At 39.7% G+C, this 72089-nt stretch overlaps 1 pseudogene; it reads right to left on the bottom strand.

Annotated features, from left to right (window-relative positions):
* Window positions 1-26355: 26355 nt before the first annotated feature.
* On the bottom strand, window positions 26356-64153 carry LOC142189636 (uncharacterized; annotated as a pseudogene).
* Window positions 64154-72089: the final 7936 nt, after the last annotated feature.

The following is a 72089-nucleotide window of genomic DNA, read 5'->3' as shown; positions in this document are numbered from 1 at the left end:
AAGGAAGCAGAATGTGTATTGATAAAAATAAAAAGTTTACTGCAGAAGATTAAGTTTAAGTTCTGTAGGCTTAATAAAGTCAATTGGATATTGATGATAAAATGTTATTATCCATCTTTTGTTCTCATTTAATAAGCACTGTACGATGAGACCAATTTTCTAAAACAAAAACACTGATCATAGAAATGAATTTCTAATATGATACAGTCAAAAATATTCTTATAACTAATGTGTTTTTCCCTAACACAATTAGAGGGAAATCTGAAAGTTTGTTTGAAAAACTAATATACTAAAGTATTAATATACATGTACCTTTTAAACAACTTTGAATAAAATATTTTTAATCATGTATTTCTAACAAATAAATTATTATTACAGGAATTATTCCTTAACAACATTAGGATAGATCAGTGGGGGTCTCAGCAGTCAAACACCCACTAATCTGCAATTTATCCTTTATCCTATGGAAAAGACAAAAAATATTGTTCGTGACACAAAACCTTTAAAGCTAAAAGGTGTCTGATAGTTCAGGTTATTCGCACTGTCCCAGTAGTGAAGTCCATTTGCAACTTTTATTTTTCTTTTAAAAAGGGAATGTTACAAGTACATTGTGAAATGTTACTCCAGATAAACCATGTCAAATTTCCTGTAAGAAAAGCAAAATGACAAGCCATGTATAAAAGGCAAGGGAAACAAGAGAAAAAGGAAAGCAGATAGTAAATCCAAAAAAAAACCCAAAACGCAATTTAAAATACTTAAAAACAGCCATAACACAATCTCCATTCCATGTAAGGACACTCCATAGTACATGAGATTTCTATATCAAACTACAATCACATCTGGTAGAATAAATGATCCCTGTCAATCCAAAAATACATCAGTGAGAATGTAATGAGAATCTAAGAGCTCAAATAGCACAGTATCAAACAAAGATTTTGTAAAAGCAGCATGAAACAATATCAATGATACCCTGGTGAGCACTCCTGGAGATGAAGTGCACTGTGGGGGTGTTATATGATGATACAGTCCTATGAAAAAGTTTGGGCACCCCTATTAATCTTAATCATTTTTAGTTCTAAATATTTTGGTGTTTGCAACAGCCATTTCAGTTTGATATATCTAATAACTGATGGACACAGTAATATTTCAGGATTGAAATGAGGTTTATTGTACTAACAGAAAATGCGCAATATGCATTAAACCAAAATTTGACCGGTGCAAAAATATGGGCACCTCAACAGAAAAGTGACATTAATATTTAGTACATCCTCCTTTTGCCTCTAGTCGCTTCCTGTAGCTTTTAATCAGTTCCTGGATCCTGGATGAAGGTATTTTGGACCATTTCTTTCTACAAAACAATTCAAGTTCAGTTAAGTTTGATGGTCGCCGAACATGGACAGCCCGCTCTCAAATGATCTGAAAACAAAGATTGTTCAACATAGTTGTTCAGGGGAAGGATACAAAATGTTGTCTCAGAGATTTAACCTGTCAGTTTCCACTGTGAGGAACATAGTAAGGAAATGGAAGATCACAGGGACAGTTCTTGTTAAGCCCAGAAGTGGCAGGCCAAGAAAAATATCAGAAAGGCAGAGAAGAAGAATGGTGAGAACAGTCAAGGACAATCCACAGACCACCTCCAAAGAGCTGCAGCATCATCTTGCTGCAGATGGTGTCACTGTGCATCGGTCAACTATACAGCGCACTTTGCACAAATAGAAGCTGTATGGGAGAGTGATGAAAAAGAAGCCGTTTCTGCACGTACGCCACAAATAGAGTTGCCTGAGGTATGAAAAAGCACATTTGGACAAGGCAGCTTCATTTTGGAAACAAAAATTGAGTTGTTTGGTTATAAAAAAAGGCGTTATGCATGGCGTCCAAAAAGAAACAGCATTCCAAGAAAAACATATGCTACCCACTGTAAAATTTGGTGGAGGTTCCATCATGCTTTGGGGCTGTGTGGCCAATGCCGGCATCGGGAATCTTGTTAAAGTTGAGGGTCGCATGGATTCCACTCAGTATCAGCAGATTCTTGAGAATAATGTTCAAGAATCAGTGACGAAGTTGAAGTTACGCCGGGGATGGATATTTCAGCAAGACAATGATCCAAAACACCGCTCCAAATCCTCAGGCATTCATGCAGAGGAACAAATACAATGTTCTGGAATGGCCATCCCAGTCCCCAGACCTGAATATCATTGAACATCTGTGGGATGATTTGAAGCGGGCTGTCCATGCTCGGCGACCATCTAACTTAACTGAACTTGAATTGTTTGTCCAAAATACCTTTATCCAGGATCCAGGAACTGATTAAAAGCTACAGGAAGCGACTAGAGGCTGTTATCTTTGCAAAAGGAGGATCTACTAAATATTAATGTCACTTTTCTGTTGAGGTGCCCATACTTTTGCACCGGTCAAATTTTGGTTTAATGCATATTGCGCATTTTCTGTTAGTACAATAAACCTCATTTCAATCCTGAAATATTACTGTGTCCATCAGTTATTAGATATATCAAACTGAAATGGCTGTTGCAAATACCAAAATATTTAGAACTAAAAATGATTAAGATTAATAGGGGTGCCCAAACTTTTTCATAGGACTGTATGTGTGGTGCACCTTACCCCCACAGTACACTTCACCTCCACGGTATCATTTATATTGTTCAATTTTACTTGTACAAACAAATTCTTATTGATGCCGCATTTTTTTGAATCAGCATATCCTTATTCGTATTGCATTACCTTTTATGTTTGGATTGATAGGGGGCATTTATTCTATCATTTCTGAGTGTTGTTTGATTATTACAGCAATTACAGGTACCATGGGGAGATCCCCTATTATGGTCCTTACATGGACTGGGGACTGTATTATGGCTGTTTTTAAAGAAATCCTTTTACCACCTCCAACACCTCAAGTCTTTTCATCTTTTAATAAGCACTGCTCCACTGATTCCAGCGCGGTTGGATTTTTTTTCTCTATCCCCAACCATTCCTTTTTTTTTTAAATGTAGATTGTGAGCCCCACATACAGTTCACAATGTACATTTTTTCCTATCAGTATGTCTTTGGAATGGAAATCCATGCAAACATGGGGAGAACATACAAACTCCTTGCAGATGGTTTTTTGCCCTTGGCGGGATTTGAACACCAGGACTCCAGCGCTGCAAGGCTGAAGAGCTAACCACTGAGCCACCGTGTGGCCCCTTTGCCATTCCTGAGCAATCAGTGCAGTTAGTTTTGTGCCTAATATGCCTGTTATGACAGATTTTGGTGAAAAATACTTCAGAATTCTTACACATTTTACTTAATAGACGTGTTGTGTCTAGAAAAATCAATGTGTTTCTGCAGTACCAGTTTGTGTCCACAAATACATCAAGCAACAAGGTCCAATTAAATTTCAAAGGGCTACAATTCTCAACTTAAAATTTACCTAAAAGCACTGTTACTGCCATGGTGATATTTTACACCTTCAAAGATTCTCATCAACTTTCTTTCTTGTAAAATCTAAGGCGGACACAATGAATCTACCTTTTCAAGTATGGTGGATCAGTGTTAGCCAAACTAAACTGTGATTATCATTTTTTTCTTTCTTCTATGTTTTGCATTATGCATGAATCGATGAATGGATGAAGTTTTGTTCTGACATTTATGATAAGCTCATGGCCCATTTCACTAAAGGCAATTTATGCAGATCTTTGTTATTATTTCAGAGATTGATATAATTTGAGCTAGAATAAGTAGCATGGAATGCTCATGAAAGTCCTTACTAAAACAAGAAAAAATATTATGACTGAACACAAAATACCTGCATAGTTATATTGTAAAAAATAGGCGACAGAATGAAATACTAGTCAATGGGGTTGTTTGAGCTTATTTTTTTAGGGCCAATCTTGAGGATATCCGGAGGCGATGTACAGCTGATCAGTCTGGGTGTCAGCCCTTTATCTATCATATATCCGCAGGAAAATTCATACAAAAATAAACCCGGACAACCCCTTTAATTAAGGCTTTACTGTCTCTCCTTATGAGGTGTTGATGTATTGCGTGTAGGTATTTTATTTCACTTGGAATAATAAATGCAATCATTTAATTATTTTCACATAATTTACAAACTACCCCAACACTTGGCAGTAATATCCTAAACTGTACTTATAAATATGTGCTGTGCAGACATAAAGTTAAAGAGGGCCTTTCACGTCCTCGGGCACATGCGGTGTAATACACCGCTAGAAAGCCGACAGTGTGCTAAATTCAGCGCACTGTTGTCTTTCACGTTCTGTGCCCCCGGTAAAGAGATATTGGTGCCGGTACCATAGCTCTTCACTGTCAGAAGGGCGTTTCTGACAGTCAGTCAGGAACTGTGAGAGGGGGAGCGTTCATTAACGCCCAGCGATGACGCGACGTGATACTATCTGAAAAAGGGATCCTAATGATAGTATCCTTTAAAGAGGACCTTTCATGTCCTCGGGGCACATGTGGTGTTTCACTGGGTCTATGGTTGTATCTGCCTTCTTGCCACTTTCCCTCTACAAGGGGGTGGCATAGAAAAAATGTTTTTATCTGTATGGGAAATGTTGTTTCTCAACGTATCTAGGCCTTATTCACACTTCTGTTTTCCACAGTTGTGTGCTGCTGCATTTTCTAGGGGCAGCACAAGGTACTATTTATATTACTGGGTGTGCACATACTCTATTTTTGTCAGTTTTGCAGACCAATCACACTCAAATTGTAAGTGTTATGATACTGGTATACATGGCTGGAATCCAGTGGCCAGATGGAATAAGCCAGGAGCAGATAGGTACTGAAGAGTAGTAATCCAAGGTGTGTCTTGAAGTGTAGACTACAAGGGTAATACAGCAATGAAGTAGAAACAGTCTGGGAAGACAGTTCTGAGGAGCAGGAGACTGGAACAAGTCACAATACTCAAGTAAAGGCTGTACTGCCTTATGGACATAAATAGGCCCAAACAGAAAACAAGATGGCTTCAGACTGGTACAGATCAGTCATCTTTGTTAAGGCAATTCCTAAGATGAACACAGCAGCCTCCAATGGTGAGGAGTGGAAGTGCATCAATATTTCAGAGTGAGAGAAATAGCGACCACTAGTGGAAGATTAGCAAAATAAAGGATTCTGACACTAAGGGCTCGTTCACATCTGCGTTGTCCTCTCCGTAATGTAGGTTTCCGTTTCCTGCATAAAACAGAGCAGGAGACGGAAACCTGCAGGAGTCTTTCTCACCCATTCATTTGAATGGGTGAGAAAGCTGTCCGGCCGTGAGCGGCGGTGAGAGTTTTGCGCTCTCCGCCGTGAAACCGGGTTTTTTAATCCGGACACAGAGTCGGACGTGCAGTACTCTGTGTCCGGATTAAAAAATCCGGTTTCGCGGCGGAGAGCATAAAAGGCTCACCGCCGCTCACGGCCGGACCCGGTCTGTGCTTTCCGTCTTCTGGCATGCAGAAGACGGAAAGCACAGAACGGAGAGTAGAACGCGGGTGTGAACCTAGCGTAAGGGTCTATGAAAATCATGGAAAATCATGGACAGTATCAATTTTCCACTAAACAAGACAATAAAAAGTATCTTGGTCAAAATTTTTCACTTAAGTGAAAAATGGATAAATCTCATCCATAAAATCAACAGGACCATATATCTGAGTTAGTTGGAGTTACGTGTAAGCTATCCAGTTTGATAATATTGACCCCAGGAAGCGCAGTCTTCTGTGTTTGTTTTCACCCTCAGAATCTTATCTAATTTAAAAGAAAGACAATTTAGATAATTTCAACCCATAGTCCCAGATAGAAGGTGACAGGAAGTGGCTTAACGAGCTTAATCTATTCTTCAATAGATTTGATACCGAGCCAACTCTCCCTTCACCAGCATGTCAGTCAACCCCCCTCCCCTCACACACCAAGACCCAACCCCCACCGACCTGCAGTCAACTGCAATCTGACTATCTGATCCTCAAGGAGTCTCAAGTGTGTAGGGAAATCAAGAAGATTAAAGCAGGCCGGAGAACCTGATGGGATAAGCACAAAAGTTCTTAAAATGTGCGGAGACCAGCTGTGTGGTATTATTACGTACATGTACAATATGAGTCTAAAGCTAGGAGTGGTACCTCAACTGTGGAAAACATCTTGTGTGGTAACAGTACCAAAGAAACCCAACCCGATGAACTACAATGACTACCGACCTGTAGCATTGACATCCCACCTGATGAAGGTCCTAGAGAGACTGGTCCTGACACACCTACACCCTCTAGTGTGCCCTGCTCTGGACCCCCTCCAGTTTGCCTATCGACTGGGCATTGGGGTAGATGACACCATCATCTACCTTCTTCACAGACCTCTCTCTCACCTAGAGAAACCCGGAAACACTGCGAGAATAATGTTCTTTGATTTCTCCAGTGCATTCAACACCATTCAGCCAGGGCTATTGAGGGAGAAGCTGAACCTTGGTGGTGTGGACCAGCACCTGTCCAACTGGATACTAGACTACCTAACAAACTGCCCTCAGTATGTGAGAGCCCAGGACTGTGTGTCTGACACTGTGATCTGTAGTACGGGGGCACCACAAGGTAATATTTAATAATATATTATAATATATAATAATATATTACTGTGTATTATCCTGTATCTGTATTACTATGCTGCTATAACTTACTGAAATTTCCCCACTGTGGGACTATAATAGGATTATCTTATCTTATCTGATTGTCTGTGCAGAATATGGGCAGTATACATCTGAGAAACTACAAGTGTGAATAAGCTCTGTTGGACTTTTTTTGATACTTAATACAATTTTTAAGAAAGCAGAGAAGTACGGAACTATTACTATTACCACTCTGCTGTTATCCCGCGGCTTTGGTTTCTTCTTGACCAGTCAGACAACGGTTTAACTTGACCCTCTATCTAGGAGAGCTTCCCGTTTTTTGCAACACTTTTTGACTTATTGGTCAGAGTGTTTTTCTCCAACACTGAGGTAGTTGGAGTTACCTGTGAGCTATTCAATTTGATAATATTGACCCCAGGAAGCGTGGTCTTCTGTGTTTGTTTTCACCCTCAGAATCCTATCTAATTTAAAAGAAAGACAATTTAGATAATTTTAACCCATATCCCAGCACCCCCACCAAAACCTTAAGTATTTCTAGTTTAACAGGTGTCTCTGTATCAGTACGTAGTAGTCCTATACTGTGACAAATGATTTACTATGCTGTTAAGACAGAAACATCACTGGGCCTTTTAGCAGTAAAATTATTGTACCTAAAGTAAAAGAAAACTGTTTTTTCCTATTATTAGAGATGAACAGAACTATTTGATCATTTTAGAATAAAAGGGGTGGATTTTGATTGATTTGATGGTCTCTAATTAACACACGGAACAAAACGTGGGCTGTTTTACCAGTGGATATTATCAGAAAATTATGCTATAATACTAACACTGAGCATTGTGAGTGGGCTCCAGCTGTGATTATTAATGTTCCTGAGGTTCCTCTTTGTCAGACATTGGGAGAAACTCCTGTAAAGTCTCTTGAGCCCATTTATATGCGTAGCATAAAACGCAAGTGAAATGAAACATTTAAAGCTTTGCCTCAGATCTAATAGGCTCATATGAAAATAATGACTAAAAATGACTAATTTGGAGAAATAAAGCTATGAGACCAATTACTAATGAACTCATAACAGAAGGGTATTTACTAAACTCTTACATTACAACTTGGGAAAATGATAATTTATTAAGAAGGTAACACTGAAATATATTTTGTTTATTTTACATTGTTAGATAATCTTACAGCTATATTTTATGCTATAGCTAATATAATATACACTATATATATATATATATATATATATATATATACACACACACAGTACTGTGCAAAAGATTTTATGCTTTCAAAAATAGAAATGTTGATAGTTTTGTTGTCAATTAACAAAATGTAAAGTGAATGAACAAAAGAGAACAAATCTCAAAACAGCATCAATTCTTCTAGATACACTTGCACATAGTTTTTGAAGGAACTCGATGAGTCAAAATATCTTGGAGAACTAACCGAACTAACCATAGATCGTCTGTGGATATAGTCTTGTCATTCATATTATCCTAGACAGACTTAATGATATTGAGATTAAGGTTCTGCGGGGGCCATATCCTTTTTTTCTTCTTTATGCTGAAGATAGACAGAGAGTCTGACAGCAGGAAAGTCAGTATCAAACTAGTGTCAGTACCTTCTAGGACTGCTTCTATACTTTTGAAAGATGTTTGTCTTATTCTGCATTGCAGCTCCATTTTTGTGAAAATCATCATTTTATTCTTAGGCAAATTACCTCGAAAAGGTTTTACGGACTTCATTTTCTGCTTAATATCCACCCCTTAATAGCCACCCCTAACTGCCCCCATTTCTTCAGTGACATTTCCCACTTGGTCACACTTTGTCTACAGTTAGGGGAAGTTATCTAGTGAAGAGTGAAGCCCTTGCAAGAGAAGGCACTTCCCCAAAGCACTTATCAGCTACTTTGCATAATTCCCATATCAAGGCATTTCTTTTTGCCCACATTTGTTCTCTGAAGACCACTTCTTGACAGACACTTCAAACAATAGATGGATATACCTAAAATCCACTGGTTTCTGCCAGTTTTGAGCAGATGGCATTTCTGTAAATCTTCTGATTTTGACTTTTTTATCTCGTAGACCACTTTCAAAATTCTAATGGTTTCAGTGGATCCCCTGCTGCTACTTTTCTACCATATTCCTAAAACTCGTCTAAAAATGTAAAGATTAGATCTAACAATGGAAATTTGCGTTGCAGCTGAGTTCCCTTGGGGTGCACCTGGACAACTTTGGGAATCACTGATGTAGTGTCTTTCATCTGCAGCGATAAGTTTCCTTGGGCGACCACCACATCTAGTCCTCAATATTGCCTTTTTTTAGTGCTTTTTCAAAACTACTTGAACAGCACATCATAAAACCTTAGTCTGCTTTGAGATCTTTGCCTGAAAGAGACCTTGCTGATGCAGCATAACTACCTTGGGTCTTGTTACTATGCTGAGTTTTGCCATTATGTATGACCTGTCATATCAATCTATCTCCCATAACCTCACCACAGTTTGGCTGTTCCTCCGTGCGGAAAACGGAACCCATTGAAGTCAATGGGAGTCTTTTTTTCAGCGCTGATTCTGATGCGAGTTATAGCACCAGAATCAGCACCAACTTCCTCCATGTGAATACCCCCTTAAGCCTCCTACTTGACGGTTTCAGTTAATAACTGTCTTTCAACCTACATATGAAAATAATCTTTATCTGTTTGGTACAACTGGTTTATCAAACACATGACTATAATCATACAAAATCAAAGGCGAAAATGCTGCGATTTCAAAAATGCAAAAATTTTTGTAAATCGCAGCATGTCAATTATACGTATGGAAATGCTGTAGTTTACTGTATAGGTATAATGGAAGCAGAAAGCCTGCAGAGAAAGACTCTGTGGACTTTCTGTGAAACAAACTCTACAGCAAAAGACCTAATCTGGTGTAACTTATGTATAATAGTTTTTCATGCTTGCATACTGATGGCATCACAGCAGCCATTCATTGGTCTCAATAATCTCATGTTGTATAACACTTAGTCAAGTCATTGGCTGCAGCAGTGACATGGGTATACTGGCACAACAATATTGCAGCCAACTAAACAAAGACCAAAGGTGCAGCCCTCGAGTGAACAGGGTTTAACTGGGTAGTTTTTTTTTTAAATCAGAATTCCTCTTGTTGACCATATTTTTATTAAACCATACATATCTCCAATTAAAAAACAACTTAACATAAATGAATAGTACAGGTGAGTATATTAAACTCAGTATAGATATGTATATATCATAAGGAAAAATGCTGCTTTCTCCGCTTATCAGCCTACTTCTCCTATCCTTCAGTCAGTCTCTTATCACACATACAACTGTATCCATATTCAGTCTCACACATAGAAGACTATGAAAAGAGAAGGGGCTAGTAATTTAGTGATCCTCTCTCTACAGTGATAGCATTGTAGATCGAAAAGAGTTACTAAATATAGCAGAGCTATCGTCATCATCAGCATATGCATCTCTTCTCTTTCCACAAGCCTCCTCTCCATCTTCATAGACTTCTAATTTAGAAGTAACTCTAAAAGCAGGAAACCAAAGCACTACTACCAAAAAGGCTAATCCCATATAATATAAAGAAAGCTTGTGAGTGGAATGTAGAATGCAACAACTGACTACTGACATTAGCAACCATAAGGGTAAAATGCATCTTTATTAGCAAAATAAAACATACATACAGGAAAAGTCAAGTAAATCAGTTAACCACATAATAAGAATCATAAGAGAAAGTCAATAGGAGCTACATAAGTCACATGTATATAAATAAGCCATCAAAATCCCAATATACCCTCATAAATGGACAGGGTACCAGATGCATACCACAATGTACCATTAGTCCAAATGAGCCACAAAACATAAAGAGGGGGAGATTACAAGCCCATAAATAAGAATTTTCTAAGAAAGCAGGAAAGAGGAAAGCAGGAAAGAGGAAAGCAGCCTGATTTATGGTGACAAAGGCATTTTAGTTTAATAACATATATTACAAGTTTTCTTATATTGTCCTGTAGTATTCATACATGAAACATTGTTGTTTTAATTTGGAAAACAAAATATTAATAAATGAATATGGAATTTGCATATGTACAATGGCTTAAGGTCTCTTCTACACTGGACAGTCTGGACTGGAAGTTCCAGTCCATACATTGGCTAGTCAGGACATGCATTATAGCGATTTGTGATGGTAGGACAGGGGCGTAACTACCGTGGTAGTAGCGAAAGCCACTACTGCTGCAGATTTTATTTTTTTTTTAATGGGCTGTTACCTGCTGGAGTAACTGGCCCTATTTACTTACCAATCCCTGCTCCTGCTCACGGCTGCCTATTCTTCATCTTCTGCAGATGTGTAGGCAGCTATGAGCAGGAGCTGGGATCGGTAAGTAAGGCTGTGGACACGTGAACCCTACAACCACTGCTATCATTATACTTTTGAGACCCCTGAGTATAATGATCAGTGGGCAGGGAACATAAACAATACTGTTACTTACCTCTCCTTGGCTCCGGAAGGCTTCAGGCTTACTTGGCGATGTCACAGACGTCACTTGGGCTGGGCTTGCATCCCAGCACAGGTGAAGTCACTTCCATTATTGAAGATGGCCAACATCAGCGGGGAGTGCACCGGAGCCAGGAAGAGGTAAATAACAGTGTTTTCTATGTTTGTATCCTCCCCTGGGTCTCTGATTATTATGCTCTGGGGTTTGGCTTTACGTTATTTCTTTTTATGACCTATAACATTGACGTAGTTATGTAACCTTATAGCTCAGCATTATTGCTGGATGGTGAGGTGATGCCCCCCTGGCGGTACATCTCCATAGCCTTGCACTGTCGGTTGTTGTTGGTGGGGTGGTAAGAGTTCCTCACTAGAGATGAGCGAGTAGTATTTGATCGAGTAGGTATTCGACTGAATACTACGGTATTCAAAATACTCGTACTCGATCGAGTACCACTTGCTATTCGAATGGAAAAGTTCGATGCAGAACCAGCATTGATTGGCCGAATGCTATACAGTCGGCCAGTCAACGCTGGTTCTTCTCCTACCTTTAGAAGTCTTTTCCGTGCAGCTTCCCCGCGGCGTCTTCCGGCTCTGAATTCACTCTGCCAGGCATCGGGCCTTGGCAGAGTCGACTGCGCATGCCCGCTTGTAGTGCGGGCATGCGCAGTCGGCTCTGCCCAGGCCCGACGCGGGGACACTGCATGGAGAAGACTTCTCGGAGGATCCAGCCCGACCCTCACTCGTGGACTTGGTAAGTGTAATTTGATCAAATGTTGCCTACCCCTGAAACGAGCATTTTCCCCCCATAGAGTATAATAGGATTCGATATTCGATTCGAGTAGTCGAATATTGAGGGGCTACTCGAAACGAATATCGAATCTTGAACATTTTACTGTTCGCTCATCTCTATTCCTCACCACTAGAGATGAGCGAGTACTGTTCGGATCAGCCAATCCGAACAGCACGCTCGCATAAAAATGAATGGACGTAGCTGGCACGTGGGGGGTTAAGCGGCCGGCCGCCGTCAAAGCGGAAGGACCAGGTGCATCCATTCATTTCCATGGAGCATGCTGTTCGGATCGGCTGATCCGAACAGTACTTGCTCATCTCTACTCACCACCAAGCAATGATACCGAACTGTAAATCCAGCTTCTCTGACAGTGCAGGGATAACTCTGCAACCAGGTGTTAGGATGAGGTCCCGCAGGTTTTCATTCCAGCAGCCTTTCCTGTGTAGCAGGCTGAAGCTTTTACTTGTGCCTATTCCTCTGCTGTGATTTAGCAGAGGTCTGTTGTAAGGCTTCATTCAGCTTCAGCCAGCAGCTTTAACAGGTGTACTCTCCCAGTGAGGTTAACGGGAGAGAGTTTGTTTGCAGTCTGTTCACATTGTAACTGCACTAACACCACTGCCAGTGCAGTTAACTGGTGGTTAGTAGAGATGAGCGAACAGTAAAATGTTCGAGGTTCGATATTCGTTTCGAGTAACCGCTCCATATTCAACTACTCGAATCGAATATCGAACCCTATTATAGTCTATGGGGGGGGGGGGGGAATGCTCGTTTCAGGGGTACGCAACATTCGATCAAATTATACTCACCAAGTCCACGAGTGAGGGTCGGGCTGGATCCTCCGAGAAGTCTAAGTTTCAGCCAAGGTCTTGCCATCATATCTGAACAAGTGCAGTTGCAGCTCTACGTGCAGCAGTTGTAGGCTCGTCTGCTATCTCTGGAGCAGCGACTGCCAGCTACAGGGGACGCCGCCCTCACTGCACAGGTGGTAGCACAAGCTCTAGCTCAGACACCATCAGCTGCTGGGGCAAACCTCCATCTGTCTTCTCCCAATAAATTTTCTGGAGAGTCAAATGTAGGGGGTTTATCAGCCAGTGTACCATCCACTTTGAGATACAATCTGCTGCACTTCCCACCGAAAAAAGTAAATTGGGGTTTGTATTCTCTCTCCTGGCTGGCCGGGCATTATAGTGGGCTACGCCACTATATGAGCGAGGCGATCCTGTCACCACTCACGCCACATCTTTCTTAGGGTCTCTGAAAACGGCCTTCTTGGGTCCACGGGTTACCTTTGACTCGTCCCTGCAGCTACTCAACTTAAGCCAGGGTTCGGGTACAGTCAGTGCTTATGCAGTACAATTTAGGACACTGGCATCTGAAATTGACAAGCCGGATAAGGCTTTGGTGCCAGTGTTTTGGAAAGGCCTGGCATCCCACATCAAGGATGCTTTGGCAACCCGTGACGTTCCTTTAACCCTAGAGACCCTAATCGCCCTGGCTACTCGCATTGACTTGCGGCATAGCGCACGAGAACTGGAAATATGTCAGGAGGTTTGTGTGGGCATGTGTGCCCTGCGCCCATAATAAGCCCACGGTAAGGGAATGGGCTGCGGCTGACGCTCACCGCCATCCTGGTTTCTCTTTCCAGCCCAAAGATCAGTCTTGGGTGCGCGCTGGAGGCATTGATGCACCACACCTTATTGCGGCTTTTGAAGGGGGGGGGCTAGGACGGGGGGTAATGTTAGGATGGGGTCCCGCAGGTTTTCATTCCGGCTCACAGCGCCACCTGTAGGTCTATCCAGCTCTCGCCCTCGGCGTCGGACGGTGAGGTGTGTGGAGTCTAAGTCCAGCGTTTGGCCTACTGAGCATGCTTGGACTTTTTGGAGATGCTCAGAGGCTAAGTCCCATTCTCCCCCTACTGAGCATGCTCAGACCTTTTGGAGGCGCTCAGAGGCTGTCTCATTTGGCCCATACTGAGCATGTCCAGTGAAGTTATGGCCCCTGCCCCTGTGGGCGGGGACTTGCCTTTATATGGTGTGAGCCAACGCCTGCCGGGTGCTCACACTTTGACTATAATATTTTAAGACAGGAGGTCAGGGCTAAGTTCCATTGAAAGGCGGGAGCTGTCTAGGGATCTAGTTTGGATTCCTTGGCTCTGCCAGTGGGAATCTACAAAGCCTATTGAACTGTCTACTCACATTGTAACTCCTAGCATTTAGGGAGCCCTTTATGTTACTGTCCAGGAGTGGTGTTTAACCCCTGGCAGCCTTTCCCGTGTAGCAGGTTGAAGCTTTTACTTGTGCCTATTCCTCTGCTGTGATTTAGCAGAGGTCTGTTGCAAGGCTTCATTCAGCAGCTTTACACAGGTGTACTCTCCCAGTGAGGTTAACGGGTGAGAGTTTGTTTGCAGTCTGTTCACATTGTAACCGCACTAACACCACTGCCAGTGCAGTTAACTGGTGGTTAGCCTTTCAGGCACACGGCTGTCCCTCAGGGGGCCTGTGGACCTCACTGCTGTGTCTTCCAGTCTAGTGGTTCTGTCACATTAAAAATTATTATTTTCAAATATATAAACAGAACCATAACACCAGGGCACATACCGGCAAAGACCACATTCAGCTTTCCAGCGGTGTATATATTCCACCTCCAATATCAGAGGACATGAAGCGTCTTCTTTAATTTATCCACTTAGTATAGGTATATGTTAAATTATTTCAGCAAATATATCAGTCAGTTTTTTTTTATCACTTATATTAAAATTGTCAGTTCTATGTTTTCTGATAACTAAAATCTAAATGCAAAAACTGTAAGGCAGACAACGTAGGACACCTGAAATCAGATGGCTTGCTCCATACATATCACATCAGAGACTGAACCTTTACAAATGAACAACCCTAATTAAATGACTCTACTTGAAAGTGTTATATGCACACTTCCCTAACTGCACATTCTGCTCAGTAATTGTGTGTCCTTCACATATAATTTAATTGTTGTGTGTGCCAATGGCAGATTCAATATCATTTTGGCGTATTGCAGTCTTCTTCTGCCTCTGTAATTGCATTCCCATGCTCAGTGAAACTGATGAGGACATCATGTCAAAGAGTAACAACACGAGTGTCAGTTAAATGATGGGATGGGGCCTTACGTGAGTCATGCACAGTCCTCTCCACAACGGACCCTTGGGAATAAATATAAGGTCATTACTGTTGTGGATATAAACATACAATTATGCCTTGGCATTTGAAAGGTACGATCCAGCAAATGAAATTCTATAATCCTCTTATCTTCTGATTCTTAGCGAATTTATGCTTGGCTGTGCCTGCACAGTAGCTTCTACAGTTGTAGCTATACGTTACATTGTCTACATAAGCAGCTACGGTATATTTAATTTATATATGTGGCGAAATGTATGATTTATATTTTAATGGGCATTTCCATATGTGCGGTCACTACTGGAATATCTACTGCTATTTTCCACTAGCTTGCGTGATGTGTTTTGTAGTATTAGCTAACAATACACTTCACAGGACTATTTGAATATTAGACTGAGCTGCCTGGTAGCTAAACACAGTAAGAAGATACAAGCTGGGAACGAAGCCAGGCGACTAGAGAGAATTAACAATGAAGAAAAACATGCTCCAGAGATGATGAGTAGGAGACAGTATATGAGCTGGTGCACGCACTCACTGGGGCACAAAGGAAGAGATACGGTAAATAACATAATAGAAAAACATACATAATCCCTCTGATACATTATGCAACAACTGCAAAGATAACACTGAGCTGAAACAAACAAGCCTCATTTATGGGGCTAAGAATTTAATTATTTTACAGTCCTTGAGAAGTAAAAATTCTGAGATACAAGTGTGTAACAAACTAATATTTCTTCACTTAACGTTTTTTCTGCCAAATCAAACAGCGCAGCTCGGTATAAAGATGATTAACTGATCTTAAGTGAATGAAGATTTGCTTGTGCTTCTCATGATGTCTATATAAATTGCTAGTTCTCCCATTTTAGCCAAAACTGCTGAACGTGTTTTCTTATTTGTCAATTTAATTACTAGCAATCAGGTCGGACTTCAATTTGATGAACCTTAAGTGCTAATACCCAAGAGAATTCAGAAAATATTGTGATGAGAGGGGAGATGTGACCGAAAATAGTACAAATCTAGGCTGATGTTATTAATAGTTTCATATGCCGCTGTTCATAGGCAGGCAGTAAGGTTATGGAATGGTGGCGCATAACAAGTCTGAATGGGGTTCCACTCCACCACTATTAGCAAACAATAGATCCAAAAATTGGAAAACGTATCATTGCTTGGCACGTATCTTTGTACATACATTACCCACAGTAATCATTCTTCACCTCTGTGGCTCCTTATCATTATTTAATTGTCATTATTGGTGGGACCCTAAAGCTGTTGGATCTCAAGCTAGGTTCACACATGCTTTATGTTGTTCAGGTCTGTACAGGTGCAGGAGTTTTCTTTCCAATGGATATAAAGGGGTTTTCCCATCTCCTTGTTTCAACAGCTTTGCCTGCTGTCTCCTCTTCTCACTTCTTGTATTCCCCCTCCTCTCAGCTTGCTGAACAGTACATTATGAAGTATCACAATATTTATTATAATTACTAGAAATCTAATATAAATGCAGATCAAATAATATGCACATGCTTGTAGAAAATGGACTGTCTACGTGTTTACAGACAGAACTGCAATTAGCTACACTGATTGTTCTTCAGAGTTTTAGATAACAGTGAAAGTAGTGAGTGACATCACTTGTCCTATCACACAGGTCCGAAGCTATGGAAACGTTGCGTAAACAATGGAAGGAATAAGTTCACATAGCAGGAAAACAAATAAGCATTTCTAAAGTAATATATTTAGTAACAGTCTTCAATTTACATAAGCTACCATTATATATAGGATCCTTGAGATGGGAACACCCCTTTTTTACATCACAACATTTTTACAAAAACAAATTTTGAAGAGTCTTAAAAATTTTCTTTAGCTATCTTAGGCCTGGCAACCAAATAAAGACAACAGACTAGCACCACTAAGGCCTTGTTCACATCTGCATCGGTAATCCGTTTGGGGCAGTCCACATGGAGACTCCCCGAATGGACTACTGAACGCATTGGCAAGCGGTGTGCAGTGAAAGGACATGAACCCCATAGACTATAATGGGGTTTGTGTGCTTTCCGCGCGGTCCGCGCATGGGTCATGCGGACAGGAAAATAGTTCATCGTATAATGGGATCCGTGTGCTTTTATAAGCTCACCGCTTGTCAATGCATTCGGTATTCCGTTCGGGGGGTCTCCATGCGGACTCCCTGAATGGAATACTGAACGCAGATGTAAACCAGGCCTCAGACATTCATGGCATATGGCATATCCGTGACATAAATATCTAACTGTGCTATAAATATCTAACCAGTAAAGTTGTGACGAACATGGCACAATACCACTAGGCTGAAATAATGCCATTGTTTACTACTTTCAGATCATAATTTCATGCAAATCCCAAAACAGCAGGTTTGAGAAAGATGTTAGTATAATACAGAAAGCCTTGCTAACAATTCCTTTTCTCCCTGTGGTTTAGGCTGCTTTCACACTGTGTTTTGAAGTATCCGTTCGCACTGAGAAAGCTCCCTGTCCATATGTCAGATGTATTTAACAGTGTATGTTTGGCCTGTGCTGGGTTGGTATATGTATTTTGCACTATTTCTTACAAAAGCATAATAATGTATACCACACAGTACACATTTTTTAAAAGCACTGGAGCATTTGGACAGTGGATGTCACTGTAGACCTAAACAGAGTCAACTGTCCGAGATACAGAGAGAGCGAGAGAGAGAGAGAGAGAGAGAGAGAGAGAGAGAGAGAGAGAATCCTCCTGATATATACCACTGACATTCTGAAAGAATCCTTAATGTACATCCATAAGTGTATATGTTAGTGTATAACATTGATTGCATTATTCTCACTTGTAATCAAGTATTTTCAAATAATAGACATTTACAGTATATACTCAAAGCAAACAATAGAAATTCATACATAGGTGTTGGCAGTAGCTGGCTATGTCTCTATTCGTTTCCTAGCAAATAAAAAAAAAAAAAGAGCCAAATAGTTAAAAGTATCTTGTCTTTGCTGGGCTTTTTACTTCTGGAAATAAAAGTGACATTTAGTATTGTAATAGATCATACTAGAATACAAATGTGAATTTAAATTTTCTACAAGTGTATGTATTATATCATTTAAATAATTAAATACAGCGCTGCTGATTCACAGAAGACATGTTCAAGGATGTTAAGGTTATATAAGTCTCAGCTGAGGTTGTTGGATGTTCTCGTAAGAATTTTAGCTCTGTTCTTACTGGCTTTTCCCTAGAACCCTTTTTTCATACATTATTATGTATGAAAATTGCTGTAAAACTGCATTAAAAATGCACATTTTTTCTTTAAGCATTAAATTTGATATGAGTCAGTTTTACGTTAATTTTTGATTCTTTTACCCATTGAGCTCAATAATATATAAAATACTAGTCATGATTTGTCCTGTAGAAATAATGAACAAAATGGAAGTTGTGGAGAGTACTAAGCGCACCTAACGTATTATGGTCAGTGTTGAAATCAGAAAATCTATTGATTGTTTCCTTCTCTATATGTATATTTACTGCTCCCTATGTAGTGTATCAGGGAGCATTGCATTATAACCTGTCTCTTTGTAAGGGATGTGTTTGTCAACAGACTGTCAACTGCGTTTTTAAATGAAAAAAAAAATCTGTTGCTTTAGTTGTTGGAAAACAAATGTAGAACTTTTGTGTCCCAGAAAAAAACAGACTTACAAGTGACAGAATTAGAAATCAGAAACTAATCAGAACATTTATATAAATAAGAAATAATAAAGAATACAGTGTTTCCATGAAAATAAGACAGTATCTTATATAAAAATTTGGTCTTAAATTGGTATTCCCATCTCGCTTGTTCACCAACCTGCAGGCTGTGTGCTCTGTTCACTTCCTGGTTTTCTTGGTACATTGGTCAGCAGCATTTCACTTGCTCTGCTATCTGCTATGTTTGCAGTCAGTAATGAGGGATTGGCTGTAAATGCATTACCACAGTATGAAGCTGATGTTGAAGCTGATGTAGAAGCTGATGTAGCAGAGCTGGATTTGAGTCAGTTTGTAATACATACAGAGGTACCGGACTCCCTATCTCAGCCCTTATCAGTCAAATTCAAGTAAACCGACTGATAAGTGGAAGCGCAGGAGATATAACAGCTCAGAAATACCGGAGCTCTCACCTCCCCTCCCCTATCTGAGGAGCTCTGTTACTTGTCTGTGGCAGAGACATACACAGCTCAAAGCTACCGAGCACTCAGCCCCCCCCCCCTCACTCCCCCTGAGAGCAGGCAGCTACTTGGGGACTGAGCAGATAAGCTCAGCACAGGGCCCGTGGTCATAGCAATGAAGTGTAAACAATGAAGTGAATAAATTAAGATAGCGGCCAAACAAAGCAGGTTTGATAAAGCAATGTATTTAGGAAAAGTCTTAAATCCACATAAACTAGCAGTATGGATAGGATGTTTTTGATATGCTATGTCTTATTTTCAGGTGATGTCTTATTTTATTTTTGTGTTCTGCTGCCACCACTGCACTATGCTGAGATGTGCTTGCTGCGCAAAGACTGTATGGAGAAAAACATTGGTATCACAGCAGCGGCAGCTGCTGTGATACTGTACATTGTATCCACTGTTCCTGTTGTTGTGGGATGAGCTGGGAGAGTGGACCCCCCGCTGCTTTAAAACATATTCATTTGAATGGGTTTTTAAAGGTAAGCGTCGGTGTCCGTGTGCGGCCTCTCCACCTGGAAACCGTTTTTTTTTTTTTTTTTGCACTGACACAAGATCCTGCATGTATGACTTTGTATCCATCGAAAAAACGGTTTCCAGGGGGAGAAGCTGCATACGGACACTGGCGCTTAGTTCTAAAAACCCACTCAAATGAAGGTTTTAAAGCTGACCACCGGCAAGCCGTCCCATGTCCAGTTTCCACCCAATTTAGGATGGAAACGCCTGGGTGGACAGTAGCGGTAGTGTGAACGCTCCCTTAGTGAATAAAAGCTACTCAACTATGTTATACAGATACAAAGTTAAAGTAATTTGATGCTCACTATTTGCAGAAAGCAGAGAGTACAGTAGCCTATATTCTGCAAAGCTGGAGAATTGTAATTACACTCCAGTTCTGCAATCTTGTTACCCAAATTCTTCAGCTTGTAAGGGGGCCAGCCTTGATAATAATGCACAGTATATGTTAGTGAATTTATATGTTTCCCTAAATATAGTTTTAGAATAATTAAATCTAAATTATAATTAAATACATGCATTTGTGTCAAAGTTAAAAATCGAGTCATAAGTTCTGAAACGTAATAATGGAAATGGAAAGTGAATGTTATTCCGTTGGAGTGGTTTTATTTGGCTTGCACTTTTGGTTTTTCTCTACGTTGGTTGGTCAGCTCAGATGTATAGGATTGAAACTGTCAATAGCTTCTTAAATCTCGAGCTTGTCTACTGAATTATAGCCCTGGAGGGAAGCACTCACACAAATGAGTTTTATTGTTTTTGCTGTAATATATGTGTTAGTTTTATGGCCATTTTACTTCAACACTTTCACAAGAATTCCTGTAATACATTTTAGTATAATTTTAACAAGAACAAAAGGTGATAAAGATGTATACATAAATCGGTTGAATCATAGTAAAAATGCTTTCCTTTTAACGCTAAACTGGTCATATTTTATTGCATGATCTTGGTGAATGACATATATAAGGCATTGCTTGAATGTGTAATAGACATAGAATGGAATTAAAGAGGACTTTCACCAAAAAAATGAAATATCACTATGTATTACGGCAGTTATAACAGCCAAAATGTGTAATTATGTTTGGTTTTCTTGAATAGACTTTGGCATTTTCTATTTGGTTGTGGTGGCCATTTTTATAAAGTTGGAAACTAGAAGTCAATCTGGCAGCGGTTTAAGCAATAAATAGATTTACCGTCAGTTAAAGAGCAGATAAGTGATGCTTTAAACACTAGAGAATCACTAGTTAGTACCCAAGTCCTACAATGGACAATTTACAAAGCACTAAGCCATTAAAGGGGTTGTCCGCAATAATTTGAAATCTCTAAACATCCTGCCCCTCCACTTTCTAAAAAACATAATTAATCAAAAATGTATAGTTACCCATATCTCTGGGATGGTCATGTGACCACCTCAGGGACATTTTCTGATTATCCGGTGACAATCTATTTCCCCATTTCCGGATGGTCACTATTTCTCCATTATACTTACCTTCCAGGCTTCTTCCTGCAAGATGGCTCCTCCTTCTTTTCTGACTGCCGCCACTTCTCCAAGTGCTGCTGTGCACACTGCTGCCAATAATCCACCTCTACTGTGCAGTTCCCACGCATGCGCAGTAGAGGTGGATCGTCATACAGAGCAGCCCTGGGAGAAGAACACTCGCAGAAGGAAGGGCTGTCCCGCAAGAAGAAACCTGGAAAGAAGAGAGGTAAGTATATAATGGGGTCAGGGGATTGGGCAGAGTAGGTAGGGAAAGGCTAGTAGTGGCAGGATAGCTAGAGAAACAGGGAGGGGGTGTGTAGGAGGAACGGAGGGAGTGAGAGTAGAGAGGGAGAGAGGAAAGAGAGGACATAAGGTGAGAGGGATTAGTTTAGAATTTACATAGCAGGAAATTGAACCAAGTAAACAAATGTAGGAGATACCAGGAGCTCCCAGAGACACCCAGAAATCACTCAAAACACAGTTAAAAGTATATGGGTGCATTTATTAACCCGTTAATAACACTAACACACATTTTTTTAAAAAAGCATTTTTTGCCCAAAATTCCCTATAAGATGACCAGATGGTCTTACTATAGCATACAGTTTACCAAGACATTAACTACTACCCTCCCTCAGCTCATCAGGTGTGGTCTTCTGTTACCCTCTGGCCTGTGTCATGTTTCATTGTCTCCTGTTCTTTATTATATAGTATCTACATCACTATATTTTAAGGGGGCTAGGTTATTGTCATTTAATATTCTTCAACAAATCTATTTCCATTTTCCAACAAATTTTACCTTTCCAGTGTGAGTAGAGTTAATTTCCGTGCTATCTATTTTACCTTGTACCTCTTGCTGTGTACTCTTCTGGTTACTTATAGAATTGAAAGACTATATTGTAAGAGTTACTGCCGTGATCACGGGTATTTCTATTGTAGAGATAAACATTGGTTTATTTTGCACAAACACAGTAAAATATTACTTTGCAGTTTGTTATTGATGTCTATATAATGGATGAATGTATTTCCTGTTTGAACAGATCGTTAAGTTGGACACCCTTTATGAGAATAGCAAAATACAGGTCTGTGTTCAACCCCTATGCTATGTTTTCACTCCCTACCATGACATTGCAACGTTAACAAAGAATTGTATCTTGTGGTCTCTCCAAAAGGTTGTTTTTACATAAAAAATACAACTGCAGTTTCTTCTAAATATTTTATTTAAATCTTTGTAATAGCATTATAAAGGGTAAAATGTAGTAAACTGATCGATAAAGCATTATAATGGAGAGAATCTCTAGACTTTGGATGTCACAGGTCTGAGTGTAGATGTCACAGACTTAGAATAAATAATACTTAAAAATAAATAAACTTATTGGAATAAATACATCCATGTTCACACAGGTTCAGAGATCAGAAGGTAGATTCAGCGAGTACTGAACATCTTATACAGGCATAAAAGAGCTAAGCTTGCTGAAAAAATGGAATGGGCAAAAACAGACACATGTATAAGGCCTGGTTCACATCTGCGTTCGGTATTCCATTCGGGGAGTTCGCTTGGGGATCACCCCGAATGGAATACTGAACGCATTGGACCCCAAAGAAAGCATGTGGACCCCATAGTCGTGCGGTGTCCACACGAATCATGATTTGTGTGGACACCAAGTGGAAACCACACAAAGCCTATTATAGTCTATGGGGTCCATGTGGTTTCTCAGTTAACTGCTTTTTAATGCATTCAGTATTCTTTTGGGGGGTCCCCAAACGGACCCCTGAACGGAATAGCGAACTCAGATGTGAACCAGGTCTAAGCATGTCCAGGCTACACATACTGGTACAGGGTTCAGGATTCAGGATGTTAACCAGATCAAGGGATTCAGAAACAGGACAGGTGGCAGAAATGGAGCATTATCTCAGCAGGCTCATCCTCAGCATACAAAGACCTAGACATACATCCCAGTGTTCCCCATTTAGCATTCATTTGGGTAGAAGCCCCATCAGTGCAGTTAGTTTTAGTGGCCTATGGCAGGAGCAGGCAATGTTTCTTGTTATGTCATAATTACTTCCTTATTTTACATTAGGTTATACTTTCATAACAGAAGACCTGAAGACTCATTCCTCCATTAAACTAGTCAATGTATTGTATATTTCTGTTTTTTGCCTTTGTATATTTTACCATATATTCAATAAAAAGAAATGGTCCCAGGGGGTATTTTATTAACCTGTACTCTGAAGTGAGAACTTTATATTCATTCTTGGAAGGCAGGCTGTAGGGTCACTGAAAAAAATCCCTTTCACTCATTTGAAGAGCCATATTAGTCATTTTTTAATGTTGTAGTAACGTCAAAATGGTTAAGCACTACCGGCAGCTGGGTGTATTACCAGATCCAAATACCACTCCAAGTGTAAGCCTTGGCATTATTGAAGGGCATGTCTAACCACTAATTGTACTTATAGTCATTATCCAGGATTTTAATGAACAAAATCTCCCTTTGCAAAGCATTATTGTTCGATTACATGGTGAGATAGAACCGATTGCTACTATATTTGAACCATGTTTAATTGATATGGGTAAAAACTGGCAGCATGATTTATTCATTTTGTGATAAATCATTCATGGTTTTTGTAACTTTTCCTATTATAATTATGTGAGGTGACAGAGTCTTGCAGTCATATTTTTATGAAACTTGAGTGATTCAAATGATGTTAAAGAAAAGAAGGAATCGGCAGCACTACCAGTATGATGTAAATGATTTTAAAGGAAGACCTAGATACATGATAATGAAACACCAAGTGAACACCAGTGAAGCTGGATATATTTTAAACAGAGTTAAAATTATATTGCGTTCATACTGTATATGTGTTAATGCTAGAAGCATAATATACTGTATAATATTGCAGTCATCTATGTCATCTGGGCCCTATTGCCCCCGGCCTTTTTCACATGGTCAGTATTTTGCATTAGTATTTTTATTTCTCTGCAGGTTCCTCTCCTGATTTTGGCTTTCAAATACTGATACAAAATACTGACCAGAATACTGCCACATAAAGGAGTCTCCAGAGCTGAGGCTTCATCCCCAAATTAAGAGGACGACTAGGGGATGCAACCCCTTCCTAGCTGTTGTCATTTAGCCATAGTTGTTCATGTACATGGCACGCACTTCATACAGTACCTCAGGAATATTTGTACAAACAAACCTTTGCTGGGCATTACACGGATAGTCCCATTCATATTTGAGCTAGGCAAGACTGATCACGAGACAAAGCAGAGGGACATGTTTGAATAGAGAATGAAGACTTTCTTGCAGAGCTTAGAAGGGCTTACCAAGTTTTGAAGTTGATCCCTATCATTATGATAGGCGATAACTTCATGATTGGTGGCGGTCCAACCACAGGGACCCCAACCGACTCCAAGGATGGAGTCCAGTTTTCCTGTCCTGATGGAGCAGCAGGCCAAAGATGTGCCCTTCCGCTTCATTCATTCTATGTGGGAGAACTGTATTTAGCTACCTCATGTGGTCCGCTGTTCGGTAGAAATATCGTTTTTTACCTGAGTAAAAAAACCCTGATTTTTAAATGAGTTCTCTCGCAGCACTGAGGGCGGGCCCCAGCGCTCAAACAGCGACGCCTCCATCTTCTTCAGCAATTGCCTCTTCATCTTCTTCTTCCGGCTGGGGGTCACACATCGACGCCTGCGCAGTCAGCTCTGCCATCGGGCGGCCGGCAGTGCCAAGCGCACAGGCCGGCAGCCATTTTTTTGGAGACCGCTTATGCGTGTATGCGCAGTACACTCCTTTAGATCTACGGAGAACTACAGCAGTGTACTGCATATGATCGGAATGTGACCCCAGCAGGAAGAAGATGACAGAAGAGGCGGTTGCTGTTGAAGATGGAGGCGTCGCTGGAGAGAGTTCTCTGGCAGCATTGGGGACGCCCCCAATGCTGTTTGAGCACTGGGGCCCGCCCACAGTTCTGTGAGAGAACTCATTTGCATAAACCGGTAAAAACGGCGGGCCGAAGATGACTTCTAAAGGTAAGAGACGAATAGCCTTTCTAAAGGCTATTCCGATGTCTTAAGTAGAAAAAAAAACATTTTTAATGGTAGAATTCTTTTAAGGTCATATCAGAATAGCCTTTAGAAAGGTTATTGTACTCTTATCTCCGTGCATGCTCAGAGACATTCATGTAGGAACTAGAAAAGAGAGACTGCCAGGCTGGTGCAGAGCCGCTTGTGTAGGAATAGAAAAAAGATGGACCATATATGAGAATGGTGCAGAAAAACATTAGCCCATCTTCCTTGTCAACTCACAAGGTGAACAACAGAGAGGTGGACCTCCAAAACAACCGTTACACTCAGTGCCCAGAAGACCCAATTGACTATAATGGAGTCTATTGTATTAAGACTGAAAACGACTAAATAAAAAGTCTTTCGTGCAGAAAAAACGACTTCTAGCTAGTGTGTGGTCACATGACCAGTAAGAGGACCTATTCAGCAGCCAGATAGTGTGAAGCTTGTGTCTGGTAAGGGGGCGTTAACAATTGCGCCCCTCTGCGCCCTGTGTCATTCCGTCTTAAGCCCTGGAGAAACTGAATAGGGGACGGCTTCCCAGTGCTCAGTTTTAATACCCATTTATTTGAATGGATTTTACAAGCAAACCGCCGATGTCCGCCTGTAGCCTTTCCGAAACCATTTTTCTTGGCCCGGATTTGCAGGACTTTGAGTCCGGCCAAAAAAATTGGTTTTCCCAAATGTCTTCGGAATGACACAGGGCGCACAGGGGCGCAAGTGTGAACGCCCCCTAAATGAACTCACTGTCCATTACATGGCAAATCAGTACACCTTGTACTAAAGGTTGGAAGATTAGGAAACGTAATAGGAGTGTAGCTTTCAATATATGAGTACATAATATGCTATGAACATGTTAGAAATTCACTCTAGCTGCACTCTAGTGGTCGTAGGTAAGAAGAATAAGTATTTCTGGCATACATTTATGATATGTTTATTACAGAAGTCAGGTTTATGGCTGACACAAAATTATACCGTAATAAATGCTGACATATATCATGGATGTGTATATTGCTGAGCTTAATCATTTCTTTGTATCTCATAGTTCTATTAACCACTGTTTGTCTTCGTAGAGCTGATTTGCATAGAAGGTAAATTCAGGGCATCCTCCAGAATGCAGTGAATGTTCAGTCGCAGATGGGTTTGCTCTCCCTCTTCAGCATAGAAATAGAATCTATTAATGAATACATTTTAGTGGACTTTTTCCTACTTATACTGTTTCTTAATGGTAGACAGTCATCATACAGAATCTTATTATGTCTCGGCAGTGTCAAACCATCCAGCAGCATCCAGGGTAATGTAAGATTTCTTTGATTAATGAAATTTATGTTTTCATAAGGTTATAATTATTTGTAATATGCAAAAATGTTATAGGTTCTTTAGTTCAGCGCAGCTCATTGTCACCTATGATGTATCCACACCATTGTTTCCCTTTACAAAAGTTTCATTAAAAGACTGGATTTATCTAGGGGGCAGATCAAAAGATTTTTAATGCTGTCACTGACTGTGTGATTAGAAAGTCTCTCAATGAATTATTTCTGCTGTTTCTGTCTCATAAACATCATTTATTCAATAATCTCATAATATGATGTATTAACAAATCATTGCACTCACTGCTGTAGACACAGGGGGCAGAGCTTGGAATTAGTTTTCTACTTGATTGCTATATGTCATTGGAAGTCATTGGAAGCCTCATAGGAGGGAGTATTTTGTTAACGTGGAAAAGATATGAATATTAAATTTCGCTGATATTTCAAAGAAAATGACTTTATATGTGCAAAATTACATTTTCAGATTTTTGTTTCAGGCAATGTTTTACAACCAGTAGGGAAAGTCATAATAATTTTGTATGTGACTGTTTCATGCCAGGAAGGGAATATGTCATGAGAAATTGAGCTATTGTTTAAATCATGTTTTTAAAGATTTTTTGTTGTTGTTGTTTTTAACCTTTAAAAAATGTCATAAAAATCTTGCAATACCAACTCTTGCCATCAAATATAAATTAGTGACCTCCTTTTTCCTATAGATAGACAATGGGTCATAGACAAAATGGAGCAGGCCCTTTTGTCTTTTTATTTTTTTTTCTGATCAGTATGTCTTAGGAGTGCAGGAGGAAACCCACGCAAACATGGGGAGAATATACAAACTACTTGGAGATGTTGTCCTTAGCAGGATTTGAACCAAGGACTCTAGTGCTGCAAGGCTGCAGTGCTATTCACTGAGCCACTGTGCTGCTCCACCCTTTTGTCATAATAAAATGGCCTTGGGCATGCGCAGTTTGCTCTGCCCAAGGCCTGACGGCAGAGCCGACTGCACATGCCTAGAAGTTTGAATTCAGGACCAGAAGAAGACACAGGAAGAGGCCGTTCCAGGAGAAGATAGAGGCGGTGCTGGAGATTTCTCTTGCAACATTGGGGATGCCGACAGTGCTGTTTGAGTGCTGGGGACTGACCCCAATGCTGCAAGAGAACTCATTTGCATATAGAAGAAAACCAGGATTCCTAACGAACGGTGATGTGGAGAAGACATCTAAAGGCAGGAGAAGAATAGCCTTTCTTAAGACTATTCCTACATCTTAGAGACAAAAAAAAAAAGATTTTTAATGATTGAATCCCTTTAAAGGCAGGGGTGTAAGTAGCAAAGACTGTAACTCACTGCAAACTTTTGACTTGATTCCCCCCACCATGGCATAACACCCCCTTTCCTGGACCCCATGCAGTATAATGCCCCATTTACACACACTATAACCAGTGGCGTAACTACCACCATCGCAGCGGTAGCAGCTGCCACAGGGCCCGGGACATTAGGGGCCCGGTGACAGCTGCTATCATTATGCTCGGAGGTCTTTTCGGACCCCCGAGTATAATGATCGGGGCCCCCTGTTGGTGGAATACTTTCCACCAACAGGGGGCCCCGAAGCTGCAGCAACGACTGAGACAGGAGCTGCAGCTCTGGCTCCTGTCAGCGCTTCAGGAAGATCTCCCTCTCTCCCCCCTCCCTTTCTCTGCTGTCCTCTGCCCACCAATGAGAGGAGGAGGCGGGGCTTATCCCTGCCGTCCTGCACAGAAGAGAAGAGGAAGAAGCTGCTCCAGGAAAATGAAACTGAAGATACACAGGTACGTACTGGGGTTACTATACTTATTACTATCAGGCATTTGGGGGGATTACTTGTGTTTTAGTAACTCCATGTGCCTCATAGTAATAGCAGTTAACCCCATCATCTCCCTCACATTAACCCCTGTTTGCCTCACCATAAGAGTTACTGATATGTGAGACATTTGGGGGTAATAGTAATGAAGATACTTTATTATTACCTCCATGTCTCTCACATATCAGTAACTCTTATGTGAGGTACACAAGGCTTAATGTGAGGGACATGATAGGGTTAACTGCTATTAATATGAGGCACATGGAGTTACTAAAGTGTAATGCACATGACCAGATTTTTTTTTATCCACAATTTGTCCTGGTATAGCGGTCAGCGGTGACAGTATTTAGTCCTGTAGGGGCCACTAAGGGACATAATACTGTGTGCAGGGGGCCACTATTGGGTATAATACTGTGTGCAGGGGCCACTATGGGACATAATACTGTGTGCAGGGGCCAGTTTGGGACATAATACTGTGTGCAGGGGCCACTATTGGGTATAATACTGTGTGCAGGGGCCACTATTGGGTATAATACTGTGTGCAGGGGCCACTATGGGACATAATACTGTGTGCAGGGGCCACTATTGGGTATAATACTGTGTGCAGGGGCCACTATGGGACATAATAGAGCGCGCAGGAATGCATAGGAGGGACTCGGTCGAGATCTTCGGTGTCGGGGGGGCCCCATGTCAAAAATTCGCCACGGGGCCCCGCCATTCCTAGTTACGCCACTGACTATAACGTCCCATAGTGGCCCCTCTTCAAGTATAATGTCCCTTGCACACAGCATAAGGTTCAATAACGGCCCTTCCTACACAGTATTACGACCCATAGTGGCCATTCCACACAATATTATGTCCCATAGCGGCCCCTGCACACAATGTTGTGTCCCATAACTGCCCCTGTACTCAGAATAATGCACACAGTATAATGTCACATAGTGGCCCCTGTACGAAGTATAAAGTTCCATAGCAGCCTCCATACAGTATTATGTCCAGTGTTCGTGAGTATTTAAAATACAAGTAATTAAAATAGTATTTAAAATACTTGTCAGGCATTTGTATTTTGTAATTAAAATACTTTTTTCTATTCAGTATTTTGTATTTGTAATGAAAATACTTTTAGGAAGTATTTTACATATTTTAATTACTAAAGTCAAAACAAATGTTGTAATTTAAATAATCTGCCTCACCGCACTTAAACCCCCCAAAAAAACAACAGCGTGAGTCACGTAATACGTTTCTCGTATCTCATGCGAGGTGCGATGAGAGGAGGGAAAATTCCAGAGCGTTCCAACAACGCAAGTCCGCCTTGTAGTGAAGCGTGATTTATTTTTAGCTTTTAATCATCCCGATTGCGTAATCCATTCCGTAAAATTACTTAAAAAATGGAGGAAAATCATAATACCAGTGAAGGGGACGACAATGATTGAGATCTCGAAGACCCACATCTCTCTGCAATTTTGGAAGGAACCTTTTTCAAAATTAACAAGACTAAATCCAAAGCGGAGGGGCAGGACAAAAAGTGTCTGCTTACTGCAAGGCCTGTCCAAACAAGTTACTCATGAGTCAAATAAAGTCAACGTCCAACTTCCTTAAGCACTTAAGGGTAAGTTATTTCATTACATCATGGTTTGGTTTTTATTTTACAATCCCCAACCCCGAAGCAAATTTTTAAAACTGGACGTACGGTTTAGGAGTGCATGAGTTGAAAGTGATAAAAGCCTTTTCCTTTTTTTTTTGACGATTTATTTTTTGCCACACTATTAAAAATTTAAATAAAAAGCCGATTTCAAATTAAAAATTAAATATAATTATGTAAAATATAAAAAACTAAATTAATAACCTTTTTGAAAACCTATGTTCACTTGTTCCATTTTTTGTTTTTATAAAAAAAATTTGATTAAATTTTTCAAGTATTATAGTATTTTTAAAATACTTTTGAAGTAGTATTTATTATTTCTATTTAGAATACTTTGAGATGAAAGTATTTAGTATTTTGTATTTAAAATACTTTCCCAAAGTATTTTCCCGAACTCTTATGTCGCACAGTGGCCCGTGCACACAGTATTATACCCTATAGCAGCCCTTGCAAATGGTATAACGTTCCATACTGGCTCCTCCACACAGTATAATGTTCCTTAGTGGTCCCTACACACAGGATAATGTCCCATAGTGGCCCCTCCTCACAGTATAATGTCCCGTGCGCACAGCATAAGATTTCATAGTGACCCCTCCACACAGTATTTCGACCCATATTGGTCCCTCCTCACAATATTATGTACCATAGCGGACCCTGTACACAGAATAATGTCCCATAGCTGCACCTGCACAGAGTATAATATCACATAGTGGCTCCTTCACACAGTATTATGTCCCATCGTGGTCCCAATGGTGTTCATTTGCAAATTCAGCAGAACCAGAACTTTATGGTGTTCTCCACCCATGAACTATTACTATACACTGGTGTCTGAAAATGGGAAGAAGGGGATTCGGAGATGATCGTGAGCAGGAACAGGGATTGATAAGTAAATATGGGCCATTACCTGCTTGGGTTATTCTAGCAGGTAATGGCCTATTAAAAAAGCAGCCACTACAGCTGCTACCACAGTACTTATGCCACTGCTTAAAGGGGTTATTCAGTTTAAAAAAAAAAAAAAAAAAAGAGCCAAATAGCCGGATGCATCAATACAAAACACTTCCTAATATATAGTTTGCCTAAATTCGACTTGCAAGCCCACTCCCCTTTCTGTGAGTAGTAAAGACAGCAAACGAAACATCACAGCAGTATGTGACTTCACATGTGGGAGTGATTTATTACCTGTGATTTCATTGCAGAGGAGAGTGGAGAAGGAAGGTGTACACAGAGAGTGAGAGCAGTCAGATGAATCATGGGAAATGTAGTTTGTCCACAGATTCACTGCATGTAAATAAAGTGATACAAGGATCAGCAAGTAAAATAGTATTTTCATTTCTGTGGATGTTTTTGAAGATCATTTTTGGAAGCTGGATTACCCCTTTTATTGTCTGTGTTCCTGCACAGTCTGATACTGACAGCGCTGACTGGATAATGTCATACTGAGCAGAGACACATACATTTGACAAGGAGCATGGTAACAGCAATGTAATAATTTATTCATTCATTTCTAGTAGGAATAACATAGAAACAGCACAACACACAGCTGTAAAAATTGTTATTTCATGGGCAATAAATGTACCTACTAGAACAGGCATGTCTGATGAGCTGACAAGTCCTCTTTAGGAAGGTGTAAGGGCTATTTGCATATTTCCCTAGGAAGCATTACTTCAGTCTTTATATCATTGTGTCTCAAGACATTGTTATTCAAGAGAGGTTGTAATGTAAGGAAATAAGCACAATTACTGGGTTTACTGACATGTTACTATTTCTTGTCAATAGCAGTCAATATGACAGCTATCACTCATTGATACTTAACCCAGTGACAGCAAATAACTATATTAGAACTCTGATACTTGGACAGTTGTGAGGGGTCACATATTTACTTCGATTTACTAAGTACACTATAGTTCTTGTAAATGGAGTGGAATCATCTGTATATATTCTTTCTTTCAATGTTGCCGCACATTCATTATACAGCACCCTTGTGCCATTATTTAGAATGTTATTTTTACTCACAAATCCAATATGTATAACATAGTTCTGTAACCTCTTATGGCTCATTAAGTGTTCAATTGGTGCTGAGATTCCAAATATCCAATTATACTTGTCTTCTATCACGTTATAAAACCAGCCTCAAAGTAGCTGACACACCAAAAGCAAATGGAACTGCTGTTTGTGAAGGGAGGGGATAGTCCGGCATGGAGAAATTTCATCTAATTTAGGATTTTGCAATGTGCTTTACAGTGGATCTTATTAACTCAGCTCCATAAATGAGATAACAATTTTATCTTAAAAAGAGCTTTCCACAATAATTGCAACTAAATGGAATGGTATTAGGGTGCAGGGGTGACGGAGTAAATTAAAAGCGGAAAGCACTTCATGCTTGAACTTCTTCCATTTCTATTTTTTTTAACTTTAAGCTTGACTTGTATCTTTTTTTTTTTTTTCTTTTACATGAGGAGTACATATAATGTAAATATAATCATTTTGGATTTTATGTACTTTGATCAAATATTAGGGAGTTAGAACTTAATTTTTTTGTATCCTCAAAATTATGCCAAGTAACTAGTGCTGTAATATTTTTACAAGATGAAAATGTTTATCAGAAAAACTCTTTTTTATTTCAATCTCTAATATTCTACTGTAAGACTGAGACTAAGACACATTGAAATCAATGGGAGGCTTTTTAACCCATTGATTTCAATGTGTTACGCGCATTAAACAGAACCCATTGAAGTCAATGGGAGTCTTTTTACCAGCGTTGATTCTGCCATGAGTTATCGTGGCAAAATCAGCGCCACTTTACTCCGTGTGAATAAGGGAAGAAAATCCGAAGAGAAAAACGGTGAGGAAAAAAAGGCGATGCGTTTCTGCTGCATTTTTTTCTGGAGCTTTTTTTATCTGGGTTTTTCTACATGGGGCCTTAGCCCCCTTAGGGAAAACATGAGAGTTTTTGAAAGCATGGCTTTTCCCACAGTGTTTTTTTCTGCATTGTGAATGGAATTATCCAGAATCTCGTTCACTTTGTAGATACTGTAAAACGCAGAGTTTTTTCCATGATGTTTCTGCATCAGAAAAAATGCTTCATTTCCGCAATGTGGGGCTTTAGCCAAAAGGCTAAAGACATTAATCCATGTGCTACTGCTTATACCTGTACGGCCAACCTACCACAGGCCCTATGATTAAGACAGGGCAATGGGTCCAGAGCCTTCCCATTACTATGGAGTCAATATAGTGACTACTACCAGCAACAACATGCTCCAAGACATGAGACCTATGAGTCCAGTAGCGGCACTCCTCCAGATCCTGGTTAATTTTCACGCCGGATGATGGATTTGTAGATTTTGGCTTGTTATTGTTTTTTGTTATATAGGTTTATTATACTATGCCAGCTTCTACAATTGATCACATAGTTTATTTGACATAAAGAATTATTTTTGATTTGTTTCTGTGTTTATCTTCATCTTGCTTGGTGTATTGTGATAGTGTGTGGTATATGATTAATTAATGATTGAGAGTGTACATATGTGGTATATCATTTCTGACTGTATATATGCTGTATACTAGTGGGATGTTGGCGTTTGTGTGGGTGTATTAGAAAAAAAAAAAAGCAAAGAAACAGAGACAAACATACAAACACATAACATTATCATTGTTGTAATAATTGCTTGACATCAACAATAAAAAAAAACCCACACAGTTTTTTTTCATCAAATGTATATATAATGAGGTATTGGTTTGTATTTTCGCCTCCAATAAATTAACTAAAAAAAAGTATTTTGGCAGAAATGCATAAGCTTGCTCTTAAGAGTCCATACACTAAACTACAGATAACAGATAAAACTAAACCATATATATATATATATATATATATATATATATATATATATATATATATATATACCTCCATGGATAGCTTCTGTCTGCCATGGAACACATCCGTCTAGTGACATGAAGTAGTCAGCATAGAGTTCCTGGATAGGCAGTACTGCCACATCAGATGCTGGGTGGGGTCTATCTAAAGGGATGGGTGAAGTAGGCATATACTGTTCAGGGTCACCATCATATACACTCTCATGAATCCAGGTGTAGCTGTGTAAGATGACACAAGCTTGATTCACTAAATGTACATTATCTGGATCCATCTAAATGGGAAAATGTAATACCCACCATCTGCTCCTCAGAATGCCAAAGGCGCACTCAACATACTGTCTCTCTCTTGTGAGATTGTAATTGAAGATTTGCCTCTGATCATCCAAATTGTGGTGGGGGAATGGCCATATGAAATGGGGGGACAGTCCAAAGCTTTCATCTTCCGTGATCACAAATGATGCTGATCTTCCAGTAGATCTTGGCAGTTGCCTTGGTGAAGTAGAAGGGCAAGCTGGTTTGACTGTAGCTGTTCATCCATTCCAGAAGCCCTGAATATGGCGGCATCAGCAGAACTTCCATAGACCTCAGTATCTACAATTATAAACCAACAGTTGCTGTCAGGCATGGCTAACAACACCACTGAGAAATACTGTTTATAATGGTAGTAAAGGGACCCTGAGTGAGGTGGCTTCTTAGCATGAATGTGTTTACCATCCAAGACACCCAAACAATTTGGAAAATTAGTGGTGTTATAGAAGCCATCATCAATGTTAACCCAATCTTCATCAGCATGGCTTTCAGTTGCTGACAAATCAGTTTGCAGATCACCCAATTTCAGAAAATGTAGAGCAAATTACCAGAAACTTAGTGCAGTGAAGAAAAATAGTTTACTGTTGCTAAGAATTTAGAAAAAACAATAAGAAAAAAAAGTTCAGAAATGCACCGTCTCATGTTGGTGTCCTGGAAGGTGCATCCAGGACATAGTTCCTCCAGAAGACGATCACAAGCTGGGATGGACACCTAGTTCTAAAACTTATCCAGGTGTTGACGCAAGTCCTGAGTATGAGAAGCTTTTTTTGGAGCCATGTTGTGAGACAATGCAGTAAATGCAAAATCTCCTCCTCTTTCTCTGTGGCTCTTCTTGCACTGTTGTTGCTTGCTTGCTATCCAAAGCACCATAAGATCAGCCAGTAAAGGAAAACATCATCCACAGGATCAAAAGACATTTTTGCAGAGATAAACAAAAAAAAAAAATACAGCAAGATCAGCACAGGACTATCACACAGCTCAGGTGACCTTTTTTTATAGGCAGGGATAGGGAAAGGGGGCAGGGACAACCTATGGAAATCATTAGATGTCTCCGTTTTTTTTTTTTTTTTTTTTACAGATCCTCAAACTTGGCCACACACTGATGATACACTCTCCGTTTTTGCGGACATACAGCACTGATACTGAAGACATGCTGATGACACATGGTGCACAAAAAAGGAACACTGAATACTAGTTGGTGGACCACAAAATAGGCACGGTCATCTGCAACTAGGCTTAGTTGTTGTGAAAATTATTATAGGCTAGGTTCACATTCGCGTTTTGGTTTCGATTCTTCGGGTCCGCTTGGGGAATGGTTATTCGCAGAAACCCGCAAACCCCATAGACTATAATGGGGGCTGCTGGATTTCCGCCTGAATTTTATTTTATTTTTTTAAGTGGAATGAGGAATGGAATCCCTGAGGGCAAATGCGAACTAATTCATTGTTCGAGAGTGAATAAGTAAATTACATCCAGAAGGAGCTTTTTGTCTTAGAAAGGGCTGTTGTAAACCATGATGGGTTCCAATTAACGGTTTTGCTTTTCTCTTGCTTTGTATTGCAAAATAGGGGACTATAATAGATCAAAGTTAAAGCATACATGTGATCATTTGATGGCGCTTTGTTTAAGACCGTAAATTATACAAAACTATTGGCTCTTTAGCATATGGCTAATATAGCCTAACAGGGAACATAATAGACTCATACTTATGTTTGAGCCATGTAATTATATCTTATTAAAGGAAATGGCCTAGCCTGTGGCATTGGTAGGTAGATCTGTGTACAATCCCATTGTCTGTCTCATCACTTCAGTATACAACAGCCTCCTTTATTATGTCTTAGCAGTTATTATATATAAATCAGAACATTATTTTTCTGTGGAAGTGGTTAAATATTTTTCCTCATTAAAATGGTTCTTTTCCTGCTGATATCCATGTTGTCTTCATTCCAGCTAGTGTGATTTTCTATTGTTTAGATTTGATGCCTATTTGTGATATTCAATACCGTGCAAATTGCCAGTACTTTAAACCGCTGTGCAATCAACCTCTTCAGACCACACTCCCCACTGTGTCCTGAGAAAGTAGAGCTGGCAGACACGTTGCCATCAACAAAATATACCAACAACTGCTTCATTTTCATGCATTAAAACAAGTATGTATAAAATTAAAACTAGAAAATATATAAAAAAAAACACATTTTAAAACTGTTTTGAAAATCAATAAGGATACAATTCTGAGGTACAAAACTCAAATGCCTTATAAGGCCTCTTACCTACATCAAAACTGTGTGAGTGGAGGTCTGGCTGTGGAGAGTCCCTATGTACATTTCAGATATTTGTCATATGTGATGTCTGTGGATGAGCTGTCACACACCTAAAAGACTTTCTGCCTTCTGTCTTCAACAGTATGCCTTACATTTAGGAACACTACTCCTCACTGGAGTACATTTACATTTTGGCGCATGGTTGTGCACTGATTTATTAAAAAGCTGTTTGGGGTTGGTCTTAATAAATGTGCCCCGTTGTTAGAATCATAAATAGGTTTCTCTGTATGTGATAGCCATTGTCAGATGTTATTAACCTGTTTCTACATATTTCTATGCCCTAGTGATTACACAGATATGGCCATTGTGCACACATGAACTTGGGAAGGAGGAAAACTGTGATGACCACACTTCCATAATGGTGGCCAACAGTGGCATAACTTAAGTCTTGTGGGGCCCAGTGCAATCTTTTCTCCGTGGCCACCTACCTCATCCCTAAAGTGAATTCTTGATGATGATGGTTACAGGTGCTAAGGAGCTTAATCAACCTTAACATGGTTAGGTAAATCTGTGGGTCTCCTTGGTTTATGGGCCAGATGAAATCTGCAATCTCAATACTGAAGCCAGTGCTCCTGGGCCCCGTAAGACTTCTGCGCCCCAGTGCGACTGCACCCTCTGCACCTACCCAAGTTATGCCCCTAGTGGCCAACACCTCTTCAAACAAAATGGACTGGGATTAAAATACTGTCTAATGGTTGGGCAGGATTGCACTGGTCAGACCTTGTCAAATAGGACTTTTATCCTAGTGATATGCTATCAATGTATTGTACAATAATAGATAACCAATGTAGTGCCCTAAAAAAAGAATATTGACTAACAAATGATCTTTAATTGGACTAAAGTGGAGGAAATCTTTATAAACCATTCAGTGGGACAGCTATGCAGTAGTATGGGTGATGGAAGAGGGCAAATATTTTAATATTGTTTCTTTTAAAGCTGAAAATGTAAAATTAAGAGAAATAGGCTGTTTAATGTATTTTGCTAAAGACAACTATCTGTAAGGTTAAGCTAGTGATATGTCAAAACGCTTTTATTTCTTATTACAAAAACACTTGAGAAAAGAATAGCTGACAGCTAAAACATATTTCATTGCCTTGGCTGTTTATGAAATATTAACACGCAGTCAATAGCTATTGCATTCATTGTTATTTGTGCCAGTATAATATCTGTTTATTATCTAGAAATGTCTAACTATGAATTGTGTTTTTTAATAAAATGTATTATAGGAATAGGACCAGCTGATGACAGAAGATAAGAAAAATATTATATTGTAACCTAGGTAGGAAACCAAGATGCCCACCAATGAACCAAAGTTTAACTATCGTACTTATAGCAATAGAGAAGATTTTCTAGCCTTCCCTTCTTTCTCATTGAGTTTAGCATGGATATGACCAGCTGAATACTACGTCCACTTTTGCAGCCAATCTTGTCATTGTACTAATATACCTAATGTGAAATATAAAGCATTGCCATATTAACAGACTTTGAACAAATCCTGTGTTGTCTGATCCAGCGTTCGAAGTCCCTTCTATCTTCCTCTTCTTCCTAACCCATTGAATCTATGTTAGCGTAAACTTGAGAACACATAGAAGGTAGCATGAATGCAGGATTAGATTATACAGTATTATACTGTATGTGGACACATAGGCCTCCATAAGAATTATTTAAAAAAAAGTAGTAGGACATTTTTAATAAAATTCCATTGCAAAATTGCTTTTTTTTTTTTTTTTAATTTTCAATATGAATATTAAGAAAATGTTTGAATGTGAGCATAGCTTTTATTTTAGCTCCACACAGTCACAGTAAAATTGTATAAACTCTCACTTTTTTTAATTGCAGATTTTGAATTAAGACTAAAATAAATATTACTGACACATAACTGTGCTGCCTTATGTGTATTCTAACCCTTTAGCCATCTAATATTCTGGCCATTACAAGGCTTTGAAATAACTTTTTATTTCAATGTAGCTTTACAAGATCTTTTATTTTGTGGGTACATAAGACTTTTTATTACTTTTTGAAAATCTGACTTGATCATGTTTATCTTGTTATTTATTCTACATGACAATTTTATTTTAGGGGTTGTTATAGATGTGGTGACTCCGGTTGTTTTTTTTTGTTTTTTTATTGACTGGGGAAAAAAGTCCACTTTTCATTATTTTTCTGTAAAACAACTTAGATGCTGGGTTAAATGTCTTGTATGCTTCTGATTGATCACGGATGGGTGAAATCATGAACAAAAGTCCATGGCATGGATTTTTTTTCCCAATATCTATCTATTTATTTATTTTAATAAAATAACATACAGAAGTGACAAAATGTCGTGGCAGAGATACATACTGCAGTGAGACCACTTACCACCACAACTCACCACCACCACTTACCACATAAACAAGTTGATAACAGATAACAAGACCAACAGACAACAGATGCGTGGGGGAAAGAGAAGGAGTTGGATCGGTAGGCTCAAGTAAAACCAGAGAAGTCATGCGAGTGCATGCAGGGTACCAAGGAGGTGGGGGGCTTGATAGTTCTATGGAAGCCAAATATTAACAATGGGGGTGTGTGGAATTAGATATCTCTGTGAGTGTGTTGGTACTAAGGTTCCCAGGTGAAGAGGAAACTAGAATGAATGGATTCCCCAATTGCAAAGTGCTTGGTTAACCTTTTCCTTCCATTGGGGGATGGAAGGGGGATCCGTCTCATGTCACCTAAACGGAACCAGTAGTTTGGCCAACTGGATTAACCAGATGATAAGTTCTCCTAGACACTGATTAAAGTCCACTTTAACTAGTGATATCTCCAAATTTATGAGGGCTACAGACTGTATGAGGGCCCCTGTGGCTCCAGAGCTAGAGCCATTTAAAATTACAGTGTCAATAAACATGTTCTACTCGGGGTACACAGGAATGCACTTAGCAAAAGACCTGACTCCTGCTTGTCCAAAACTGTAGGGGAGTTAAAGATGGATTTAAATATTTTTCACAATAAAATCTCATTGGAACAGTCATATGTAAATATAGTTTTTTAGAATATGAAACAAGTCAATAGGCAGATTTATCAAAGCTGCATGAAAAAGAAGCCCAATGTTGCCCAAAGTGTTTAGCTCAATGTTGCCCATTGACTGCACAGCTTTCAGTTTTTTTAGTCAGAATATAAAATTAATGCTGAGTTGTTATTGCTAAGGACAACAGGTATTCTTTAGGGTTAATGACCCACGTAGCGAATCACAAAAAAATGCTGTGGAAAAGACTGTGGTGGAAATACATCCCATTTTTTCTCCACAGTTTTTCACAAAGTCCTACTTTCTGCCTTTATTATCTATACAGAAAATTCCAGCATTTCCATAGGTATAAATGACATGCTGTGATTAACATAAATGCAAGCGTTTTTTGAAATCGCAGCATTTCCTCCACATATTTTTTTTTTTGCAATGTGTATATGGGATTATCCAGAATCCCATGTACCTCGCAAGTGAAGTAAAATGCAGCGTAATTTGCCACAGGATTTCCAAGGGCCCTAACCTCACTTGATACATAGAGTTTGATATACAGGAAATTTGCCTCAAAATCCATTTTAAAGAGGACGTTTCATCAGATTGGGCACAGGCAGTTCTATATACTGCTGGAAAGGTGACAGTGCGCTGAATTCAGCACACTGTTGGCTTTCCCAATCTGTGCCCCGGGTAAAGCGCTATCGGTCCCGGTACCATAGCGCTTTACAGTCAGAAGGGCATTTCTGACACTTAGCCAGGGACGCCCTTCTGCCCAGCAGCGCCTATCGCGCTGTACTGTGGAGCAGGGAGGAACTCCCCCCTCCCTCTGCTCACACAGCTCGTCCATAGACAAGTATTATCAGGAGTGGGAGGAGGAGTTCCTCCCTGCTCCACAGTACAGCGCGATAAGCGCTGCTGGGCAGAAGGGCGTCCCTGAATTCAGTGCACTGTCAGCTTTCCAGCAGTATATAGAACTGCCTGTGCCCAATCTGATGAAAGGTCCTCTTTAAGGGAGCGTTCACACTACCGTCTGTGTCCAACAGGTAGTGTCCACTCCTAGTGTCCGCTCAAAATCTTACACGGACATTAGGGGCGGACACTAGCTGTGTCCCTGACACCTGTCATTTATTTAAATGGGAATCGGGTGCATTCTTTTGCACTCCGTGCCCTTCCTTCACTGTCTGCAAGTGAAGATGTCTGACTTTTCAAGCGGACAGAAAAAACCGACATGTAGGAGCTCCGTTGCTTGTCTGTGGCAGAGACATACACAGCTCAGAGTTGCTCCCAGCACTCAGCTCTTCCCTCCTTCCTGAGAGCAGGCAGCTATGTCACTTGAGGACTGAGCAGATAAGCTCAGAACGGGCCCCCGTGGTCATAGAAATGCATGTAAACAATGAAGTGAATAAATTAAGATAGCGGCCAAACAAAGCAGTTTTGATAAAGCAATGTATTTAGAAAAAGTCTTATATCCACATAAACTAGCAGTATAGATAGGATCCTTGTTATGGGACAACCCCTTTAAGGACCAGGCCTTGATTTTCAAACCTGACATGTGTCACTTTAAATGGAAATAACTTAGAAACTCCCATACATTACCCCATTTTCAAAACTGGACCTCCTCAAATAATTTAAAGTTGGAAAGTCTGTTATCCCTTTAAGGATTTCACAACAATTAAAACAATATGTAGGGGAAATTTTGTCATTTCATATTTTTTTTTCCAATAATTCATTAATGTAGCCCTAAAATAAAACCAACAATAAATGGAAAAAGATTTGTGGAACACAGTCCAACTTAAATCAATGAGGATATGAAATCTTGCTCTGATGCTCGAATCCCACCCTTCGATTAAAGGGGCACTGGATTTTCGCTATTTTAGATAAACATATGCCTGAATAGCCTTTAAAAAGGCTATTCAAGTCCTTCTAATCATTTGTTAAAAGACCCCCCCGTTTTAATAAATTACCTTTTAAACGTATATGTAAACGAGCCCTCTGTGCACCGTGGGCGTTCCAGTGTACTCCTCACATCATATTCTGTTCACGTCCTCCTCTCTTGGTTCTTGTATGTAAGTCCCTCCTCTTGCTTTCGATTCACAGCCTCTAACTGTCTCTTCGATGCTAGTGGCACAGGAACTGTGATGATGTCACTACTGCTCTGTGATTGGCTTGTCCCTGTGATGACGTCAATACAAAGTCCGTCGTCATCTTCTAAGTAGTGATCTATACAGAGCAGGGGCTGCAGCTCCCTGTGTCTATCATAGAATAGATGTACTGTACACATGGAGATCTATGATAGACACAGGGAGTAGCAGCCCCTGCTCTGCATAGATCACTACTTAGAAGACGATGAAGGACCTTGTGGTGAAGTCATCACAGGGACAAGCCAATCATAAATGAGACTCATCAATCATGAAAGACTGTGTACATATTTGATTTTTGATACATCCATTGGCTCTATTTGACAACACACGTTTGATATGTATAGGCACGTGTGTTTATTTTATCTGTCTTGAAAAAGGTAGCCAACACATGATATACAGTTTGTAACATGGTATACTTCACAACTGTGTATTCTGTGGACAAGTTGGAAGGTTTTCCAGAGGAATGTACCAAAGAAAAAAAACAAATGTTACCAGTTTTGTGTGTATCAGTACAAAAACATATTGTCTTCTCTGTCTTTTTTTAAGTGATATGAAACGTGTGTACCTATATTTAATGGAATGCAGAACTCTGCTTTTATGTGATTTATGCATGCCTCTAATAACTATGTGCCTAAAGTGCTCCTTCACTGAAATGTCATTTGGTTAAAAATATATAGCTTTTGTTTAATAAATCATCTTTGTCCCTGCCTTGTGCTGTCATAAGTGCTTAGTGCATAGGTTAATAAGTAGTTTGTCACATAGTTATTAAAATATGCCATCCTGCACATTGCAACCTGACAAAATTGTATGATGTGACACATCTGTAATCACTGACAAAGATCGCCAAATTAACTCATCTAAAACGACAATTTGTTGCGCTGACTGAGTGCTTCGCTTTCAGCAGTAATCTTTATGGAGGTAGGTTAACATATATTTAATATGTCGCCATTTTCATCCAGCAGGCAAGGAATACAGGCAATAACATTTATACAGATTCAGTAGCTTTTGTATTGGTTTATTCAAGAATGTTTCCAGCCAAAATGATAAGCTGATAAATGTTTTCACATCCTGATATTTACTAATCTTGCACACTCTTTTCATCATAGGTTAAACAGGACCTTTCATGACCTCAGGCACATGCAGTTTTATGTAATGAAAAAGAAAGAAGAAGCGGGGGGCACTCACCCAGGTAAGTATCTTCGTTTAAAAATTAGTCCTTTATTCTGTATAAGGAAAATGTTTGTTCTCGTACCGAGTTAGCCAGTGGGTAGGAAATATAAAAGGAAATATAAAAAAAACAAAAAACTTGATAGTCTTCAGTAGTTGATACCTTTTTAATGGCTTACTAATAATGATGACAGATTACAACGTTTCGGAACTCTAGGCTCCTTTCTCAAGTAAATTTAAATTTTTATATTTACTTGAGAAAGGAGCCGAGAGTTCCGAAACGTTGTAATCTGTCATCATTATTAGTTAGCCATTAAAAAGGTATCAACTACTGAAGACTCAAGTTTTTTTTTTTTTTTTTTTTTAATATTTCTTTTATTCTGGAATAAAAACATTCAGGGAGGGAGAGATAACATGAAGGCGAAGGCAACAGCCATTTCATATGTGAGGCTTGAGAAAACACCTGTGTTCGGCGTGAAACGGCTGTTGCCTTGGCCTTCATGTTATCTCTCCCTCCCTAAATGTTTTTATTCAAGTTCAGAATAAAGGACTGATTTTTAAATGGAGATACTTACCTGGGTGAGTGCCTCCCTCTTCTTCTTTCTTTTTCATTACATATTCACTGTTTTTCATGGGATGTAACCCTGTAACAAGTATCTTAATTGGAAATCTTTTGACATATTTCCTGCTCCCATTGGACAACTTATGTGAATCATGGCTTAACATTAATAGTAGTGCCACTTTTTCTTTGTTTATCTACATGCAGTTTTATATACCACTAGAAACTAGAAATCCAACAGCGCGCTGAATTCAGCACACTGTTTGATTTCTGATTATGTGCCCCAGGCGGAAGAAATATTGGTGCAATTACCGATAGCTCTTCAATGTCAGAAGAATGTTCCTGACTATCTATCTGGGAACGCCCCTCCTGACCTTACTGTGTGTAGCGCTATACTGTCAGGAGGGACATTCCCAGATAGATAGTCAGAAACACCCTCCTGACAGTGAAGAGCTATCGGTAATTGCACCAATATCACTTCTTCCTGGGCACATAAAGGGAAAGCCGACAGTGCGCTATTATATATAAAGCCACATGTGCCCGAGGACATGAAAGGCTGTTTCTAGCTATCTGTGCTCTAACTTTACCTTCAGTTTCTAGGACAAGGTAAAAACTACTTGCCTTCAGTCATACAAGATGTACTGTCTGTGTACTTATGAGACAGTGTAAAGTTATTGTAGCCCTTGAAGATCAGAGATCCTAGGAGATTGGTGAGTCTATAGTGGATGAGGAGAGGTTCACATATCTCAATAGCCAACTCTTGCTTTTGGATGGTATTTTTCTTTGTGATTTACTGTGTAGTGCTTTACTGTGATCACTATTCACTTTCATAAGGGACTGTGCCTATACAGCTCCTCTGTAGGCAGTAACCGGGAAGGGTGCACCATTCTTGCTGAAATCAACATTGTATATCTCCACATTATTGAAACATGACATCATGTGTTAAGCTTAAGCATGGTTTAGAGTTTTTTTTCAATCCAAATAGTCATTTGGGTCCTCATTGCTTTGCTACAAAGTAGTAACTAATATAGGGGAAGGCGGGGGGGGGGGGGGCGGGGCAGTAGCACCAAGCCCACTGATCTTGATCGCCACAAACATATCCTGCACTTTCACTAAAATACACCGTGGGCTCCCTCCTTTTTAATATGTCTTCTTGCAACCAATATATACCAGTCATACTTAAATATAATGGTAAAGCAGAAAGTCTAGCCTCCTGCTTCACCATTCTGGTAGCTTCTAGCTTTGAGCTGCAGAAACAATGAGAACTACAGAGAGCTGCAGGATACCAGGCACTGCAAGTCGACTGGCTGTTTTGCGGTGCTTGCACTTTCTCTATCCACTGGGGAGCATTTTGCATTGTACAAGGGCCAACAGATACCACTGGGGATTTCCTTAGTCTGACAAGGTTGGGAAACACTGAAGTAATACAAGTGGGATTTGGGATATTAACAGAAATTGGATAGAGTTCCAGCACCTGGGACCCCGATGGTCAACTGTTCAAACAGTTGCTTGGTGGGGATCCCAGTTGCTATCCTCCACTGATCTTTTATTATATCAGTTATATTTATTATTATATACCAATAAATAAAAACTGGATAACCCCTTTAATTAGACAGCATTATTAATAAGGGAGCAAAAAGGTTTTTTTTTTTTTATTACTTCATGAGCATTATTAATTGGAAGCACATGGGGGCATTATTAATTTAAAGATGCAAACTGGAGTATTATTTATTGCCAGGAGACTCAAGTAATACCATTGTCAAAATTAAGCCTCATCCTTGCCACACAGGGCCAGATTATAAGCTTATTACTAGAGATGAGCGAACACTAAAATGTTCGAGGTTCGAAATTCGATTCGAACAGCCGCTCACTGTTCGAGTGTTCGAATGGGTTTCGAACCCCATTATAGTCTATGGGGAACATAAACTCGTTAAGGGGGAAACCCAAATTCGTGTCTGGAGGGTCACCAAGTCCACTATGACACCCCAGGAAATGATACCAACACCCTGGAATGACACTGGGACAGCAGGGGAAGCATGTCTGGGGGCATAAAAGTCACTTTATTTCATGGAAATCCCTGTCAGTTTGCGATTTTCGCAAGCTAACTTTTCCCCATAGAAATGCATTGGCCAGCGCTGATTGGCCAGAGTACGGAACTCGACCAATCAGCGCTGGCTCTGCTGGAGGAGGCGGAGTCTAAGATCGCTCCACACCAGTCTCCATTCAGGTCCGACCTTAGACTCCGCCTCCTCCGGCAGAGCCAGCGCTGATTGGCCGAAGGCTGGCCAATGCATTCCTATGCGAATGCAGAGACTTAGCAGTGCTGAGTCAGTTTTGCTCAACTACACATCTGATGCACACTCGGCACTGCTACATCAGATGTAGCAATCTGATGTAGCAGAGCCGAGGGTGCACTAGAACCCCTGTGCAAACTCAGTTCACGCTAATAGAATGCATTGGCCAGCGCTGATTGGCCAATGCATTCTATTAGCCCGATGAAGTAGAGCTGAATGTGTGTGTTAAGCACACACATTCAGCACTGCTTCATCACGCCAATACAATGCATTAGCCAGTGCTGATTGGCCAGAGTACGGAATTCGGCCAATCAGCGCTGGCTCTGCTGGAGGAGGCGGAGTCTAAGGTCGGACCTGAATGGAGACTGGTGTGGAGCGATCTTAGACTCCGCCTCCTCCAGCAGAGCCAGCGCTGATTGGCCGAATTCCGTACTCTGGCCAATCAGCGCTGGCCAATGCATTCTATTAGCCCGATGAAGTAGAGCTGAATGTGTGTGCTTAGCACACACATTCAGCTCTACTTCATCGGGCTAATAGAATGCATTGGCCAATCAGCGCTGGCCAATGCATTCTATTAGCTTGATGAAGCAGAGTGTGCACAAGGGTTCAAGCGCACCCTCGGCTCTGATGTAGCAGAGCCGAGGGTGCACAAGGGTTCAAGTGCACCCTCGGCTCTCCTACATCAGAGCCGAGGGTGCGCTTGAACCCTTGTGCAGCCTCAGCTCTGCTACATCAGAGCCGAGGGTGCGCTTGAACCCTTGTGCACACTCTGCTTCATCAAGCTAATAGAATGCATTGGCCAGCACTGATTGGCCAGAGTACGGAATTCGGCCAATCAGCGCTGGCCAATGCATCCCTATGGGAAAAAGTTTATCTCACAAAAATCACAATTACACACCCGATAGAGCCCCAAAAAGTTATTTTTAATAACATTCCCCCCTAAATAAAGGTTATCCCTAGCTATCCCTGCCTGTACAGCTATCCCTGTCTCATAGTCACAAAGTTCACATTCTCATATGACCCGGATTTGAAATCCACTATTCGTCTAAAATGGAGGTCACCTGATTTCGGCAGCCAATGACTTTTTCCAATTTTTTTCAATGCCCCCAGTGTCGTAGTTCCTGTCCCACCTCCCCTGCGCTGTTATTGGTGCAAAAAAGGCGCCAGGGAAGGTGGGAGGGGAATCGAATTTTGGCGCACTTTACCACGCGGTGTTCGATTCGATTCGAACATGGCGAACACCCTGATATCCGATCGAACATGTGTTCGATAGAACACTGTTCGCTCATCTCTACTTATTACCTCTAACCCTCTTGTCCAGTGGTGAACTTAGCCTCTCTGCTGCCTGAGGCAGACGATAGTAACATTTTTTGACTTACAAGAGACGTCTCTGACTAACCTAATCACTTACATTTTCCATCTCTTCCCTTTGGTTTGCCATGACCACTTCTTCCAGCTGTGACTTGTCTTTGTAAAGTTTGCCACACAGACATCTTTGACTCCTCACATCTCCACACACCAGACCGGCATATATATATATATATATATATATATATATATATATATATATATATATGATTCACCCTTCTATTCATAATGTCCCCTAATGAATGTGTTTATAAATGTCCCTTGCATGCGTAGTTATGCCCTACAGCGGTCCTTGCAACCATATTGGCACACCCATGAAGTATTGTTATACTCTAGTGTCTTTTCAGACCCCAGAGTATAATGTTCGAAGATTCCGGGAGGTGATAAAAAAAAAAACACTGTTACTTACCTATCCCAGGCTCTGGCAGACTCCCTGCAGCTTTCGGCCATCTTCAATGTCGGACCTGACGTCATATAGGCCAGACCAGTGTCGCGTCAAATGGACCTGGGTTATGTGACGCCTGGAACATTGCCATAAAGGCCTGAAGCCTACTAGGAGTAACACCAGATCCATTACAGGTGAGTAACAGTGTTTTTTTTGTTTCTTCACTTCCCTTCTTCACTTACCCCCAGAAAAGACCCCGGGGTATAATAATAGTGGTAGTTGTTGGATTCTTAGGCCTGTTCCTGCTCACAGCCGCTTCTACTCCACCCCCTTCTGCGCCCTATAGCAGAAAGGGAAGTGGGGTGTGGCCATGAGCAGGTGCAGGGATAGGTAGATAAATAATCCGTTACCTACTGGGGTTACTCCAACAGGTAGCGGCCTATTAAAAAAAACAAAAAAGTTATCCTCACCTACCTGTGATCATTTGATGGAGCTGTCACCACCTCCTCTTCATTGACCCGTGCATAAGACGTCTGTGTCTCAGCGCAGGAGGCGTGATGACATCTTAGCATCGCCGCCTGCACCGAAACACAGAGGTCTAAGCCATCCCAGGACGGGTCCACTCAGTTTTGTTTTCAGAGCGGCCTGTCTTGGGCCAGTTTAGGGGAAAAAAAGTTTTAAAATTTTTTAAAAATTGCCACCCCTCCGATAGTGCCACCTGAGGAGGCCGCCTCACTCCACCTCATTAGTGGTGGGACCTGCTCTTGGCACAAAGAGAACTTGTATCAACTTTCCCTTTCTTGCTGAAAACTAATAGTAGTCAGGTTATTCTCCCCCTCCCAGATGAAAAGGAGGCAGCATCTACTAGACTTCTTAAAAATTATCTCAACATCTTGTGCTGTTATGCTATTTCTGTACTGGTTTATTTGCACAAATAGATCTCGTAATATAATTATTACAAATATGTATTTTCTGGGGAAATCTCCTGATTACATGACAGATAGCAATAAAGTCAGAAAAATGTTCAACTTTTTATTATGCTGTGAATTGTTGCTGAAACCAAAACATCCTTTTATCTCACCCCCTACAGGACTAAAACTTTTATTACAAAATGAGACTTGATCTTTTCTTTTCTTATCAGTGTGTCTCCTGACAAAACAGTGGCATTATTATCAACAAGCTATGATATGCCATAATAATTCAATACTTTGATAGCTACAACACATTGCAACAATTTCCAAGCACAGTGTGGTACAGACAAAAGAAACAGGGTTTACAAGATGCAAGCTTACAGTCCTTAAGGAATAGATGCGAGATGTCAGAGAAAGGAGTAAGCAATTTAGAAACAGTGTTGGAATACAAGTAGAGAACTTTAGGCCAAGTAATATGCTTATCAGAAGATGTCATTTTCTAGTAGGAGATTGCTGGTTTGGAGAATGTAGCATAGAATACTAGAAAAGAGGGCAGGAACAAGAGAAGTCTTATATGCAAGGAAATCATTGCAGTGGTATTGAGGTTGTTATTGTCAGAGTGGAGGTTATATGAAGGATGGAACCTGTAAATTACAGATCAAAAGTAGGCTGAAGTAAAACATGATAGGGCGTTATTGGATGGGTAGCCAGTAAAGAGATCGCTAATGCCACCTATTTTACTCCATTTATATCTGGTAATAAATAATCTAATATTTATAAGTTATATAGTTATTTTTATCATTGAATGGCTCATAGTTGTCTCATCATAATTCAGATTACTGCCATGGTATAAAACTATGCAACATCAGGTATTCCTTGAAGTTTTAATTAAAGTTACAGATTGTTAAAGTCATGAACATTATGGGTGTGGCATGTTCTGGGCTTACTATATTGAAGACATCTTGTTTATATTGAAGATAACTTGAAGGCAAAACAGTACAAAATCCTCAAAAGTTGCAGAGTCCTATTTATGGTTTTCCTTGGAATAGGCCATCAATATTAGCTCAGGGGTTCAATGGCTGGGATCCCTGCTCATCAGTTGTTGCCAGCAGCCATGCACAAAAAACAAAGCCAAGGTAGACACGTCTCTGTGTAGTAGTCATGTTGAGTTACTGTTTCTTAGACCACATTCAAGTGAATATTAATTGAGTCGCAGAAGCTCAAAGGGAACACTATACAGAGAATGGAGATGCCTGCTTCTGGTTCTGTTTGCTGTATATCAGGTGTCGGTAACAGTTTATCAGCAGGGTCCTGGGTGGGCCTCACTCTAAGTGGATATTGATAATCTATCCCAAAGATAGGTCATCAATGCAGTCAGTCCTGGAAATCCCATTATCAAGTCCTGCACTTCAGAATTCTGACATCAAAAGTCAAAGAAAAGGATTCTAAAACTTTTTGGGCTGACTGTAAAGATTTCACTTACGATAAATCTCCCTCTATATGTTTAGCATTCTGTAAATGCCACAGAATTGTTGTCTTTCTACAAATAGAAACAGGGTTTGAACCGCAATCTTTAATTTTGGTATCTACTTTACTGAAGTTGACTTAAATGTGTTCAGTGGATAGTTTTGAGCGCATCTGCCAATACATTAGAATTGTCAAGTGATATTAAGGATTACAAGTCATGTTTAACAATAAAATGAATGTCTTATAAAGCTTAATGCGCCAACAAATGGTTCCTAGGGACTTAAATGGGAAGTTGTTGAAGCAGGGTTCAAGGCAAGTAGAAGTAAATGTATTCTTGCATTAATCTTTTACTAACAACAACTGAGTTTCGGAATATCATGGGACATTCGGAAAAGAATAACTGGAAATAGCATGCTATTTCCTTAGTGACCGCCATAAACCTTTAATTGATTAGTGTCACTGACATAAATGTTTCCATAGCAACTATACACCTGCTGAAAAACAACAAAGATATAGACTTCAAATCACTAAAATTAATTTTGTTTGACTACAGTCAATTCAGATAGTTTTTTTGGAATAAAAAAATAAATAAAATTAAAGCTCAATTTTTGTGGAGCCTTGCAAGATTGTAAAGTGCTGTGAAAAATGTTGGCGCTATATAAATAAAATCTTTATGATTAGAGATGAGCGAACAGTAAAATGTTCGAGATTCGATATTCGTTTCGAGTAGCCCCTCAATATTCGACTACTCGAATCGAATATCGAACCCTATTATAGTCTATGGGGGAAAATGCTCGTTTCAGGGGTAGGCAACATTCGATCAAATTATACTTACCAAGTCCACGAGTGAGGGTCGGGCTGGATCCTCCGAGAAGTCTTCTCCGTGCAGCGTCCCCGCGGCATCTTCCGGCTCTGAATTCACTCTGCCAGGCATCGGGCCTGGGCAGAGCCGACTGCGCATGTCCGCACTACAAGCGGGCATGCGCAGTCGGCTCTGTCCAGGCCCGATGCCTGGCAGAGTGAATTCAGAGCCGGAAGACGCCGCGGGGAAGCTGCACGGAAAAGACTTCTAAAGGTAGGAGAAGAACCAGCGTTGATTGGCCGACTGTATAGCATTCTGCCAATCAATGCTGGTTCTGCATCGAACTTTTCCATTCGAATAGCGAGTGGTACTCGATCGAGTACGAGTATTTCGAATACGTTAGTGTTCGATCGAATACCTACTCGATCGAGTACTACTCGCTCATCTCTATTTATTATTATTATTATTATTATTATTAATAGGGCTACCTTTTCTCAGGTGATCACGTTACAGTACATTGCATAGCACTGTTACGTTCTGTCGTAGAAACACTGTATCCACTGGCAAAACTGTACTGGTTGTAGTGGTTGCATCTGTAACCAGACCCAGAAGCCAGGGTATCCCACAGGTACCCAAAACACACTAGGACTGGAAAAACTTCTTAATCCCTAGATGTTGCCAATCTGCCTTTTTACGTCCATCTTATCGGATGCCCGGAGCTGTAGTCACGTTAATTAAAGTCAAGCACCTGTGATTTATATCTGCTCCTATAGTAGTGATAAGAGCTGGAATCTCCATTCTGAAGTTACTGTCCGGGAGTTACTCGCTGATAAGGGAAGCTTTTAGGACTTTTATCATCGCTTTATCTACAAAATTTAACTCTTTCTAGTGATGATAGTAAAGTGAAACTGCTTCCCATTTACTTTGTGATAGAACTCGCTCCCCTGCCAGCCCCCACCATCACCTACTTCATGGATGTCTGTCTCAGCAGGGAACCTAGCTAGAGATACCACTAGCAGTTTACAGCCCTCTACTATATTAAACTACTGGTTAATTTACACTTTGACTAGAGGTCCAGAAAATAAGCCATACTAATATAAAACCCATATAAAACCTATTTTTTGTTGAAAAACTATATAAATGTGTAGCTCCTGTGATCAGAAGAACTAGGAAAGCAAATTTTTAAATTTTTAGGGGAAATAGTATATATAAAAAACTATTTTGTTTTAGGTAAAAGAAGCAAAATTTACATTTTTTTAAACATTTTATACCATTCTTCCACTTCTAGCAAAAAAATATTCAACTTATTTAACAAATAAAACTAGTTATTTCAAGCCTTATGTGCCCAAACATGGGAAAAATGGTAGAGATACAGGGGCATTTTTTTTTTTGTGGTTAATGGACAATAGTACTGATGCAAGATACAGAACTATCAGCTGTGAGCACGAGATCTCACCACCTACCAAAGGAACTGCCACATGTTATCATGACAGCTGCATATGTCCCCCACCTCTGCAAAAAACGTTTTTTTTTGCCTGTTATATCTACATGCTGTGACCCCTCCTCGTGTCCTCCAACCACATTCGGCTGTATTATTAACATCACTTCACACAGAGAACTAAATGATCCTGCAGTGTGTCTGTGTTTCTTTCTTTTTTAGTTGCTATGATTCCTAGGATTTCTCTATCTGCCATGAGCTTGTATGTGTTATATACTACTGTACCATCTATGAAACTGTATCACTGAAATTTCCCCATTGTGGGACTATTAAAGGATTATCTTATCTTATCTTATCTTTTCTTATCTCTTATACACAAAGCCATTAGAAAGATATTGCTGTGTAAAGCAATGCATACCAAAGTGCTAAATTTGGCCTGAGCATTGCGGCATCAAAGACGCTTGGTTAATCTCCATTCTGAATTCCTTTGGTGACTGGCAGTCTGTGCTTTAAAAATGTATTAACCTTGCCACCTGGTGTAAAGATTCGTGATACACAGCCTTCTACTGTGAGAAAGGAGAAAATGAATCCTTTCATGACATAAACCAGCAGTGGATTAACAGCAAACAGGAGGCTTTGGCACAAAAGGGGGTACAGTTACTATGCACAGAAAATTGTGGGGGTCTGTGCCCACATTCATAAGGAAAGGGATATGTAAATGCTGCTAAAATGTATGGATGGGAGGGGCTGGTGGTTTTGAGGAGAACTTGTGCACGGAGGCTTATGCTCAGCTTTTGCACCAGGGCCTCTGAGCACTTGGTTACATTTCATGCTGTAACTATTAATATTCATATTATTTTATGTGTCCTCAAAATCAGTGCAATAATAACCATGATGAATATTTGTTACAGTATCCAAAACTCTTGGATCATCCCTGAGGAATCCTGCACTAAGGAAGAAACTGATAGGGATAACAAGGACACTGAAAGGTTCCTAATAGGGCTTCTCTTTGCAATGACCTTTCGATGAGACTTCAAAGGATAGGACTGAAAGAAATTGTATTAAAAGATATATTTTAATCTTCTCATCCAGTGACACTGGTGGATTATAATGTTAGCATTTATAGTTTACCAGGGAAGCTATAAATGCGATTGAGCAACTTGATGGAAAGGCAAAGTCTTATAGTATTGCTACATTGAATTTGACTTTATGTGACGGTATCATCCTTCCTATTGCTCATGTTTATTTATTGAGACTACACTGCAGTATTCTTGATTTCAGTTACCTGTTTGCAATGGATAATATATAAAGCGTCTAAACAATTTGTGACATTAATACATTTTCTAATATACTTTATAATTAGAGATGAGTGAACACTGTTCGATCGAATAGATATTCGATCGAATATCAGGCCATTTGAGGTATTCAATTACAATCGAATACCATGAGGCAAACACAGTAAAAATTCGTATCCCCTCCCACCTTCCCTGACGCGTTTTTTGCACCAATAACTGCGCAGGGGAGGTGAGACAGGAACTATGACAACGGAGGCATTGAAAAAAAATCGGAAAAAGGAATTGGCAGTTGAAATCAGGTTACCTCCACTTTAGACGAATGGTGAATTTAACATTTGATTAATTTGAGACTGTGAATTATGTGACTGTGAGACAGGGACAGATCTACAGGCAGGGAAGCTAGGGATTACCTTTATTTAGGGGGGGAATGTCTCTCACCTAGCTCTTTGGGGCTCTATCTGGTCAGGATCCCTGTCAGCTTGTGATATGCGCGAGCTGACTTTTTCCCATAGGAATGCATTGACCAGCATTGATTGGCTAGTGTACAGCATTCGGCCAATCAACGCAGGTTCTGCCGGAGGAGGCGGAGTCTAAGATCCGTCCACAGCAGTTTCCGATCTCAGATGTAGCAGTGCTGACACACTGCTACGCACTCAGCACTGCTACATCTGATGTAGCAGTGCTGAGTGTTCGTTGAACCATGCTGCACACTCAGCTCTGCTGAATCTGATGTAGCAGTGCTGAGTGTGCGCTGAACCATGCTGCACACTCAGCTTTGCTGCATCTGATGTAGCAGTGCTGAGTGTGCGCTGAACCATGTTGCACACTCAGCTCTACTGCATCTCTGTGTGTGCTGAGCTCTGCCGCTTCTCCGTGTAGCAGTGCTGTGTCAGTACTGCTACATCTGAGATCGGATCACAATGGAAACTGCTGTGGACGGATCTTAGACTCCGCCTCCTCCGGCAGAACCAGCGTTGATTGGCCGAATGCTGTACACTGGCCAATCAACGCTGGTCAATGCATTCCTATGCCAAGATGTAGCAGAGCTGGCCGCGCACTCAGCTCGACTATTCCAAAGATGCTACATCGGAGATAAAGCAGTGCTGGCCGCGCGCTCAGCTCGGCTACTTCAAAGATGCAGACGAGCTGAGCGCACGGCCAGCACTACTACATCTCCGCAGTGCTGAGTGTGCGTTGAACCATGCTGCACACTCAGCTCTTCTGCATATCTGTGTGTGCTGAGCTCTGCCGCTTCTCCGTGTAGCAGTGCTGTGTCAGCACTGCTACATCTGAGGTCGGATCACAATGGAAACTGCTGTGGACGGATCCTAGACTCTGCCTCCTCCGGCAGAACCTGTGTTGATTGGCCAAATGCTGTACACTAGCCAATCAATGCATTCCTATGGGAAAAAGACAGCTCACGCATATCGCAAGCTGACAGGGATCCCGACGTTATACAGTGACTTTGGCATGTTAAATGCCCCCAGACATGCTTCCCCTGCTGTCCCAGTTGCATTCCAGGGTGTTGGCATAATTTCCTGGGGTGTCATAGTGGACTTGGTGACCCTCCTGAGTCGATTGGTGGAATCCCCTGAAAAGAAGCATTTTTCCCCATAGACTATAATGGGATTCGATATTCTTTCGAATAGTCGAATATTGAGCAGCTATTCGAAACGAATATCGAATATTTTACTGTTTGCTCATCTCTATTTATAATCTGGTTCACACTTACCAATAATAATCCTCTTACTGTTTCTCACTTCAGTACAGGAGATAATAATATTAATAATACAGAGCGGAGGAGGTGTTCATTTCAAGCTGTTGTAGTTTCATTTTTCTACTTTAACCATAGAGTAAACGATTCATTTGCACAGGGCCCTATGATAGTAAGAGCACTTTTGGGACAGTCCTGCATTTCAGGTGCTGTCCTGGTGTCCTGGGTGATGGCTCCCTAATGAGTTCTATCTGTGTTTTCAGGAAGCAGAGAGCGTTGAATACAGTGGTAGAGCATGGAAGGATCAACTCCCTGCTCCACCATTTAGGCCAAGACTAGTGCTGACAGAGGCATGAATGTGCACAGTCACAGACAGCACTAGAGCCAGAGCCTGAAAGCAGCACTATGGGAATAGGGCTAGGTGAGTATCTTTTTTTTGTTTAACCCCTTAATGATGCAGGGTTATTTATAGGGCAACTTTTTGTATATTTTCCTTCCCCACCTTCCAAAATTCATAACTTTTTTATTTTTCTGTCGACATAGCTAAGTGAGAGCCTATTCTTTGCATATTGAGTTGTACTTTAATTTGCACCTTTTTGGGGTACATTTAATATTTTGATTAGCTTTTATTAACTTTTATTAGGGGTCCATGTGAAAAAACCCACAGTACTATCATAATTTTTCGCATTTTGTTTTTACGACATTCACTCTGCATTAAAAATGACATTTGTCCAGCAGGTCATTACGATTACGGTGATACCATATTTATATTAGTTTTATTATGTTTCATCACTTTTACAAATAAAGCGTCATTTTTTGAAAATAAATTATTTTTCTGGGATCACTGTATTCTGACGCCTATAACTTTTTTTTTAATTGTACTATTTTCAGATAATGGGGACTTCTAGGCACATGGGGATATCTAACATGATTGTCTATTTATTTTCTTTACTTTATGTGTTATTTAACCCCTTAGTGACCACAGACATACTATTACGTTCTGGCCGGATGCCCACTCATCATTTGAGCAGGTGCCATTGGAAGCTAGTGTTAGCTGTCGGCCCTTTGTGAGTACGTTGAAAAGCCATGCAAAACTGCTCGGGGATTGCTTCCCAGAGGTCAGTTTAAAAACCCATTTATTTCAATGTTTTTTTAAAGCAAACCACCAGTGTCCGTATGCAGCCTCTCTGCCATGAAACCTTTTTTTTTTCCATGGACACAAAGTCGGACATGCAGTACTTTGTATCCATGCAAAAGAAAAAAACAGTTCTGAAATGCCAGTGAATTGGAATCAGACATATGACCCCATTTTGAAAACTAAACCTCTGAAGAAATATATCCAGGGGTACACTGACCATTTTTAACCCACAAGTGTTGGAGTAATTTATTTTCCAGAAATGAATATGCAGATAATGGTGAATGGTTTTCAATTTTTACATCCCAATGCTAATACAATCTGTGAAACAACTGTGAGATGAAAATGCTCAACATACCTCTAGATAAATTCTATAAAGGGTATAGTTTCCAAAATGGGGTCACATTTGAGGTCTCCATTGTACTAGTACTTTAGGGGCTCTGCAAATATGACATAGCGCCCAAAAACTATTCAAGCAACATCTGCCCTCCAAAAACCTAATAGCGCTCTTTCCATTCTGAGCCCCATCAAGTACCCATACAGCAGTTTACAACCACATATGGAGAATTGCTGTGTTCAGGAGAAATTGTGTTATGAACTTTAGGGAGCTTTTTTGCCTTTATCCTCTTGTAAAGATGGAAAATGTGGGGCTAAATTGATAGTTTATAGGGAAAAAAAGTAATTTTTAATTTTCACTTCCCAATTTTAATAAAATCTGTGAAACAGCTGCAGGGTAAAAATGTTCACTATACCCCTTAATATGAAATGTGATGGATGTAGTTTCCAAAATGGGGTCAATATTACAGAGTTTCCATTGGTACTGTACTGTTTAAATAAAACATGGTACCTGAAAACTATTCTTGCAAAATCTGCTTTTCAAACACTCAGTGTCACTCTCTCATTCCATACACTGCCATGTGCCAAAAAATAAGTATACAGCTACATGTGGGGTAGAGATGAGCAAACACTATTCGAAACAGCCATTTACAGCTGCTTCCATTCATTTCTATGGGAGCGTGCTATTCAAAACGGCTGTTTCGAATAGTGTTCACTCATCTCTAATGTGGGGTATTTCTGGGCTCGGGAGAAACTGCATAACAATCTGTGAGATGCATTTTCTCCTTTAACCTTTTGTGAATGTGTCAATCGTAGGGTTAAAGGAATGTATTATGCAATAAAAAGTCTAAATTTCACCTCCATATTGCTTTAACTCCTGTGAAAGGCTTCAACGATTAACAAATTTCCAAAATGCTGCTTTGAATTATTGACGGGTGTAGTTATAAAAATGTGGTGAATTATGGAGGTTTCTAATATATAGGTCTTTGCAATCCTCTTCAGAACTGAAGTGGTCCCTAAGAAATTAGTTTGGAAAATTTTCTTGTAAATCTGGAAAATAGCTGTTACACTTTAAGCCTTCTAATGTCCAAAATAAATTGTACATAGATTCGCTATGTGTGAAAGTGAACAGCAGTCAAGAGGCCGTTGCTTGGCCTCCTTTCTGCCATGACCACCACCCAGACCCAGTGATGTTATCGCAGGAAAACCCAAGGGAGAGAGTGGGCATCCAGGGATTTAATCCACCAAAGTTGGAATATCTTCTGACTCCTGTAGCTAGTTCCGGGCCTCAGCTGTCTAACACAGCCGAGTGCTAAGATAATACTGCAGACACAGCTTCTGTGCCTACAGCATGACAGCACCTTGTTATTATGGTTCTGGGCGTTAACTACACACTCAGCGCGATGTAGTAGTATGGCGCAGAGCGGGAAATGGTTGAAGCATAATATAGTCTGAGTGGCCACTGCTAGGACATCTTAGTATGTAATGGGCTACTGGGGGCATCTTAATATGATTTAGGCCACTGGGGACTGCTTTATGTGTGATAAGCCACTGGAGGGGTCTTAATATGTGATAGGCCACTGGAGGAGCAGCTTAATGTGTGATGGGCAACTTGGAGGATGGCTTAATGTGTGATACGTCACTGGGGGAATATTTTATTATGCCATGGGTCATCCTAACATATTCCTGCAGTTTGGTTTTTGTGACCAAAGTAATAAAAAGTTTCTTTACTAGTTTAAAAACCTTTTTGAGGTAAAGTAAATTTACATTGTGTGTTATATTATTTAAAGTCTTTTACATCCTTCTGATTATAATTATTGAATTTGTTTTACCTAAGTTGAATTGTTCTGCTTCAGTCCAATAAAGAATTTTTCATTAATACTTAGCAATAATTACAGGGGTTGAATATAGATGTAACAAACATATAATTAGGACTTTGTGTATCGCCTCTGCTTGTCCTCTCACCAGCCTGAAATGCACATTTTAATTTCTTTAAAATAGAAAAATAACCCTTAGGTTTAAAAGTTGGTCACTAATTTATTGAATGTCCATCATAAGATTAGACAGCATGTCCTTGGGGCTGCAGTCACAAACAACAGAAGGTGTTGCATATAAATTGGGATATCTCTTGCTTAAAACTTTTTTCTAAAAATAAGATATGTCTGCTTCTTTATTAACATGCTCGCACAAAGACTGAGTTTACACTACTGGAGTGCTTACTGTGGCTAGGCAAGAGGAACTAGAGGGGTCCTGACATCCCTAGCACAGCTATCTACAGTATCTAGTATCTTAATGTATATCTTTTCTTCTATTATTACTTAAGCTACTCATATCGGTTTCAGCCATTTTCTTAACATGTACCTAGTACAGCAGAATCAACTTGATTAAAGACATCGCATTAAAGATAACTTTGTTTTGGCCGTCACAACAAGCAAAATTTTGGTTTTTACTCCCCATATTAGTACACTGATGAGAGAAAGATTGTAGCGGAGATAGATAGGAGATATTGGATTTACATGCTGGTTTAGGGCACTTGGAGGAGAGTCATAATTTCTTTTGCAAAGTCATATCTATATTATAAATGAAGAGAAGCACAAGATTGTCGGAGGTGACAAAGAAAATTATATACACACTATAAAAATATAGAAATAGACTCTGCATGAAAGAGGAAATGGGGATAACACCATAACCTAATGTCCTTAAATGTGGCCTTCAAGAGAAAGAGAGGTGGGATAATAGGATAAATGTGACTATAGTGACTGGCAATGAGTAAGTCACCTGTAGCCAGCATATACACTCTAAATATATCATTATGTCCTAATACTTTAGACCTTATCATAAGATATTCTTCTGTGCAATGAATTGTGTCCAAAATCTGCAGTGACAGCTATTCAGGCAAAAATACAGCAGGGGTGGATACTATGGTAGAAAAAGACTGGAAATGCTTGTCTAAAACTGTGGTAAAGAAATAGACATCAAGTAGCCTTCTCTACATTGACCTAGAAGTGGTTGGTGGCTTGGAAGATTACGATAAACTTCTGGCTCACACCTGGTTCTCAATCAGCTACAGTAAGTTGCCAGTGAGGGCATACAATCCACAGAATCAGGCAACATTATCAGATCAGTATTGCTGCAAATCTTATTGTAATAGATGTATATAATTTCTGCAGGGATGCCCTCTGAAATTATATTACACACATGATTCATGGAAAGAATAAGGGGCCGAAAAGCATCAAGTTCTCAGTTCTTAGGTGGTTAGACATATTGCGTTAATTGAATGGATCAATTGGAGTATTTACCATCAGGACAACTCGCCGTTATGTATGTCCGTGGTGGCTGAAGGGTAAACATGGATTCTTCATTACCAGCTGGTTGATTAGAATGCCTTCCAACACGGAGGAACTGACTGAGCCATGATTCAAGATCCTGAAACATGACCCATTTAGCAGTTTCATAAAGCGACTTTCCCTACTCTCTACAGTCACGATGCAGTGTCCGTAGATTTCTTAATTGTTGCCCAGGTACATCCAACCATTACCTGTAATAGTAAGAGAGGACACACATTCCAATATATGTTTTTTTTATAGTCCACTGGGTTAGTCTACTAGAGAACTCTCCTCAAAAGAGTATTCTTTGTTAAAGGAAAACCCATGGCCACAAATACGGGTTTATACAGTTTCAAAGAGCAACAAGTCTGTCAAACATAGGATTTAGGAGCAGATTACAAATCCTTATTCATATGCCTATCTCTGCATTAAATGGAAGACCATTAATTTAAATGGGTACATGGTAATGCTTTATTAAGACTTGCAGGAGTTGTTGCCTATTTATAACTTCAGAGATTCCTGTATTACAGGATACAACATGAACATATGCTTTAAAAAGATAAGATAAAATAATCCTTTAATAGTCCCACCACCGAGAAATTCAGTGTGTTACAGCAGCATGGATAATACAGTAATATATTACAAGAAAGAACACATACAAGCTCATAGCAGATAGAAAAGATACTAGTCATAGTAACTAAAAGAAAAGAAGACTTCAGGATCATTTGCTCCTCTGTGCGGAGTGATCTTCGCTTACCCCGATGTTGATTATTCAGCCTGAGGCAAACAGGCTACTCTATGTAGCCTGCAATAGAACTGACAAATTTTTGCAATGCACTATAATTGTAATGTATTACATTAGTGATCAGATCCCCTGGGGTTCAAGGCCCGTAGGGGGTCTAATAAATGCAAAAAAATATATATAAAAAAAAGTATTAAAAGTTCAATTCACCCCCCTTTCCCTAGAACACATATAATGGTACTTAAATACTGTGAAACACATACATGTTAGGTATCCCTGTGTCTAAAAATGCCCGCTCTACAAATCTATAAAAATATTTTTCCTGTACGGTAAACGCTATAGTGGGAAAGAAAAGAAAATGTGCCAAACTGCGGATTTTCACTTTTTTGCCTCTGATAAAAATTTTAAGAAAAAATCTTCAAAGCTATAGCTATTATTCAAAATAGTATAACTAAAAAGTACACCTGGTCCCACAAAAAATGCATTCTCATACCCGTGCAGAGTATGGTGACTTTTAGAAAAAAAAAAAAAATTATGGCATTTTTGGATTTTTGTTAAGGGGTTAAAATGTAAATTAAATAATATAAATTTGTTATCCTCCGAATTGCACCGAAACATAGAATACAGGTGACATGTCATTTTTGTCTGCATAGTGAACACCGTAAAAAAGAAGCCCATAAGAAAATCGCACAAATGCACTTTGTCTTCAAATCCCCCCCATTCTGAATTTTTTTCCAGCTTCCCAGTACATTGAACAGAATAATAAATGGTGGCATCATGAAGAACAATTTGTCCCACAAACATTAAGACCTCATATGGCTTTAAGAGCTGGAAAAGAAATACGTTACGGGGGTTTGGAAGAGGGGGAAACTCAAAAACAAAAAACAAAAATCAAAAAATGCCTTTGGCGGGAAAGGGGGTTAAAGGAAATGCCCTCCTAAAACACAGTTATGAATCACTTCACTGCTATTCCATTTAACAAATATGTAACTTGTTTCCATTATACCAGATATGTTTAGAGCTCTGATGGGAGTGTTTAATATTTTGGACTTTTCATTTCCAACCATTATATAATTGTATCCTATTCTTTGATAGCATTGAATATAATGTCTAACAAGGAAGAACATGTTCACAGACTTAATACGGTATAAAACAGTATTTTGTAAGAGACATGGAGATACTGCTGAACTTTTCTTAGGTAAGGAATAATGATAGCATACTGCATGACTTTAGGTCATGTTTCTATATAATCCTGATCTTTATGTCCAAGATACTTTTAGATAACATTGATCAAGTAAAATGTTATTTGAAGGAAACTGGACAAGTGAAATGCACAGCTATGTTCAATATAAAATTTTAATGAGGACACGGGGATACAGAAAAAAAGATTTGTCAAGAATTCAACTTATTCGAGGCTAAGCAGTTCTATAAAGAGTTCTTACAATGTACAAACTGGCCGTGCCCCACTGCTGCATGTGAGTAGATTCTGGGCCGACTTCAAAGAGAGCAAGGTACTATTATTGCAAACAGTATCTACAGTTGTTACAAATTCACTACCTCTGGAATTATTCTGGTTCTATCACATAATATTTTATTTCTAATATATTAGTCCTCATCAAAATTATCATAAATGTGCTAAAAGGTAAACATTTTCAGCAGCTTTAAATCAGGCTAGTTACACACATAACATAGCTGTTGGCCATATGCCTGCTCAGCCAATAGTTATTTCTCTCAACTCTAATATTAAAGGCGTTGTCCAGGATAAATTGACAAGTCCCCTATTCCTCATCCCCCTCCAACTGTCTAATATATCTTTTTTTACCCATATTATATAGCTTTTTCAGTAATATATGTAGGTCATGTGACCTACATATACTACATTTTTTTTTAACCTTTCTACTGATGTAACGGGTCACCGGAATAACCTGTATCCTGACCAATTACATCAGTGTAAATGCCTCGCCCCCCCAACCCCATTATACTTACCATTTCCTTCGGACCCAGGCCGATGCCTCATCCAGGGAAGGGACACCTCCCAGTCTTCTGTGTGCCAACTTTCTGTGCATGCACAATAGTGCCTGGGGAGCTGGCACACAATACTTACCTATCTTCACTCGCTTCTGGACCAGAGTTGAGCTATGACGTCACTTCTGTAAGTGACATTGGGCTCCAGGCAGCATGGGAGGCCTGTAGTGTTCCAGGGAACATCCAGAAGAGGAGGAGACAGGAAGACAGGTAAGTATTATGTGGGGGAGGGGATGGGTGGCCTAAGTTAGTTAGTTGGGAAGGGGTAATAGTCGGTGGGCTAGCTAGGGAGAAAGGGAGTGGTTGTAAGGGAGTGAGAGAGGGAGGGGAAAGTAGGAAAGCATTATGGTAGTTGTAAGCAGAAGCACAGGAAGCTACACCAGTAAATAAATTCAGAAGATGCCAGAAGCTCTGAGAAAAACACAGAAATCACTCAAAATACTGCTAAAGGTATATGGGTGTACCTATCAATTCATTAATAGCATTAACAGAACTTTAAAAAAAAAACAAAAAAAAACAACAATTTTTGCCCGGAAAATCCCTTTAACATGCACATTTTGCTTGGTCAAGCATGTATGTTCATTTCAGTGGCAAAAAAGAAATAAAACAGACTCTTTTGGCAGTAGAGTCCCTTCGACATGAACCAATATATACCATCGAATTTGACTTGCTCAATGACTCTTTAATCCACTATCTGCCATAAGAGGACAATTGGTGATCCCCAATTATATGACAATGTTACCCAACTCAGACTGATGTCATTATCTGTAATATACACTGACAAGCAAAATGGTTGTGAACTTTTTACTTTCATGTTTCATATCTCACCATTCACTACAGCCTTGAGATCATTTTGTATACAATCATCTTGGCTATCTCATACATAAATTTGACTTGCAACTATTTAGCGTATGATTAGTTATGCAGATTAATGTCATGTAACTGCCTTATTACTGTTTTATTCCTAAAAATCTACATTTTATTTTTTATTATTTTGTAAATTCACCTTTGGGTTTCAGCACTGCCTGAATCCTTCTGGGCATTCTCTTGATCAGAATCAAACGTGTTGACTGAAATTTGAACCCAGTATTGGTGCGTACTGGTTGACTCACTTGGGTGCGAATACAGTTTTTTCTTCAACTCTACCACAAGTGTTCAATTGGATTGAGGTCTGGGAGGGCCAAACCAACACCTCTACTTCATTGTTATTGAACAATTTCTTCACTAATCTCAGTACATGCTTTGGGTTGTTGTCCTGTTGGAACACTATGTCATCCTTTTCATACCCATAGTATTGAGTGTATGAAGTAGCTTATTTTGTTGGATACTTACATATAGCTCAGCACTGAGACCGCCATAGATCCTGGACAAGTATTCAACATTCTTAGCTTTGATACATCGCCATGTCATCAGGCTTCCTCCACCAAACTTGACAGTTCCTTCAATTTTTCCATCCATTAGATCCTCATTCCCTTGTTTTTTCCAGACCCATTTGCACCTATCAGACCAATCTATTGACTTTCATCTTATGGCCCTAAATCTCCTGTTTCCAGTCTTCTACTGTCCACTTTTCATATTTTTTTGAAAACTTAGGCAGGGTTCACACTACCATTAGATTCCGTTATGAAGGTGTCCGTTTAAAAGAAAAAAAATGGACGTCTATCATAACAAACATTAACTGACACTAAGGGGGCGTTCACACTACCGTCGGTGTCTGACAGCTAGTGTCTGATGCTAATGTCCACACAAGATTTTGAACGGACATTAGCAGCGGACACTAGCTGTCGGACACCGAAGGTAGTGTGAACGCTGATGCTAACTGATGGTAATGTGTCCGATCTTTTAAATGATCCATTTAATGGATCAGTTAAAAAAAATGGACACATTAGTATCAGTTAGCATCATTTGGTGTCAATTAGAATCAGTTAGTGTCTGTTTTTTTTTATACTGTCAAATTTTTTTTGCAGAAAATAAACAGACACAAAATAACGGACAGTAACTGGTGGCTATCAGTTACTGTCCATTATATGTCCATTGCCCATAGACCTCAATGTTAAAAAATAAAAACGGACACTAGCTGTATTTTTTCAAATGGACAGAAAAATCCTGCATGTAGGATTTTTTTGTCCGCTTCAAAAAACGGACATGGTTGTAAACAGACACTAAAGGACACAGGATAAAATCCCATTGAAATGAATGGAAATTGTAAACAGACCAGCTAGTGTCCGTTGCTAAAGATCTTGTAACAATGCATTTACATAGCAAGAATCTGCATAACTAATCATATGCCAAATGGGTGCAAGTCAAATTTATGGATGAGATAACCAAGCTGTAGTGGATGGTAAAATATGGAGCCTGCAAGTCAAAAGTACAAAACATTGCTACTAGAGATGAGCGAGTAGTATTCAATTGAGTAGGTATTCCATCGAGTAGGTATTCGAAATATTTTTTTTTTAATGTAGATTGTGAGCCCCACATAGAGCTCACAATGTACATTTTTTCCCTATCAGTATGTCTTTGGAATATGGGATGGAAATCCATGCAAGCACGGGGAGAACATACAAACTCCTTGCAGATGGTTTTTATGCCCTTGGTGGGATTTGAACACCAGGACTCCAGCGCTGCAAGGCTGCAGTGCTAACCACTGAGCCACCGTGTGGCCCCCTGTATTCAAAATATTTGTACTCGATCGAATACTACTAGCTATTCGCAGTAAATATTCGATTCATAACCAGCGTTGATTGGCCGAATGCTATACAGTGTATAGCATTCGGCAAATCAACGCTGGTTTTGCAGCAGGCTCGTCCTTGCTAGTTGGGAGAGCTGGCAGCTTGCTGTTACAAAGGAGCTGACTTTTTCTCATAGGAATGAATTGACCAGCGTTGATTGGCCAGTGTACAACATTTGGCCAACGCTGGTTCTGCCGGAGGCTTGTCTGTGAGGAGGCGGAGTCTAAGATCGGACCACAGCAGTCTCTATTGTGTTCCGATCTTAGACTCCGCCTCCTCCTAGACGATTGATTGGCCGAATGCTGTACACTGGCCAATCAACGCTAGTCAATGCATTCCTAATGCATTCCTATGACAAAAAAGTCAGCTCCCTCGTAACAGCAAGCTGCCAGCTCTCCCGACTAGCAAGGATGAGCCTGCTACAGAACCAGTGCTGATTTGCCGCAGGCTCGTCTTTGCTAGTCAGGAAAGTTGGCAGCTTGTGGTTACGAGGGAGCTTACTTTTTATCAATGCAATTGCAAGCGCTGTGCAGTTAAAGCGCACGGACCTCATAGACCATAATGGAGTCTAATGGAATTTACTGATCACTCAATTCTCATTGCTACTAGAGATGAGCGAACACTGTTCGGATCAGCCGATCCGAACAGCACGCTCCCATAGAAATTAATGGAAGCACCTGGCACGTATGCTTTGCCGGCGGCCGGTCGCTTAACCCCCTGCGTGCCGGCCGCTTCCATTCATTTCTATGGGAGCGTGCTGTGAGCGTGCTGTTCGGAACGACTGTTCCGAACAGTGTTTGCTCATCTCTAATTGCTACCCTTTCACTTGTCAGTGTAGCTCTGACTGTTCAGATGTCCATGTGCAAACCTAGTTTAAGACAGAGTTTTTCTTTCTATAAAATAATGTATTTAACCCCTTAGCGACCCTTGACGTAACTGTACGTCATGGGTCGCATGGGGATGTATGGAGCGAGCTCACACGCTGAGCTCGCTCCATACACGGCAGATGCCGGCTGTATAATACAGCCAGGACCTGCCACTAACAGCAGCGGTCGGTGCCCGAGCCGATCGCTGCTGTTAACCCTTTACACACTGCGGTCAAACGTGACCGCAGTGTGTAAACGGCGCCGGCGGCATGGGCGCCGCCATGTTTTGCCGATCGCCGCCCTCCTGAACGTCACAAGAGGGCGGTGATCGGTTGCTATGACAGCCGGAAGCCTATTGAAGGCTTCCAGGCTTGTCTCTGCCTGAGATCTATTAGACGATGCCAGAGGCATCGTCTAATAGAAGTGCTGGGATTCTGCTATTCACTGCAATACTGTAGTATTGCAGTGAATAGTATGAGCGATCAGACTCCCTAGGTTTCAAGGTACCTAAGGGGTCTGATCATAAATGTAACAGAAGAAAAAAAAAGTTTTTAAAAGTATTAAAAAAATAAAAAAAATATAAAAGTTCAAATCACCCCCCTTTCCCTAGATCAGCTATAAAAGTAATTAAAGAACATTAAACATAAACATATTAGGTATCCCCGCGCTCCAAAATGCCCGAACTATTAGAATATTAAAACATTTATCCCGTACTGCGAACGGCGTAGCGGCAAAAAAAATAAAAACAGCCAAAAAGCGTTTTTTTCAACACTTTGCCTCCTATAAAAAATTGAATAAAAAGTGATCAAACCATCGGATCTTTCCCCAAATGGTATCAATAGAAACGTCATCTTGTCCCGCATAAAAAGACACCACAACCAGCTCCATACATGGAAATATGAAAAAGTTACAGGTGTTAGAACATGATGACACAAATTTTTTTTTCTATTTTGCAAAGTTTATCATTTTTTTAAAAGTATCAAAAAATTTCAAATACTATATAAATTTGGTATCACCGCGTTTGTACTGACACGTAGAACACAGGTAACATGTCATTTGTACCAAACAGTGAATGATGTAAAAATTAAACCCATAAGAAAATGGCGCAAATGCATTTTTTCTCCAATTGCGCCTCATTCTGAATTTTTTTCCAGCTTCCCAGTACATTGCACAGCATATTGAATGGTGCCATTACAAAGTACAATTTGTCCCGCAAACAATAAGCTATCATGTGACTCTGTGAACTGAAAAATGAAAAAGTTATGGCTCTTGAAATGTGAGGAGGGAAAAACGAAAATGCGAAACCAAAAAATGGCCTGGTCCTTAAGGGGTTAAGCTTATTACTACCATGTTTATAAACAGCAAATAAGCAATTTCTATCTTACTTATGGTTCTTTGCCCCTGGTGCTTCTTCATTTATAATCAGGTTTAGTAGTTTTGGACATATTAGACAGGATTTTAAGAACTAGTTTGCACTTATTTCTTTTGTAACGCATGATACCACACTTGATGCTCTATTAGACATTTTGTGCCCTAAAATTTGATAAGATGAGCCAACCGTTTTACTGAATTCATTTAACCTTGAAAACCTTTTTAGGTACCATCTGTATGCTGCTGGCTCTCAGTGTATTTATCAATGCAAGTTGAATTAATCAGTTCGAGACAGAAAGTTGAGATAAAATTGCATTATGTCTTTCTTTTGCTATGTATGTATCCTGGTATAATCATGTTTTCAGTGTGCATGCTGGGAAATTATGTTATACGGAACACTATTTCTACATCTGCTCTACATGGGAAGCTGTCACTTTTCAGAATTGTTTTATTTTTCTAACTCTTTGGTCAGTTATTACTTTATGCCAAATAATATTTTCCTACATAAGGGATGCTAAAAATGGCTCTTTCCATATTTGACGCTACATGAATACACATATTTCCTTCTGCCAGCTACATTAATCTCAGAGCTTGTTTTAGTCACATGCATATTCGAAATGCCATTTTCTTTTTACTCTCATCACTTAAACTTCTAATGCCAGTGATTGATATCCCCCTTGGCATACACAGAAAAAATTGCAGATTTATTGTGGCTGGGCGATAAGCCAGTTTAGATTCCCGAAATGAAGACTTTTGGAGTTGGACCAGTTCTAGTACCTATTATAATTTCCAAACAAATTGTTGCAGTAAGCTCGAATTAAATTGTGCCACACGTGTCCAGACAAAAGGTTAAGAATTTCATCTCTCTGCCTATAATATATTCTAGAGAAGTCGGTGAGATCCTGCATGAAATAATAAAAATGTAGTCAATTCTGTCAGCGAAGTGAGAAAAAAAATGGTTCTATATGTGACCTTCAAAAATAATTTCCTGTTCCATTTCTTATTGGTGTGTCTTCACTGATATCGAAATAAATGTCATCACTTTAGGTAATACAGAAATGTCCCATAAATTCTTCTAATGACTAGAAAGATCACACTCCATTATCTACCTTGACAGAAGATAATACATGGGTCATGAACTCACGTATATGATGATGGATATGGACACAATTATTCAAAGTGTACAAGTTCTATTTGGGAAACTGTCAAAAATTTTGTAAACTTATCTAAAGTTGGTGGTAGAGTTGAGTTCAACAGTAAACTATACTTCAGTTAGAGAAAATATTTTGGAGTTCCAGAGATTTCTTGTGCAGAGATTTGATTTTTGCACAGGTTTTTTTTAATGCATCTTAGGCATCTCACAAGCATCATTTACAAAAGTTGCTAACTTGGGATCTACAGTATGGCTAGACCTGACCGTGAATTTTAGGACAGCAGCTTTTCTCTGATAGGCTCCCACAGAGAAGTAATAAACTATCCTCATAGGGATGTGCATGAATTTACAACTCACTTTGCTTTTTCTAGTGAAATTCTCTTTGATTATCCATATAGAGACCAATACTATTAGCTTGAGTGACTTAAATATTCCCTGAAAGCTAATATACTGTATATTCCATACAAAACAGGGAAACCAACACATTTGCAGACATGAATGAAGCAGATTCAATAAGTAAGGAACTGTAGATGCTATCACTATTCTGATACATTGCTAGTTCCTTGGTAAATCTTCAAAAGTAGAACTCATACTAAAAAAATAATCAAGTTAAATGATGCTTGGCAAGAGTGCTATGTACAACAGTAACCAATAAACTAAGGTACCATTGTATCAATGTGCCGGATGGTATTGTTTGCCATGGTATCTATCCATACAGGGATAAAACCTCCTACACAATCTTTGGCACAATGCATTACCTAGTAGTTGGGAAGAATAACAGTGCTCTTCTGCTTGTTTGCTGCCTATTAAATACACTGACAACCACAGTCTAGAATGTGAGATCCTTTGTTCTACATAATAATAATAATAATAATAATAATAATAATAATAATAATAATAATAATAATATTATCTAATTCTTGCTGGGCAACTGCTGTCTCTAGCACATTGATACAGCAGTGTATTGTTTTATTGGTTACTATTGTATCTAGCACACTGACTTAAGAATGCATATACATGTTGCCAAGTATTGTGCCATTATATACTATACAAGTATGTTTGATTCCGCTTACCAAGCAACCTATTAATCTGCAAGGATCTAGTCACAGCCATCACTGCCACACTCTAAAGCAGACTCCATGCCCCAGACAATTATAAACCACAGAGCACACAACTATTTCATATTTAGAACAAGCCTATCATTTTCCAGCCACTAAGAATATAATGTAGAGATTCCCTCCCAAAAATAAATGATAACCTGTAATGAAAACCTTAACCAAATTAAAACACAAACAAAATAGCTAAAAGGTATCACTTTATTATGCAAGCTAAAAAAAATTAAAAACACTTAAAAAAATGCGCGAGAGTCACAAAAAGGGGGTAAACGTTGACGCGGTATCAGATAAAAAATAGCAATAAACATCCATTTAATGCATTATAAATATGTAATTGCACAAATACTTTCATAGACATACATATAAATGTCATAAATACAAAAAAAAGGAACATAAGTGTAAATAAATTAATACATATAGATAAATATGCATGAATAACTAAAAAGTGCCTAAAGTGCAAAAAAAGTAATTAATACACACACACACACACACACACACACACACACATATATATATATATATATATATATATATATACACACATTTGCTGAATTATATTGACGATTAATAAAAAGTATAAAGTGTATTATTGTATTATACTGGGGTGAAATCTGCAATGAAAATTCATCTATAAAGTGTAAATGCATACATAATGAGATGTTCAAACAGCAGATATGACATAAAGTGCAGCCAAAAGTTGAATGAATATACAATTACTTACGTTTTCCTTTGAGTTACATCAGCACTATAAACATGAATGTGGATACTTATTCTGAACTGAAACAATATTCACCAATGCATGTATATAGAGAAAATGAAAGAGTATGTATAGCCAAAGAATGTGCCGCCACTTCCACCTCCAGTCCCAATGCACGTTTTGCTCCAGCTTCCTCAGGGTACTGCAGGTGGAGGTCGATAAGCAAGCAATTTATAGGGGTAATCATATATGAAACCAATATTTCCGAATGGCACCACTCAAAGTGACGAAAGGCAGAGACGCAAATCCTCCGCAGAGGTTCGTGTCATAACTCCCATCATCATGCACAGTCGGTATCGGGACAACCGCAGCTATATAGAGAAAAGTTAAATATAGCAAATCCATGGAAATAGAGAGGTAAATCATAGATAACTATGATAGCTATATAGGAGTATAGAAATACTGTTACTCCTCATGTCCACACAAATGGCTTATCCTGAAGTCTCCTAGAGTGACAGGGAGCCTTTACCACTTTTTCCTTACACTGAAAGAAAGGATATCAGAAAGAAAATCATCAATCTATTCCAAACAAACCACTATTTAGTGAACATGTTCCTACACAACTTCTTGTCAATGAAATTTCTGCAGAGGCTTTGTGAATAAGATTTAAAAAGTCAGAGCATCGATCCACACTGCTGTTTAACTGGCATTTGCTGCAGTCAGGAAGGGATTATTCTCCCCAGTGAGTTGTGAGAAATAATTGTTAAATAAAATTCTCTAAGCCACGTTTTTCTTGTTTTCCTGTAAGTCGATATAGTAAATATACAGTGTGTACACTTTACCAAGAGATGGCACTTGATGGACATGCATTCTTTCTCAAATAACCTTGTTTGTCGCTAGATTTCATTGTATATTTAGACTGTAGCACGACAAGACAGAACTCTTCAATTATTACTCAGATACACAATTGTCAATATTGGAAGTTCCTGCTGTATTAAATCTATTATATTACAGCGATGAGCCATACTGTACACAAGAAGGATAACGCTATACTGCTCATAGTCACCTAACACCTATCAATTAACTTATATGTTTAATACATAATAAATCTTGTTTGCTTACCATTAAAATATACAATATGTGTTATGCAGCATATACTAGAGCCTGGCTTTATAAAAAGGAACACAAATTGCAAAATTGACAATAGTGACAAAAGGACAAGACAACAGGTTTATGACTGGGAAAATTATATGATTAGCCATAATCCAAATGACATAGTGAGCAAGCAGTATTACTTACGTTTTCCTATGAGCTACATAAAATACTAATGCAAACAACAGAATATGAATCAAAGAGGGGGCCATATAAATAACACTAAACTATAGCAAACAGCAAACTATACCCTGCAGTATGGTATCAGGATTTGCCTCCCAGGGCTGAAACGTCTGTTTAGTTACCTCATT

This window comes from Leptodactylus fuscus, chromosome 1, assembly GCF_031893055.1.
Source record: "Leptodactylus fuscus isolate aLepFus1 chromosome 1, aLepFus1.hap2, whole genome shotgun sequence".
In the NCBI taxonomy this organism is placed as follows: Eukaryota; Metazoa; Chordata; class Amphibia; order Anura; family Leptodactylidae; genus Leptodactylus; species Leptodactylus fuscus.
Note: the sequence above shows the minus strand (reverse complement) of the source record. Positions and strands in the feature narration are given on the sequence as shown.